The sequence below is a fragment of the Gymnoscopelus microlampas genome, assembly GCF_963454915.1.
Source record: "Gymnoscopelus microlampas genome assembly, chromosome: 14".
In the NCBI taxonomy this organism is placed as follows: Eukaryota; Metazoa; Chordata; class Actinopteri; order Myctophiformes; family Myctophidae; genus Gymnoscopelus; species Gymnoscopelus microlampas.
Window position 1 is genome coordinate 4,666,364 of NC_139951.1, and position 72,089 is coordinate 4,738,452.

At 43.7% G+C, this 72,089-nt stretch overlaps 2 protein-coding genes across 2 annotated transcripts; both read right to left on the bottom strand.

Moving 5' to 3' along the window:
• Window positions 1-6,044: 6,044 nt before the first annotated feature.
• Window positions 6,045-6,614, bottom strand: LOC311059526 (tetratricopeptide repeat protein 1-like; the record flags this gene model as incomplete). The annotated part of the gene is made up of 1 exon (XM_084077538.1): window positions 6,045-6,614. One exon carries the CDS (start codon window positions 6,612-6,614, stop codon window positions 6,045-6,047), a length of 570 nt encoding a protein of 189 aa, XP_083933664.1.
• Window positions 6,615-27,517: 20,903 nt separating this feature from the next.
• Window positions 27,518-37,767, bottom strand: LOC311059527 (hyaluronan-binding protein 2-like; the record flags this gene model as incomplete). Its single annotated transcript, XM_084077539.1, has 6 exons — window positions 27,518-27,715; window positions 30,270-30,412; window positions 30,907-31,038; window positions 33,047-33,207; window positions 34,141-34,333; window positions 37,686-37,767. 6 exons carry the CDS (start codon window positions 37,765-37,767, stop codon window positions 27,518-27,520), a joined length of 909 nt encoding a protein of 302 aa, XP_083933665.1.
• Between the last annotated feature and the right edge of the window lie 34,322 nt (window positions 37,768-72,089).

Genomic DNA, 72,089 nt, shown 5'->3' on the forward strand with positions numbered 1-72,089 from the left:
TGTAATAGCAGCAGACTGTTTCACTCAGTCATCTGAGCAATGTCCCGCAGCACAGAAAGCACAAGCTACTGATATGGCTTTCCACATGTCCAGGACATCCCTGAAACCAATGCCTTCCTGGACATTGTTCAATGAAAAGGCAAGCACAGTCAATCCAGAGAAAACTACAGTAGGGTACCTGCCTATTATCCAGGCTCCTGCATCGGAACTCGATACACTGAACACAGTCGTCAAGCGAGTGCTCCATGTCGCCAAATCAATGGAACAACAACATGTCATTCTCACAGTGGACGAGGCACTTTATCCGAAGTTATTGGAACTGAAGTGGTCAGTAGAAGAATACAAGGATGTGCTTATCCCTTGCCTCGGAGGCCTTCACATTGCCATGAACTTCTTGGGTGTGATTGGACAACACATGGCTGATTCTGGCCTGAGTGAGCTATGGGTCAAGTGTGATCTTCTGGGAGCAAATGCTGCTCAGCATGTCATGGCAGGAAAGGGGTATGCACGTGCCATGAGGACCCACAAACTTACCCTGCAGGCTCTTTGGCAGCTACTACTCCCACGGCTTTATGCATATCTGGACGGAGTTGATGTCACCCTGAGAGCTGAGCTCACAGATCTCTGCCAATCAACAGATGCTGATGACATCGCACAGATGGTCGACTTACTTTCTACAGACAGATTCCAGCAGCCCATGAAGGAGTTTGCTGCATCGTTTGTAGTTGATGACCCGAACACTGCATTCTGGTGGGACTACATGACCATGGTCTACTTTACACGAGCACAACGTGATGGATTGTGGGATCTCCACCTGTATGCTTTCAAACGTATGCTGCCCTTCCTCTTCAGATACGATCATATCAACTACGCCCGATGGGGTACTGTGTACCTGGCTGAGATGTCTGCTCTCCCACCAGGAATCCTCCTCGAATTTCAGAAAGGCAACTTTGTTGTAAAACGCAGTGATCGAAGCTTCAATCAAGTTTCAGCGGATCAAAGTACAGAGTGGCTCAATGCTACAGGAAAAAAGAGTGGAGGCTTGGTAGGAATCACTAGAATAGAAACATCCCTCAGGAGATGGACACTGTCATATAATCTGAGAACAGTCATAGCTTCTCAGACAACAACAATGCTGAGACTGACAACAGACGAAGAAGACGATGTGTACACACACACCGAGTGCACGAAGAGTAGATTGGAGAGAGACGACGCTGATGAAAGCAGCCTCTGTGTGTCATTGAAAGAGCACGGAGTGTTTCAAGATGGTGGTGACACACTGAGAAACATAATCAACAAGGACATAGTCACTCCGGAGATTCAAGAATCCCTACTTGGCGCAGAACACCTTGGACAGGCACAACTGAACATGTTTGTGGACAAACGTTTGTGTGAACCTCCTGATAGTGACCAGCACCTGAACCTGAAATCACCCATTCGAAAGAACAAAGCCAAGACATTTGCCTCTTTGTATGAAGTTGTGCAACTTTCAAAGAACAAGCAAAACACCATCAAAGTGGACAGGCAGATTCTACAAAGGCTAATCACAGCTTACAGAGCAGGTCGTAAAGTAGACCTTGACAATATCCTCCAGCATGAGCTCATGCCCATCCCGCCATCTCTGGCCACAACTAACGGGAGTCTACATTCCACCAACAAGTCTGTGTTGGCAAATATACTGACGAAACAAGTCAAAACCCCTGCAGATCTTACCCTTCAGGGACCCAGCTGCCTGGTCATTGATGGCCAAGCTCTGGTAATGGCACTCGGAAAGCCACCTGACACTACAACATTTGGTGACTATGCCAACAAGTTCACTGACACCGTGTTGAAGATGGGAGCCAAATACCAGAGGGTAGATGTTGTCTTTGACAGATACCATGACCAATCCATCAAAACAGGCACAAGGGTGAAACGTAAACAGCGCCACAGACCAGTACGCCGTGAAATCAAGAACAAGTCTGTTCCGCTTCCTGCCGATTGGTCAAGCTTCATGGCCCTTGAAGACAACAAATCAGATCTCGCTCAACTACTCTCAAACCACCTGATAGAACACTGCCCGGATGATGAACCTGTAATAGTAGTATCAGGGGGGTTTGCTGAAGCCACAACTGTCAAGTCAACAGATCCAGATCTCGAAGTCTCCTCTCTGAGTGCTGACCATGAGGAAGCTGATACACGACTGATTTTACACTGCATCCAGGCCCCAATGGAAACAATCGTTGTGTCAGCGCGTGACACAGATGTGCTGCTTCTACTCTTGGCTCACTATGACAGAATCAGATGTACACATCTCTACATGAAAGCTGGGACATCGAAGGATCCAAAATATATGCCAGTACATGACATTCGAAAGCTACTATCTGATGATCAACTGGACACAATCCTTGCCTTCCATGCCCTCACCGGATGTGACAGTGTGTCCCAGTTCAGTGGTCACGGAAAGAAAAAAGCCTGGCAGGTGTTCGAGCACCATCACACTGATCTTGCTGGCCTTGGGAAGGGCCCTTTCACAGAAGATCTTGTGACATCAACAGAGAGATTCGTCTGCAAGATCTATGGTGTGCCTGAGGTGGATACGTGCAACAAAGCAAGAGTCAAGTTATTCTGCAAAGGCCGTCCACAAGAGACTCTGCCACCAACCTCGGATGCAGTGAAGTTCCACATCATGCGCTCGCACTATCAAGCAAGCATCTGGAACCAAGCTCACCTGCCTCACCCTAATCTTCCAGCTGTTGATGAAATGGGGTGGATACACAAGGAAGGGCAGCTAGTCCCACAGCTACTCTCTCTGCCACCCATGCCTAAAGCCTGCAGGGAGTTCACTTCATGTGGGTGTACCAAGGAGTGCCTCAGCCAACGCTGCAGCTGCAGGTATGTATGAAGGATTTGCTGATAGTGATCAATGTTATTAGATTGTAAAATGATGTGGTAGAGCATATTCACCTGCAAGACTGTATATTCTAGACTGTTGTTAACAAAATTGTGAACATATGCCTACAGTATAACAGAGAGAAAAAAAGGTATGAAGGAACAGAATAAATCACTGTAAGGACAATTGTATCATGTGTTCGAATATACTTGTACGAGAGCTGGCTATAATCTTTCAATTCTCTTCTACTCTATTCAGGAAGAGTCAAATGGCATGAATTGAAGCATGCAACTGTAAGAAGGTCAACACCTGCCGGAACACTGAGGAAGAGTGCGAATAAGATGTCACTGTAAGGATTACTGTAACAAGTATTCAAACGTACATTGACTTATATTGATATGGTAAAATAATATTTTTAATTTTATTATAATATTTATAATCTATTCTATTCTATTCAGGAAAAATGGATGAATCATGCAACTGCAAGACACCTGCGACACCTACCTGAATACAATTGATGACTGACAATACATTTGATGAATAAACCCATGGCCTGGGATCATTCTGCTTTTCTTTCTTATTTGGTTGATGAGTTATGCATCAATAACGACCACCGTTTCTGCTATAAATATGAGTTTCAAGCAACATTTTCACAACTGATCTAAAATCAGGATATGATTTTAAATTCCTCATTCCTCAAACATATAAAAACACATTTCATTCATGTTTCTACCTTGTTTAGTCAAAAAGATATGCACTTAAATAGACCATTTATCTTTTGAAAATTCTCCTAAAACAGCATGCTTACACTAAAATGCTTATATATCCAGACTTATAAGGGCTACTGGCATAAACTTGGTACCTGAAGAAAGCTAAGACTTGGGGGATTCCAATGTTGGTGTCCAACACTGTACAGTTATTACCAAATTGCTGTAGTATTCCTGCAAACACTGAAGAAATGTCATTTTTGTATCCTCGCCTATACAAAGATTACAGTTAGACAGTCAAAAACACCCTGTTACTCTCATGGTTGCACCCCAGCTATATTCCTACTTTCTTCCCCCATAAGTGCAGATGTTCTGTGAAAAGTTTCATGTCAGTAGAATAAAGAATGTGGGTTTCGCACCTGTTTTTTTGGAAAGAGGTCCTGGCGCTGGCGGCCATGTTGAATTTCTCAATTTTGAGGCCTTAATTGACATTTTTGCGCTGGGTATACAGCAGATTTGGATTCAGCACCCCTTAATACCCCTAGAAATGTTGTATACCAAAAATAAACACGAAATGCCTTCAGCATTTTATACAAGCACATTTTCTGAAATTCTGCCTAGTCTAATAGAACAAGTCCCCCTACCAAGGAGAGGTGGTGACCATGATCATCTACTTAAACAGAGGGAAGCATACTGGATATTCACACTTCAAACACTTCACCCGAAAGGGCTTAATGATGAATTCTTATTGAATGTAATGTTGTAACTTCTTTGCCTGTTTCTGTGTAGTTGTTTTCTTATTGTTTTCTTATTGTTATTATTTTCCACTCTTATTTTGAGTAGGACCTCATGATATGATCACTATTGTTGATTTCCCTGTTTTTATTTTGGTATGACTTTTTTCCTGTGTATTATTGTCATGAGTTATTTTCAATAATACATGTATAGGATTTTCTAAGGCACTGTGTACTTTAACAAAAGTCACATGACTACTTTAAGACGCAGGTGTCTGAATGAATGATCACATTGACCTCTTTTGATTGGCTGTCATAGCCTCAGAAAGTATAAAATGTTTGTCAACCTGTCTATACCCCAGCTTGAGAAAGGTCCGAAGGGACCGAAACGTTGCTCTTTTTATTAAACTCTGAACAAAGTGAGCAGTTGTGTGCGGGTCTAATCTTTTTATGAAGATTTTTTTGAAGCCTACAACAACAACAAAAAAACGTTTTAAAAAATGTATATATATATATTTTTTTATTAATAATTTCCGGCTATTCGGTTTTCAGCCAAGTGTTTCCTGTATTCGGTATCCGGTTTCGGCCAAGAATTTTCCATTTGGTGCATCTCTATTGAATAAACATTTGACCTCTTATTGTTTTACCATTATGGAACTAAATATGGAACCGTTAGGAACCGGATCCGATAAGCAGAACCGGAACCGGACTTGTAAAAATCCTAACGATACCATCCCTATTCTTCACGCATTGTTTCTCACTGTGAAAAGAATCCTTGAAGTTGCCTGTTGATGATTAAAGAGGATGATTTGCAACTAAAACCCATCATCACATCTCGTGAAAATGAAAGCTCACAATACAAACATTATTTTGGGATTGCCCTATAATAAATATGTGGCATCTATTTGAAGCATCGCTGATAGTCATAAATAACTCAAATAGCCTATGTCTTGTTGAAAAACAAAACTGCCATTTGTGAATCAATGGATCAATATAGAAAGAGAATGTGATGTCACACACCTTAATACCTAGTACTATGTTGTGCTGGTAAGAGCAATGGTCACTGAAGTATGGCCATTTAAAGTGTTAAACACTGCTATAACACTGCCAAGCATTGATGCACTTGCAGCACCCAGGTCCATTGTCATACCTGTGCAACCTTTGTTCAGGAGGTGGGCTGGGCTTCAGCAATAACAGCCCGTCCCGTAATACCACCTACCAATTTTTAAACCTTTAGCATACTGGAAATTGTAGTTATGGGTGTTTAAACCCCAGCTAATAGGAACACAGAGGGGGTGGGGCTTAAACAATTTCAGCCTGTCCGCATTGGCCGTCTAAGTGTACTTAGGAAGTTTTGTAAGTGTTCGATGCTGGGAACCGGAGTTATTGCTGTTAAAAGCCCTAGATACATACCCGACCTAATCATTAATTAAAATAATGAATAGGATCATATTTTACTAAACGCATATCATGGCAGGGTTATGTAACTCCAATGAAGGATAAGGACTCTCAACCGAATCAAGTGACGCGACTCACAAGTCTGTGTGACAAACCGTTCAAAAGTTATGGCAAAAAATAGGAACTACCAAATGGGAGGCATACGTAAGTCCGACATCCCATTTCTCCGACTATGTGGCATCCGCGTGCGGTTAGGGTTAGGGTTCGGGTTAGGTATAGGGTTAGTATAGTAAACGTCGGAGGCATGCGCTGTCGGAGGAATGGTCTGTCGGACTAACGTATTGCACCCCTACCAAATGGCCGTAGGAACATGTTGCCCAGGTCCTTCAGCTTACCCATCTTCTTGTCCCTGTCGTGGATCTGCCGCGGCAGCCTCATGCAGGCCTCCCTGGCTGCAGTCTGTCCCGGCTCTTTCTCCAGGACCATTTTGTAGTCTCCCAGAGCCTCGTCCAGCTTGTCCATCTTCTCGTAGAGCTCGGCCCTCCTCAGGATAGCCTGCACGTAGTCCGGGTTCAGCTCTACGGCTCTGGAGCAGTCGGCGATGGCCTGGTCCTTCAGATCCAGGTGGAAGCGCGCGGCGGCCCGGTTGAAGAACAGAACCGCCCTGCCGCTGCTGAAGCACACCGGCCATACGCCCAACGCCTCCGTGTAGGAGCGCTCGGCCTCCCGGTGCGCCGCAGCCAAGAACCAACCGTTGCCTTCCTTATTCAGAGCCAAGCTCTCCAGTTGGCGACTCTCTCTCTCCTCTTTGGTCAGGTTCTTCTCCGCTTCCCTCAGGTAGTCGTCGTCAAACTCCGGAGGAGTCTTGTTCTTTTCTACCTTCGGTGGAGCGTCAGAATCCATACTCCCTCCAACTTCTCCTGTGTACCAAAAGTAGAAGTACTCATTAATGTAGGCAGAATGTCCCATTTCAAGTTTTCATAATGTATAAAAATCTTCTGAAAATAGCAGATATACAGGCTCACAACGACGCGCCGTGAGCTTGTAGATCGGCTATTTTCAAATAGCCGAAATGTATAGAGAGTTTAATGGATAATGTATGTTTAGTAATAAAAATCTGAATCTAAAAAGTAATATCGCAAAAAATAAAAAACTTACTGAAAAAGTGTCATAATTGGGAATGAACTTGACAATGGACAGTGCAGTGTAAAAGTGCTGTTTACTTAAAGTTTAATCATGCAAACGAAATGTAATATCAGCAATAAACATAGATACAAATTAAATTCTAAATAAAGCTGCAAGCAGCGATGAACAGGCCCTCGCAGCTCTGTCCACGATACAAGTCTGTATGGCAATCAGCTGAAAGGTTAGGCTACATAGCTTAAGCAATTACAGCCTGTCCCTATTGTCTGTCTAAGTGTGCCCAGCAAGTTTTGTAGGTTTTCGATGATGGGAAGTGGAGTAATGGCTGTTTAAAGCCCAGCCAATAGGAACACAGAGGGGGCGGGGCTTAAGCAATTACAGCCTGTCCATATTGGCCGTCTGAGTGTACCTAGGAAGTTTCATAGGTATTAGATTCTGGGAACCGGATTTGTGGCTGTTTAAAGCCCAGCCAATAGGAATTGTAGATCGGCCATTTTCACTTCCTGTTTGGCATTGAAGTTTGATGCTTAGCCACGGTCATGCCGTTTTAAGAAAACTCAAGCTTTTGATAACTTTTCATCCTTAAGGTCTGTTGTGTACGCTGAGCGAATTTGAGGCGGCTCTGACAATCCGCCTAGGAGGAGTTTGTTAAAGTACAATCCGTGAAAATGGCGTGAAATGCACAAAAATGCCACTATAAATTAAAAATGGACGACTTCTTGTTTGGTTTCAGTCATGGCTCCAAGAGAGGTTTTTGTAAGTCGGGACATGATATAGGTGTGTACCAATTTGCATGCATGTAGGTGAAACCGCATTGTCGGGCTTGAAGCACAAACTTGTGTAGGGGGCGCTATTGAGCCATTAAGCCACGCCCCTTTTTGAGACGATGAACTAATTCCCTGCCAAGAACGTAAAAAACGTAATTTTGAAAAAACCTTTGTAACACACCCGGATACGGAAATGACGTCAATCGAAGATTTTAGTTTCCGCCTGCTTCCTGTCCCCCTCTAAAACGGCTTTGTTTTTCTTTAAAAAAAATAAATATATATTATTATTATTTTTTATAGTAACCCTACCGACTTAACCAAATTAAAGTAACACAAACCCGAAATAAAAATAAAAAAGCCCGCAAAAAAATCTCTAGCCCAGGGGCCTCAACTCCGATAAATCCGGCCCTGGATGTAGCAAGGTCTGTGGCGATCTGAAAAAGTACATAGTGTTTTTACGCTGGGCTGCAGGAGAAGGACTCCGACTCGAATGTTTGTCAAACGATTGGACTTGCGATCATAATGAATTAAAAAAATGTGTGACCTGTTGAAAGTTTAAAAAAATACTAAATTGCTGGCAAAGTGGGCAAACACAGCCAGAAATAAGTCTGGCAGTGAACGAGTTAAAATACGTAATTTTTCGCCACTGGTAATGTGTGTTGGCACAGATCCGCTGGTTTGCTTATACATCAAGGCTGATACCGGTTCAACCAGTTTTGTGCAGGTCATTAGTTGAAGACATAATAATTATGATGGTATTTATGCACATAAGGTGGGTGCAGTGGGTGCAGTGAGAGAATGAGAGAGAGAATAGATAGTTAGATACAAATTGTGTATTATCTGGCCCGACCTGAAATTTAGGGGGTTTGTTCACTGCTCAAACACGTACGGTAACAGCGTTTCTGTACATGCCATACATGCATTACGGCATGTGTGATGTGATGGAAGCTAATAAACGCTGTTTATACGTGACTGGCCTAGCTAATGTATGTAAGCACAGCTCCCTCCCCCACTTCAAAAAACAATAACAACAGCAGTTAAACTGTTTGGCAAACTCCTGCATCAACATTTGACATTTCGATTCATATTTGGCAATAAATTCATATCCTAGCAAGTTTCACAACACAACCACAACATGTGTGGTGAGAAAATCGATACGCTTACCTTTCTTGCCAGTGAAAACTGTCAGTCTGTGTTGTGTTTGCGGTGTGACCTACATCGGAGAGAGTAATCAAGATTATAGTGTAGTATTAGCATGAGGCTCCTCCCTGTAATGTGAAACTAAGGACCTCCTCATGTTTACGACCTCATGATTTGAGCAGCAGTGTCAGTTTGCAACAACAATACAAATTAATACCTTTCTAGATTATGCAGCGTTGCGTGAGGTCTCGTCTCTCATCAGGGTGGCACACCTGCAGCTCTGATTGCATCAGCCGCCGGACCTAACAGCTTTTAAAGCTGGCCTGGTGCAGAGTGAGAGGGACACAGACCCAGAAAGAGAGTAAACAGTTTGATGGACACACACACTGACAGGGGCGAAAACATTATCTCTACCCTGTCGTATAACAGAGATATGGAAGTGTAAGTATAACTAATATACAAATGGATACTGCTGTGAGTGAATGCATTTAATATAGCTGATCCGACTCTCAAAGTACATGGGAGGACGCCCCATCTGGGCTTGCTGCCAAAAACATGTTGCACAATGACGGTCTTCCTCCACAGCAATCTCAGGTAGATTCTTGCGCAGAATAGCTGTGGTTGACTTTGAAACAGTAGCCTATTATGCCCGTTAAGTTTGTTTATTTCATGTTCTTATTGCCTTATGTCTATTTGCACTTGTCATGAACAGTCTGTTTTTGAACATATAGGCTACTGTCGTGTCAGAAGAGGCCCAAAATGCGGTTACCAGGCTGGTTTGAGATATTAAAGTAGAGGAGAAGAGACATCAGGTTCCCAGGTTTCCACAGCATTCATTTATTCGTCATAGGCAGCATCATAATAGCATAGAGACAGCCAGGGAGCCGTAGCTCCCGGACAGCCTCACGTCGTGTGACAACTGTACTAGCTAACTAGTCACGTCTCTTATACAATGTCGCTCACACTCATTACAATGCAAACGGTTCATGTGTGGTGGGGGTCAATGAGAGCCCCACCTGTTGATCAACGTCTTTGAACATTAGCAAATGCTGTGGGGGAGCTAGACCTGATGGCACCAGGTCAAACAATAGAGTTGTAGATGCCATTCACACCTACAGCAGAGTGTCCCTGATTATCTATGCAAGCACTAGGCTAAGTCCCAACACACTCATGATTCTGCTTACTTAGCAAGGTTACATTTATATCAGATGTTTTACTTGCATACCGTTCATAAAATATAGCAAATAAGGGCTAATATACGACACATCCCCCCACGAAAGACTCTAACGTCTTTCGCAACAAGTATATTAAATAGAACAGTTTGCAAGAAAAACATCAAAAATAACATTCTCACTTACGACCCCCCAAGACCAATCTATGGCTGAAACTCAAGCAGAACAGAAAGACATTCAGTAAGATTCAACACAAACAACACATCAGACAAAACTACTTAGATACAGGCATCGAAATGACACAATAAAGTCATACAGTGATTTACATTCACAGGTCTCTCTGTTAACCTTAAACTCTGGAATAAAATGTTACACAGCAAACACACTTTGAATGCTGACAGTCTACAGTTGAATTATAAATTTCACCAAACGATAAAACTTCTCTTCCGACCGATGTCCCCTCACGCCAAGCACCAGTTAGTAACCAAAAGACAACATTCAAGCTTTTCACTAAGCTAACATTGTACCAATTAATTCCACATGATAACTCCAACGGAGATGCCCACATACAGATACAAAAGGAGTGTATCTTCAATGAAATAATAACTCAAACAGTAAACTCACATTAAATACCAGTGACCAGAAAGTGTCACAACAAATCCTCGCTTTACACTGTCACTCACGGCAACACAAATACGCTCTGCGGTTTAAATCACTTTTATCACTTTTAAATACAACCTCTCGTCCCGCATTGTCAGTGTTCCATCCGAAAATGCTGCTTTCGTAGTCTCCCTCTCAATATATCCACGCACCCCAGCAGAAAAAAAGCTGAGCGCAGGTCCCAGGTGGTATCTGTCTTCCTAGCCAAAAAATAGCCTCTCCACCCTCCAACTCATCCCCCCACGGAGGACTGCGACCAGCAAGTTCTCCGCAACGCCGTCCGTCACGCGCACCGACAGCCACCATGGAAAGAGTAGAGAAGAGTAGAGAAGTGTAGCCATCTAAGATGTGGTCCCGAGGCCGTCGCAGTCATCACAGCAGCCGCTGCGAGGTCACTCATCGTAGGCACAGTAGAAACCCAGGTCGCGCTGACGTCTCCACGGCTTGCATCGCGGAGGTCCTCCACGCCGCAGGAAGACCCATGGATCCAATCCTCCACACGCAGCCAGGCCCGCTCCCGCGGCGACCTCAAAATACACAGGTTCTTTTGTAAAGTGCAACCCCAAAAAGGGTGTACAACAATATCTGCTGGCTCGCCATATGTCGTGTAATTGAGGCTTAACTGCGAGTTAGCAGGCTGGTAGTTGTAAGAAAGTTGAGGAGAAGAGAGACATCGCGGACCCAGAGTTTCCATCATGATTCGGTTTATTCATTCATCAAGTACAGCATAGCAGAGAGCCAGGGGCAGAAGCCCTGGCCTGCAGCCAGGGAGCAGGAGCTCCCCGACAGCCTCACGTCGTGTGACAACTGTCCTCGTACTGAGTTACATTTTAGTTCAGCTTTTATAACACAATAGCTTCACATTAGAATGCAAACGGTTCATGTGTGGTGGGGGTCAATGAGAGCCCCACCTGTTGATCAACGTCTTTGAACATTAGCAAATGCTGTGGGGGAGCTAGACCTGATGGCACCAGGTCAAACAATAGAGTTGTAGATGCCATTCACACCTACAGCAGAGTGTCCCTGATTATCTATGCAAGCACTAGGCTAAGTCCCAACACACTCATGATTCTGCTTACTTAGCAAGGTTACATTTATATCAGATGTTTTACTTGCATACCGTTCATAAAATATAGCAAATAAGGGCTAATATACGACACTACGTTTGAATGTATGTTTTATTTTATTCAGAAACTTGTGTGTGGCACAGTTAACTTAAAGCTGCTGAGAATTGTTTTTGTAGCCTACTGATATTTGCACAGCTGTGTGACTGTGTGTGTGTGTGTGTGTGTGTAGCGGTGCCTACTGTGATTTGGTTGTTTTTGTGTAAGCCCAAAAGGCTGAGGCTTTTAACAGCCAATAGAAGGTTCTAGCCTTTACAAAAAGGTTTGAGTCTTCTTAGGCTTAATTTCATGTAGGCATAAAATTGTGTTATATTAAACTCATTAGGCCTATAGGCCTTTGTATTTTGTAGCCTGCCTTGTTCAACAAGCCAAGACCTGCTTGTTCTATTTGTTTTATAGGCTAATAAAAATAAGCCAAAGTTATGTCATGTGTTTGTGTGGTCACTGTTTGTGCTTTACGTGTTATAAACACTTTATCAAATGCAGAGGAGACAGGTATGTGAATAATATAATATTAATAATTATAATTTTTGCTGTCCTTGGCCGTGAGACGGCCTCTCTTTCTATCTCTCGCGCTCTCATTCTTTTTCTGTATGTAATGTTTTTCGATCTCAATCGAAATATTGCGAGTTTCATCCCCGCGGGTTAATGATAAAATTAGAGACCCCAAACATTTTATTTTTAGTACTTCTTCCATCACTCGACTGCATGTCGATGAGGTGACTCATGAGTGTTCTTATTGCTGAGTTCGTGTTGATAACATAACAACCAGAGCAAGGAGTCAAGTAGTAGTGGAGTACTTCTCGTGTCACAGACGCAGTCAGCGTTCATGATTACATCCTCCTCAGAAGGCAAACCGATTCCTTTCCAAAGACTATAAACTCCAACCTAGAAGGATATGTTGGATTTTGAACATTCACAGTTCATTAGCCCATTAAGACCGGGAACACATCTGTGTCATTTTAAGATTTCTTAGGCTATTCAAAAATAGCAGATTAACAAGCTATGAGCTTGTAGATCTGCTATTTTCTTTTTTAATCGTGAACAATCGTAAAAAAAATCTTTGAATATATATATTCTACAAACAGTTTTAAAAAAAAGACTTATATTACTGTATCAGTGGTGCTCCAACTTTTCCATGTCAAGGACCCCCAACATATGTATTTGGCCACGGACCCCCATCTCAAAATATATTGTTCCAGGGACCCCCAGAAGCACAGATCAGAGTTAAAAAATATATAATAAAACGAAAATAGCAGATCTACAAGCTCATAACGCGTAGATCTGCTATTTATCTAAAAATGACACACAGATGTGTTCCCGGTCTTAATGAATTAAATCTCTCAGTTAGAATAGAACCGGGGCATGTTGGGTAAGACATTTTCGACATCGCTTTGAAGCGAATGTTTCCAGATTGCAGACAGTGCTATGCACTGTAAGAGTCGTGCTGTGGCCCCACACTGTGTTCTGATAAGCCTAGCATGTGTGACTCTAACATTGATATTCATGACCAGCGGCTGCCTCAAAGTACCACTGGCACAAAAAAAATATATCGTTTTTCCTATTCATTTTTTCAAAAGAAAAATTACAGAGAAAATAACTTTTAAGAAAAATTGTGAAAATAGCAGATCTAACAGATCGACGATTTTCACTACTTTTGAAATAGGGCTCAAGACATAAATTCATGATGTATTCTTTTGTTATTTTGGGGAGCTGGGGAGAAGCCAATTGTATCTTTTGGGTCTGGATGTGAAAAAAAACAACGATTGGGAACCATTGCTGCAGCGTCGCACTGGGTTCTGATGTCCCCAGAATGTCGTCGAGGAGGAAACCTTGTGTGTCAAAAAAAAACTTTGCTCTTCAGGAAATGGAACAAAATCTCTGAAATAGTGAAAATAGCCGATCTACAAACGCATCACATTGCGACACAGTGTGAGCTTGTAGATCTGCTATTTTCACTTGTTTTTTTTCCTTGACACTATCGTACGACGAAGTAAGGCATTAAAGGAGTACTTCACCCAAAAAATACTTTAAAAAATACTTCACCCGGTCATTACATTATTGCCTTAGGAATGCGAGAAAAACTGAAAGATTTCAATGAAGTCGTTTATGACATTGAGTTATATTTGATAACGTCTGTGCTTGGAGAAAACAACTATATTCTTACTTTTTTAGTTCAGTTGATGCTTCATATCCATAATGAGTAAAATTGGATGATTTGTTTATTTCTGGAACAGTTCTTTTATATGACGCGTTCTAGATCCCCTACAACACACAACGTGTGACTCTTTAACATTGACATGCATGACCGACAGCGTTACTGGGGGGCTGGCTGGCTTCAAAGTAGCTGGCATCAAATGAAGGTATAACCCATTAAGACCGGGAACGCATCTGTGTCATTTTAAGATTTCTTTGGGCTATTCAAAAATAGCAGATATACAAGCTCATAGCGCGGCACCGAGTGCCACGCTATGAGCTTGTAGATCTGCAATATTTTTTGAAATCGTGAAAACTTTGTTTATCCCCCAAAATCACAAAGGCTAATTTGACCTTTGGGATACACAAATAAGTCGGAGTGTCCAAAAAAACGTAGTTACTGCACTTTGGCGTTGTAGGGCTGCATCAAACTTTTTCATGTCACGGACCATCCAAAATTATATGTATTTGGGTGCGGACCCCCATCTGAAAATATTTTGTTCCAGGGACCCCCAGGAGCAAAGATTTTAGTTAAAAATGTATATATATATATATATATATATATATATATATACATATATATATATATATATATTCAAAGATTTTCAAAAATGTTTCACAATTAAAAAGATAAAATAGAAGCTCATAGTGCATGAACTTGTAGATCTGCTATTTTTGAATAGCCCAAGAAATCTAAAAAGTGACACAGATGCGTTCCCGGTCTTAAAGGGTTAACCCATTCAATCCGGGAACGCGTAGGCATTTTAGATTATTATACACTTTGGCTATTCAAAAATATCAACAAGCTCATAGCGCGTGCCGCGGTACGAGCTTGTAGATCTGCTATTTTTGAGCAAACGTCTGTAAAATATTGTGTTCCAGGGACCTTCAAGAAGCAAAGATTTGAGTTACAAATGTTTGCTTTAAAAAAAAAATATATATATATATATATAAGATTTACACACATTTTCAAGATTTTGTTCAAAAAATAGCAGATCTACAAGCTCATAGCGCGGCACTCGGTGCCGCGCTATGAGCTTGTAGATCTGCTGTTTTTGAATAGCCCAAGAAATCGAAAAAAAAAGTGACACAGATGCGTTCCCGGTCTTAAAGAGATAAACACACGAGATCCTAACACGGCACTGACCAGCAAGCACCCCACAGATCAATGGGTGCTGTGTGCACCTGTTTTCCTGTTAGTGCCGCTCTGGATGGAGTGCATGCTGCTCTGTGCCGCGCATCTCAATTCCACCTCAAAGGCTTTGTTTTATTTATTTATTTTATATATTTTTTTAAACGGGTTTGGTGTCTGTGTCTGGAGTGGGTAAGAAGAGACGTCTGCCTCTTCTGGAATCTCTTTGTAGAATTTGAACGCCTTTTAATAGGCGGACTCCGATATTAGACTTCAAGGTAGTAGATGGAAATTGATTCTGCTGAGCATGGGGTCAGAGCTGACTTTAAAATGTAGAGAGTTCTTTAACCGGTGAGAATATTAAAAAGAGATGATTACGCTGAGGAAGGCTTTGTTGCCGAAAGCTTTGTTGCCCGCTTCAATAATAAAATAAGAAGTGCCTGAATGGACAGAACGTGAGTGCTGGCTGTCATTTCTTATATATATATATACTGTACCCAGTGGTGGAAAGTAACTTAAGTACATTTACTTAAGTACTGTACTTAAGTACAATATTGAGGTATTTGTACTTTACTTGAGTATTTCCAATCTCCAATACTTTCACTTCTACTCCACTACACCTCGGATCCAAATATTGTACTTTTACTCCACTACATTTATTTGAAAACTTAGTTACTAGGTACTTTTTTTGTAGACTTTTTGATGCCAATACTTTTGTACTTTTACTCAAGTACATTTTGAATTCTGGACTTTTACTTGTAACAGAGTATTTATAAATTGCATTATTGATACTTTTTACTTGAGTAAAACATTTGAGTTATTTTTCCACCACTGGCTTTGGCAGTAAAATGGAACACGGCTTGCGTCAGTAATAAATTACGATTGAACCAACAGAAGAAGAATGCTTAATGAGCATTCTATTGTGCTACAGCATGACGGATCATGAAACATTAAAATATCATACAGCTTGAAGCTCTACTCCTGCCCCCGAGAAATGCTTTAAAACTAATGCATAATTAGTTTTCTTTTTTCTTACGCTTTTTTCGAATCTTCCTTGAAAATCCAGTCAGACCCCTGGTTTCATAATGTTGGCTCACATTCCCTCATATTCCCCGGGGCAGACTCACCATAGTTGAGTGGTTAGTGAGCCTGCTCACAAGTTCACAACGCATAGCATCATGGCACGTTGTGAGCTTGTAGATCTGCTATAGTATAAACCATTATCTAAATAGTTAGTGGAGTATAAAGTACAATATTTGACTCAGAGTTGTTCCAAGTGTAAAATGTCAAAAATTGTCAAGTGTGAAGCAAAAGTACCTCCATTTTTTCTTACTTAAGTACAGTTAGAGTAAATGTACTTAGTTATTTTCCACCACTGGCTAGAAAGAGGGAAATATTGAATGTTGAACATCTTCACCATGGAAACGAGAGAGAGAGAGAGAGAAGAGAGAGAGAGAGAGAGAGAGAGAGAGAGAGAGAGAGAGAGAGGGGAGAGAGAGAGAGAGAGAGAGAGAGAGAGAGAGAGAGAGAGAGAGAGAGAGAGAGAGAGAGAGAGTGCAAGCATCAATAGCCTACTCCACAGTGAGCTGGTAGATCATGCGTTAGTGATAAAAAGCTTATTCAGAATTAAAAGGGCAAATTCTTCCTTTGGATCAAACATCCACATAATCCAATGTAATGAAACAATCCTGGATCAATGTTCTCCCCAGGTTTTAACCCTTCAAACAGCATATACCGTTGCTGTCGGGAAGAAACGTCCTATCTCCATATTTTAACTTTTTGTTTTTTTCATAAATGAACGCCCTACTTGATCATACTACAGCGTCACACAAAAGCATCAAAAGATCTTTTTTTATTTGAATCCTGAAAAGTAACAGTTTTGGACATTGGAGGTTTCCACAACCATATATTTTGAAGCCAATACTTTTGTACTTTTACCCAAGTAAAACTTGGAATACAGGAATACAGAGCGGTATTGCTACTTTTGCTTAGGGGAATACCACTCATTTTCAACATTGAACCATGTCATAATATAGACTGGCGTAGCCCTATACCAGCGCTACACCAGTCCCCCTACAGCCTGGGGAGGCCAGGGCCGAGCTCATGCTTCCTTCAATGCATGAGAGCCAACTGACCTTCTTGTCACCTTACAGGGGGGAGTTTCCCTGGTAGGACGTAGCGCGTGGACGGAACACGTTATTCCAACCATAGACATATAAAGGTAGACGCCTCCTTTGGCTCTGAGGCATTAGTATCTCGGGCGCCATTTTCGCGTAGGCAAGCTGTAGGCAAGCTTCCGCGTGTGTCACAGAAGGGGCGTTCGGTAGGCCAATCATAGGCAGGTGGGGGCGGGACAATTACATTCTGACAAGTCTTAGAAAAGACGCGCTGTGAGCGCTGTGATTGGCCAGTAGTCACTTTGAGTGTCCGTTTGCCTACGCGAAAATGGCGGCCGCGATACGAGTTGCTCCAACGAACTGCAGAGGCCAATGAGGTATCTAGGTTTCTATATCTATGATTCCATCCAGTTCCCTTCCCCTCCATCAGGCGCCCCGGCTGTCATGGGGGAGGCGGTATAGCGACCAGGATTACTACATGTTTTTGTGAGGGTATTAACTACCCTGGGAGACACGGGGAGAACATGCAAACTCCACACAGAGTAGGCCCTTTGTGTGGACTATTCCACTTTAAGTCAAATCATTTTAGTATTTTTTCCCACCCCTGGTCCATTCGGCAATTGTAATAAGGTTTTTTGTTATCGTGTTGCTTTAATCACTATGCAAATAATCTGCCTCATTTCTGCCCGTGACATTGATTAATCCTAAACAAAGCAGCTGCTTTTTTTAATGGTGTAATTTATTTGTAGATGTGCGACCTCTAGACAGTACGTCTTTAGAATGCGTGAGCCTAACGTGTCCTTGTTGACGGCTGTTCTTAACTAATTTTTTTTTTCTTCTTTTTAACCCATTAAGACCGGGAACGCGTCTGTGTCATTTTAAGATTCCTTTTTAGGCTATTCAAAAATAGCAGATATACAAGCTCGTAGCGCGGCACCGAGTGCGCTACGAGCTTGTAGATCTGCTATTTTTTTGTAAAATCGTGAAAATTGGTGCAAATCTTTGAATATATACCATTTTTTAAAGCGAACATGTGTAACTCAAGTCTTTGCTTCTGGGGGTCCCTGGAACTAAATATTTAGAGATGGGGGTCGGTGGCCAAATACATATCATTTTGCGGGTCCTTGACATGAAAAGGTTTGAGCGCCACTGATATCATAGCAACATGCGTTTTTCAGATAAATAGTTTATATTTAGAAGATATTTGCGGATGCTTCCACGGATTGAATGCGTTAAGACCTCTGTGTCTCAAGGTGATATGGTGATTAATGATATGTGAGGGGAATGCAAACAAACATCAGATCCTCTTTGCCATGTGAGACTCAATACTCTTTTTTCAGGCCAAGGATCCCCATAGCTGAGAGAGATGAAGCAGGGGACCCCCCCCCCCCCCTCCCCACTACATACTGTATACAGTTGTTATGTAAATTAGATGTCATAGATAGCTCCATGGACTTGTTTGACAGCAATAACATCAGTGTTGTGTAAATTAATGTTTTTTTTTTCTTTGTGCGTTTGTTCACACATAATCTTTTTTTTTTTTTTTTTATTTAACCTTTATTTCACCAGAGAAATCACATTGAGACTAGTGTCTCTTTTACAAGTGTGCCCTGGCCAAGAGAAGAGGCAAATAAAATGTTACACAGCTCTGCCAGTAACGACAATACAGGACATAACAAAACAAAGACAAACATGACATCCGTAATACCAAAGACCTACTACCAATAGCACCAATACAGACTATTTAAAATACTAATAACAACAATACATCATAAAACTAATAAACTAATATAAGACTAAGATCACAGCAATTGCTACTTGTCAAAGCAGGAGCAATGGTTGGAGAATGTGCCCATGGCAATCCTCTTAAAAGACACTAGAGGGATCAATGAAGCCAATTTTAATCTGGTCTGTAGATCGTTCCATGACCAAGGCCCAAAAAACGCAAGGGTTTTTTTCCCTGCCTCAGATTTAGTAGTGGGTACGACATAGCGCATCCAGGCATTCGATCTGAGGTTAAGCGAATTTTGGACAAGATTAAATTTTGAACAAATGTACGAGGGGGAATTTCCAAGAATGGCTTTATATATAAAAGTGTACCAATGTAGCAACCTGCGAGATGCTAAGGAGGACCACCCTACTAGGGAATACAGAATACAATGATGTGTCCTATAGGTGGAGCTGGTAATGAACCTCAACGCAGCATGATAAAGGGGATCAAGTCTACCCAATATTGAGGGACAGGCGAATCGATACACAATGTCGCCATAGTCGAGTTGCGACATAAACAGGCCAGTGACCAGCCTTTTCCTTGAAGCAAAAGAAAAACAGGACTTCATTCTATAAAAGAAGCTTACTGTGAATTTTAACTTCTTAATCAACGCTTCAATGTGATGATTGAAGTTTAACTTGTTATCCAACCAAATTCCCAGATATTTGTAAAGCACCACCCATTCGATGGTTACTCCTTCCAAGGTGGTGATATTTGGGGGGATAATGTCAGCTCTATTTGGAGTAAATAGCATGGCCTTGGTTTTTTGGCCGTTTAATAGCAATTTGCTATTTACCAATTCATGCTGCAATGAGACAAAATCTGAGGCCAAGTTTGAAACTGCTACATCAAAAGAAGGAGCACAAGAGTACAGAATTGTGTCATCGGCATACATATGATACTTACAATGCTTAGATTGACTACAAATATGATTGACATACAAGAGAAAAAGCAATGGACCAAGAATGGAACCTTGGGGGACTCCTTTCTCAAGGGTGATGGAATCAGAAATGGTATCACCAAATTTGACACACTGTGTGCGGCCAACTAAATAGTTTTTGAACCAACCAAGCACATTTTGGCAAAAACCAGCTTTAGAAAGGACCTTGAGCAGTACGTGAGGATCCACGGTATCGAAGGCCTTACTCAAATCAATGAATAAGGCCGCACAAAAAGATTTCTTACCCAGGGCTGCCCTGATGTCGTCGATAACATTAAGGCATGCCGTTACAGTGCTATGTTTTGCTCGAAAACCTGACTGCATGGGGTTCAAAATAGAGTATGAATCAAGAAAAACCTTTACCTGATTTGATACTTGGCCCTCTAAGATCTTTGCCAAGGTGGAAAGGTTAGAAATGGGCCTGTAATTGTTTACATCACAAGGATCGCCAGCCTTGAGAAGAGGGGAAACATTTGCTTGTTTCCACTCTTCAGGTAGACTTTGAGTGGCTAAGGAGATATTGAACATATCAGTGACAGGTTGAGCAATGATAGCCGATGATAATTTTAGGAAAAAAGGGTCAAGGCCATCTGGGCCTGCAGATTTTTTAGGGTCTAAGGTAGACAGGGCGTGTAGAACATCCGATACCAGGATGGGAGAAAAGTCAAAAACAGAAACAGAAACAACAGATGGTTTTCTGTATGCAGTGGTGTAAAGAAGTAACTAAGTGCATTTACTCAAGTACTGTACTTAAAAGTGCAATTTTGAGGTACTTTTACTTTACTGGAGTATTTCCAATTTTCATTACTTCTACTTCTACTCCACTACATCTCAGAGGCAGATATTGTGCTTTTACTCCACTACAATTATTTGAAAACTTTGGTTGCTAGTTACTTTGTAGATATAAATATTACGTTATAAAACATACATTAACCACTTTAGCCGTACTTTATACTTAGGCTATTTGAAAATAGCCGATATACAAGCACACAACGCGTCGCAATGCGTTGTGAGCTTGTAGATCGGCTATCTTCAAACATTTTAGTATTTTTACTTTTGGTACTTTAAGTACATTTTGATACCAATACTGTTTTACTTTTACTCAAGTAAATTTTGAATTCCGGACTTTTACATCTTCAGAGTACTTCTACATTGCAGTATTGGTACTTTTACTTAAGTAAAACATTGGAATACTTTTCCACCACTGTCTGTATGTTGGATTCATGTTGACGTGTATTTTCAGCATGCAACCCTCAATACTTAGTAAACTTAACTGTTGGCTCTGTACTTGGTCTGCTCTATTTTCCCCTCTACACCTCTACTGCAAGAATAGGGATTCTAGGGCTCAAAGGTTAATGTTAACAGAAAAGTGTGCCCCTGTTGTAACTGTGAGGACCCCCTAGGGGCCCCGAACCCCCTGTTGAAGACCCCTGCTCTCTAGCCTATGTACTTTACTTTTCACACAAGCCCTACAAGAAATGAACCGCTGTTTGGGAAACAGTGCTTTGAAACATTCACACAGCTTTTGTAAAAATGCAGAGAAAGTCTTCCAACCGTTTGATGTAGTCAGACTTCCTCCAACTGTCAAACCTAGTGCAGGAGGAATTAATTCTAGGGTTAAATGTGGTCAGGATTGCAATATAAACGATACCGTCCGTGGTCTTTTTCTCTCCTCCCATATTTAGATGCAATCCATCATTGTCAAAACAAATTATAAAAAAGTACAAAACAACACTTGTCTAAAAATACTAAATATAGCCTATTGCATAATTGCAGTCTCCATATATTTGCTAAATCTGAACCTGCCAACACATGAAGTTACTATTTAATATTGAACAGATTCTAATGCTCTGGCCAGTTCATCGGTTATTCATGGCTTATATATTGTTAAATGTAAATCTGTCACATGCCACTTTCTCTTTCTGTGAATGTTTGCTAGGTGTTTTTTTTTGGTCTTTGCCCTATAATAGCGCCACCAGGGGGCCGATTTTTGCAAACATTACTAAACTTTTGTCCAAACATCATGCAAATCGGTACACATTGTCTCTAGTCAAGTGATGAAGACGGTTCCGTCCAATTTGTCATATTCCATCCTGATTGGCGAATTCCGAACATTGCTGCTAACCTACCTGACCTGGCGGAGACCTGTGCTCCGAGGAGCACTTTCTCTAGTACTGTATACATTTCCCAAAAATAACATTGAAAATGTAAAATCGCACACGTTTTCTGCCTATGATTTCCAAAACTATGTCAGGCGACAGTCAGTCGGAGTAACGTCATTGGCTATTCTACGTAATGACATCATCGCTCAACAACATCACAATGTCATCATCACAGCCATGTCCTTTAAAATGAGATGTTAACTGAACAAATGTCATTCAGCAACTTTTACCAACGGATCCAGATGAATTTATGAAGCCAATAGTTCACCTGAGGATTCATATTTAACACTGCTGAACACAGAGTCTGCTGGGTAGGCCAGGGGATTCCATTTGCCATATTAGGAGATCAACAGTCGCACTTGATTGACAAACCCAACTGATCAGCTTTTGAGGATTGGCCACTGAACCAACAGAAGCGATAACTCGAACATTAGGACTCCAGTGTTGTTCAGACGAGACTTTAAAGATCCAACCTGATCTACGGTGTGAGATTATGTTCTGCTGGACGGTACATCTGAATGGAGGACCAGAAGGATCCTATGCTGCTGTTGCAGTGGAGCACAAGGTGTACTACTTTGGAGGGCTCTTTGACTACAACACTCGGTTGTCGATTGACGTGCATGTTTTCAACACAGTGTCTTTGCGCTGGAGGAAGTTACCTCCAGTGACAACTGAAAGAGGAGAAAGTCTCCTTGAGGTTCCCTCCTTTTTCCGCAACCACACAGCTGTGCTGATAGATTATATAATCTACATCTGGGGAGGGCTTCTTTTCTCCAACGTGCTGTATGCTTTTGATGTCGACACCCACAGATGGTTCAAACCCAGGGTTTCAGGGACTGTTCCAGAGGGGAGGTACAGCCACTCAGCCTGTGTCTTGAGGAAGGTCATTTATATACATGGAGGATGTATATACAGGACCAATCATTATTTGTGCACCAATGATATGTACAAGTTGGACACCACCACAATGGTCTGGTCTTTAATTAACACCAGAGGCGCTCCACCACCTGCTAGAGAATGTCACTCTGCCACCATCATTGGGACGAAGATGTTTGTCTTTTGGGGTGAAAGGAAGGGGTGGGACTACAACAAAAAAATCAGAGTGTTTGACACAGAGACCAACTGCTGGCTGTACACACATTCTGCACGGCTTCTCCCAGAAAGGCGCCGGTATCATTCAGCCTTTACCTACAATGGAGAGCTGTACATATCGGGTGGTAACAACCAAGAGACTTTCAGTGATCTGAGGAAATTCAACCCAGAGACCTTCTCCTGGAGGAAGGTTGAGCCCAAGCGAATAAGACCGGGTCCAACGTTTAGTAGACTGTCCAACAAAGGACGTATCAACCCAGCGTCTGTGTGCTGTTGCATGGTGGGAGATCTTATCATTATCTTTGGTGATGGCCTGCACATCTTAGACTTACGTCCTAGTCTTAAGACGTTATGCAAGCTGGCGGTTATTCAGTCTGATCTGGAGCAGTCAGAACTCCCACACAACATCAGGTGGGAACTGGCAGCCATGACTCCATGGCTCCATGGCTACCAACAGCAACTGAAAGAAATGTTTCCAGGAAAAAATATATAAAATACATGTTTTCACTGCCACAGATTCATAAGCCACAGATGACTTGAGTACAGTCCATAATGTTCTTCTGTATTTTGCAGTGGAACCATTAATAATAGGCTAATACTTATTATTGTCTCTGCCAGGCTGAAAGGCATGCCCAAGACTATAGGTTTTGTGCCCTGTCCGTCCGTCCGTCCGTCCTTCCTTCCATTTGTGAACAGCTAATCTCCCACACCGTAGGCCCCATTGCAGAAAAAATGTGCACACACACTCCCTGGATGCCAGAGCAGGACTTCTGGCCCAACATTTTCACATGGCCTGTTATAGCACCACCAGGAGAACACATTTGTGTCCCGCCGTATCCCAAGGACAGTCTTCTCAGTCTTCTTGGAATCATTTTCCAGCAGAGCTGAAATGAGCAAATGATAAAATAAAATAAAAAAATCACACCCTATGTGAAGAGAGTGGTGCCTTTGATGAGCCCCGTATTGATGTTGTCATCAATGTTTGTTTATTGGACATACATACATACGGACGGACACACAGACAAAGTCAGATATAGCAGTGGTTGGCACCACTCAAAAATCGTCTAAAATATTCTAAACCCATTATAGCAATCTGGTAATATCAGGCTACATATCACTTAAATGTCAGAGCGTAACTCGGCATGTAAATATGATATAAATGAGTTAATGTGAAGTGGAATCGAAAATAACATTGTAGTCCTCCGAGCGTTAGCCGAATTTGGCTAATAGTTAGCTTAATGTCGTTACTAACACACTGTTTTTACTCAAACGCGGTAATGTCCGCTCTCCATTAGTTATCGACGCAAGTCACGTTATTACTCCCGTAATTTTCATGTATTGTACATCCCAAATTTTTTTTTTTTACTATATCATCTAAACACTGTGCGTGCTTATTTATTGTTTATGTGTGACTTGTGATCACCGGGGTTACAAAGGACAGTGGGATTTGTTTGGGCTGGGAGGGGCGTGTAAAGTGATTTTGTTTGTTTTTGATTTATTTGTTTGTTTGTTTGTTTGTTTGTTTGCTTGTTTATTTATTTATTTTATTAGGGAAAGAGATACAGGGGCAGAAACCTAGTATAAACCGGAGGTGTATTATTTGTCTACCATTTGAGTTGTCAATTATTTATTTTGTGGCTTTATTATATAAAGTATTTAAGTTAAAAACCTGCCGATCCTGTTGTATTTCCTTTAGTTAATAATTTTCCCTTGAAAGTAAAAGGGCGCTACAGGTTACAGGTTGTTACAGGTTGTTACAGGTGGTATATCTTGTGGAGTTTCAGCTACTATGCATCCCAGAAATATACAGCTTGCTTTGTAATTTGAAATTTGTAAGTAAATATGGTAACTCATTTAGATGTAGGCCTACGTAGGTTTATGGTTTCCCAAGGACTATAGCCGTTTCACTCATGATGCAATTTCTCTTTCATATCAGATACATACATGTGCCAGATAATCCCCACACCAAGAGAGTAAAAAAATAAAAGACGTTGGATTGATTGATTGATGTACTTTATTTAGTAAGACATGAGAAACAGTACATGGAAGTACAATTCACAATACAAGGTTTCAGTCATTCAGTCCGACTTCACTGTATAGGCTACAATAGTTGCCTTTTCATAAATGATATATTTTTGTACTTAAGCTGTCGTGAAAGTTTATAATATTTAGAGAAATGTAAAGTTTCAAATACAAAAGTAGTAGTAGTTGTGAAGGTTAGCAAACTGGACATTTAGACTGAATGTTTCCTGTATCCTCATCTTGCGCTAATGCACACAAGTGTTTCACCAGGTTTTATTTGTGTTGTTACTCATAAGCGTGCATCCGTTGTCCGTCAACAACACAGCAGTCTGTGCCTTGACTTCTGTGCGCTCACGCTGACCCTCTACCCAGCCGCAAACCTATATTTATGCGCGACTAGCACAAACATTGTCGCATAGTTGATGACATCTGTGTCCACTGGCGAACCACTATGTGCATGCCGCCACCTATAGGATCGGGGGTATATATGCAACTGTACTCGGGCGCGTTAGAGCCTTGGCCAATGTGAATGCTGGCCCTGCTGGGAGAGGCGATCCGCACTCGGGAACGCTTCGGTTCAATCGGACCCTAGTGTGAAGCCGCCCTAAGTTACTTTGTGAGCTCCAAGCTATCAAGCCCCCCCCCCCCCCAGAATCAAGTCGTTATTATGGTCTATGGCAAGGGTGATGCAACTTTGATTATGGAGAGGGCCACTATATTTGCACACTCACTCCAGAGGGCCACATTGCATATACTGTCGGGCAGAAACCTCTTATCTCTTTATTTTAACTTTCTCCGTAAATTAATGCTGTACTTCGCCATTCTATGTCACACAAAAGTAGCACAAATAGCAGATCTACATGCTGAAAACGTGTCGCAGTGCAACGCGTTATGAGCTTGTAGATCGGCTATTTTTGCTATTTTTTAATTGGAATCCTGATAAGTAACATTTTAATTTAATTTCAAATGCATTTAGTTAATACTTATGTTAACGTTATGGAATTAAATACAAATACATTGGACATAAAGAAGACAATGGAATTTGAATACTAGTCATTAAGCTACTAATATAGACTGAAGTAACTAAAGCGGGTCATGTTTGCACCTTGCAGTTGCCCATGTATGGTCTATGGAGTCCCATTGATAAGTAAACCAACAAATCCGAATAAATTAATGGGACTAGCTGTCTTAGAATCAACTTTTATTCATAGTTACTCAAAATAAAATTGACAAAATGTTTCATTGTGCTTTTAAGGAAGTATTACAATTACTCACACAAGTCAATTTGATTGTTTGTTTTTCTAATGGCACTGAACAGCAGGTCAACACCGATACACCATTCACCCAACAATTACCCCACGAGCAAGCAGCAAAAACTCTCCTTAAGCGTTAACATCAACGTAATATCTCCTAATCGTAATTACTATGAACGTACAAGCTCTAGTAATATTGTATTATGCATTATCATCAACTTAATATCTCTAGTAAAATTGGCAGCATACTCAGTTACTTGCTAATTACATACAGGTACTTCTAGACATATTTCACAAATTTAGCATAATTTAGAGCAGTAGAGAGGGTATACTTGTACATGTGACATACTAGTGTCATATCCAGAGGGTGCAGGCTACTTGTACATCAAGCCGCCTCACACTACAGAAACAGGGGATAGGCTCCTGCCCTATACGGCTCAGAAAAGCTTACTTACTTACTACATATTACATGTGCTACATTACTTACTACATATTACATGTGCTACATTACTTACTACATATTACATGTGCTACATTACTTACTACATATTACATGTGCTACATTACTTACTACATATTACATGCTACATTACTTACTACATATTATATGTGCTACATTACTTACTACATATTACATGTGCTACATTACTTACTACATATTACATGTGCTACATTACTTACAGATGTGCCACTTCAAAACTTCACACGTTACTGTTCTTTCCCTGAAAGTGCCCTGAAAATGCCTTTTTTTCCTCCCTGTTTTGCCCTTAAAAATGCACTGTTTTGCCCCTGAAAAGAAGTTGTCACTACACACCCCCGTTTTTCCCTTCAACAGACATCCATATACATGAGAACAAAAGAATGTGTGTTAAAGAAGGTGTCAGACTCATTATGAGGCGAAAGGTGATTTGAAGAGGTCCTTGACCAGTTGCTCAAATTAATTAGCATCATAAAAGCAGTGATCATCAAAATCATTCAGCATTTTAAATGCCCTTCTTTGTCCCTCTTATTGCCCTGGGAATCCCCTGAAAATGTACTGTCTTGGCGATGGCAGGACATTTGAAGTTTTGAAGTGGCACATCTGTACTACATTACTTACTACATATTACATGTGCTCACTCAATGGAGGTATAGTCCTCATCATTAGTGTAATCATAATCACGATGATCACTGTTAATCCAGTCCACAAATCTGTAGACATTGGCGTAGACACCAGGCCTGTTGCTCATATCACATCGAGGCCCCCAGCTCACCAAACCAGCGACGTAGTGGATCCCATCCTGTTTACACATCAGAGGACCGCCTGAATCACCCTGTTAAGACAAGCAACCAGTTTAATACAGAGTCATTATAAAGACTTTACTACAACCTGTATAGATAGATAGATAGAATACTTTATTGGCAGTTTATTGATGTAACTAGGAAGGACATTAATACAGCCTAAGCTTTATTTTTTTAAGCCTGAAATAAGGCCTGTTGTTGCCAGCCGTTAGAGATTTTCACGGTTCTTCTACGATATGAAATACGTATATAAGTATCCTTTGTCTTTTGAAAGCTTTGAGCTCCTCTCTCATCGGAGAGACCATCCTGACGTACCGTGAGCGACAGCGTGTTGTGCAGCGACGTCGTCCACCCCTCTTTTATTCGCTCACACAGTCTCTATATGAGCGAGGTTTCGCGGCTGTGTCCCAAACACTTTTTATTGTTTTTTTTTTATTGATTGAATACTTTGTTAACATATTTGTAAACAGTAGCCTACAGAGGCAATGGTTGTTAAAAAGGATAACACAAACAGTTTCCATTGTGGACCTGAGATCTGCACACATGCTTTGTCATAGAGTTAAACAAGAATGACAAGTCATAATAAAGCCGCATGCGGCAGGCTTTTTTGGCCCCAATCTTGTCAACAGCACAACATTTAAATATAAAGAAATGAAGATGACAAAAGACAGCTAATGGTTGTCAGGTGATGGACAATTAACACGTTGCAGAATGAATGAAAGATGCAATCAGAGTGATGCACAGCGAGCCACACAGTATAGGCAAAATAATAATAGTATTCAAATAGTAGCTTTAAGGCTACTAATCATTTATAGAGTTCTCAACGGGCCTGAAAATGAAGGCTCGGCCCTAACTGGGCCCGACTGGGCCGGCCCGGGGCTCGGCCCGAACCCGACTATTGCCATCATGTTAGGCCCAAAACCCGAAAAAAAAGAAAAGAAGATTTTCGATTTTTTGTTTTATTAAATATTTTTAATATTATTATTCTGTTCTGAATATATATTTATCTATTATGAAGATGGCGCTGACGGCAGCGGACATTAACTTACACTGTGCTTACACTGTGCTGATTTAAATTAAGTTAAATCCTTATCTTGCTCACGCACCTCTGTGCAATGAGATGCATCGTCTGCATTTCTCTGCCTCTCTCGACCGAGTCTTTGTCTCCCCCCTCCCCCCCCCCTGACTGTTTGAGACCGACTCGAGACTGTTGTTAACCTATTAGCTTAAGTTTACACGCGTTGGGTGAACACTTTTATAATACTGAACTAAACGTGGGTGGATTACATTGTATTGTGAAAATCAGAAAGCACCGTTTCTGCCACTTGTGTAACTTAACAAAACACGACGGCATAGAGCACGCCGGTCAGTTATCGTAACTCACAAAAACACATTGAACAGCCTGTTATACCTTCAAATTAAAACCATCTGAAAACGTCAACAACGACACATGTGTAGTGTACTGCGTGTATGCACGTTCTCGCGCGTGGCTTGCTATATATGGAAAACTCGCTCCTGCGTTCTTCAATTGATTTCTGAACGAACCTGACCACTGAATGTACACTATTGTTGAAGGCTGGTGTACTGTAGACCGAAATTGCCGTGGGTTTTTGTATTAAAAGGGCCCTTGATATGGATGCATCATGCGGTAGGCAGTAGCCCTGAAACATGAATGTGAACCATGGCTACATATGCGGCAATGGATTACAAGAACGCTCGTCCCCAAACACACTCGCCCGGGTCTAATCCGGCGGCCTCTGTCCGCGAAATGAATGGGGGTGAGTGTGTTTTGGGGCGAGTGTTCTGTTTACCTCGCCCAGAATCGCTTTTTTTTTTACTCTCTCTCACATGGTTAATACATTTGATTTTGGGATGTACAAGACATGAACATTACGGGATTAATAACGCAACTTGTGTCGAGAACTAATGGAGAGTGGACATTACCGCGTTTGGCTAAAAACAGTTAGTAACATCATACAAGCATACAAGCTAACTATTAGCCAAATTCGGCTAGCGCTCAGACGAATCCACTGAGAGAGGCGTGTCTAGTCCCATAGCTTGGGAGGACGAGTATCCCATTGGCTTAAACGACAGCCAATCACGCAAAAAAAGTGTTGCAAACATGAATACATGTCGGAAATCTGTCGGGTTAGAGTCAGACTGAATATAGAGCTGCTATGCTTTTCAGCATGCGGCTAAAAATAAGAGCTTTGTGCCTGTTTCTGGAATATATCTACAGGCTACTATTTTGATGGTCAGACGTTTTATTAAGAGTGAAGGAAATTGGATTTTCAAATAGTGGACGAACACATCGGCTACTGCACCCTCACTTTGTTCTTCATATTTGAGGATTGTTCTGAACACGGTATACTGAGACCCTCATTACTTCATATTTATAGCCTAAAGTTCAATCGACCACCATCAAACACAATTTACACAAACAGTGATCGAAACGTTGACAGCAATAAACACACACACACACACACACACACACACACACACACACACACACACACACACACACACACACACACACACACACACACACACACACACACACACACACACACACACACACACTCTCACTTGGCAGGCGTCAACCCCTCCCTCCATGTATCCTGCACAGATCATGTTCAGATCCAGTCGGTCTTCATAGGCAGCCTCACAGCGTTGGTTAGAGATCAAGGGAGCCATGCCTTCCAGCTGCCTGTTTGAAAGTTTGTTATTCTCTGAGTTTTAAGAACACAGAGACAAAAAAGAGACAAAGAGAGAATAACTTAACATATGCTGCATGTTACTTACAAAACACATGTCAACCCGTGTTTCCATTGGTAAAGGAATAGATTTATTACAGAATGGAGGGGAATAGATGAGCCAGGAACCTGTTATTTAGCCAGAAATTAGGAAATGAGTGTGTTATATAGACCGTAGTTCTCTCCAGTGCCAGTGATAGATACATACCAGTGAATCAGATCAGTGGTAATGTGTAGATAGATACATACCTACTGTAGCAGTGAATCAGATCAGTTGTAATGTGTAGATAGATACATACCAGTGAATCAGATCAGTGGTAATGTGTAGATAGATACATACCAGTGAATCAAATCAGTGGTAATGTGTAGATAGATACATACCAGTGAATCAAATCAGTGGTAATGTGTAGATAGATACATAGCCTACCAGTGAATCAAATCAGTGGTAATGTGTGTAGATAGATACATACCAGTGAGACCCCATCCAGAGACCACACACTCCTTGCCATCAGGGAATTGCTGGTTTGGCAGACAGGCAGTTTTAACATAGCGGGTTTCCACGGCACAGAGAGGACTGTAGGTCACATTCAGCTCAAGTAAAGCTGACACACATAATGGTACATTAGCATATCTGACAACAATTTACAATTTAAACATTTAGCAGCCACTCTTAATCCAGAGCGACTTACAGTAAGCAAGGTAAACACAAGGTAATACATCAAATACATACAGACAGTGTGGTGCCTCCGTAATCTAGGATCATGGGTAACCAAATAACCTCAATAAATCATCAGTCCAAAAATAATATAAAAAATATTATCATATGTACAAACTTTACAAAGTATAGGATTCCAGGCCAACATATATGACTAACATACATGTAATTCATGAAATCATTACATTACAATGTTTATTGAAAATTGAATTATTTTTATTTAATCTAAGGATGGTGATGTTGGTCGGTTCAAACCACTATTATGTGTTTTCCCCTGTTTATTGTGTATTGTTTTAATTCATAGTATGTTTTAGTATATATGTGTTACTGAGTGTACAGCACTTTGGTTTTAAATGTAATGTGCTCTATGAAAAGCTATTGGATTGGATTGGAGCCACTGTTCTATAGTACCTCCAAGAGAGAGACGTTTGTTAATGTCATTAAAAAGGAGGCAAAAACAATCACCTCAAATCTGCTCAATTATTTGCCTGTCCTGAACCACATTTTACAATTGTTTACCTCACTGCCTGAGCCAATGTTGAACAACATTGTTAAAGTTATCCATAACTTCAGAATATGAATTGCTTTGACAGTTGTCTTTTCCCTTCTCCATGATATATATACTCACTATGGGATAAAATCGCCCCCTGGCGATGCACAGAGCACTACACACATGGACTCCCGCGACAATTCTATTGGTTAGGGTCATGTTATGTGTTTCGGCAGTCCGGAAGGGGTATAAAACCCCTCGTGTAACTAGAACACGCCATCTTACTTCACTCTGCTACGCAATTCGCACGCACAATAAAGACACTCTCCGTGATTTATTTTAGGAAACCAGCTTAACCCAAAGCGGAGTTACCCCTACGGGCTTTTCTAATTTAATTCTAGCTTAAAGCTGCTCCTGCGGCTTTTATTATTATTTTATTTATTTCCTATCCTCTCTGTTTTCCTCCGTGGCTCTATCTAGCCTGAAAGCTAACGTAGTCAGCAGCTAAAGGCTAAGCTCCTACACAAGCTAAGCTAGGCAACCGAGCTAGGCTACGCTAGGCTAGTTAGCTAGTTAGCTCTTTGTTTGTTCGCCACGTGATGGAGGCACCGATAATATTAAAGTGTCTTGAGACAACTTGTTGTGATTTGACACTTTAACTAGAAAATGTGCTCCTCGGAGCACAGGTCTCCGCCAGTACTGTTCCTGATTAATCCTGTCTTAAGTGTTACTTGATTAATCCTGTCTTAAGTGTTACTCCACCATTTCTCAGCCATTTCGTGATTACTCCTGTCTTACCTCACTTTGAAAGAGGCCAAGACTCTTTCAAAGTGACACATCTATTTATAGGCCGCTATACGTCATGCGTCTCACTAGCCAATCAGAGCACACTCTTTCAACGTATTGTCACGTGTCACGTGAGGCTTGACCAATGTTAGCTTGGCCGAGGGGGACGGGGGACGGAAAGTGAAAACATAGTCTCCTGGCGGAGACAATACAATTGAATTGAAATTGACTCAGTGCCCCAGAGGGGTTTATGAGTCCCATAGTGGGTATATCATGGAGATGGGAAAAGACAACTAGAGGTTACGTATGTAACCCCAGTTTCTTTACCTTCGGAGTCATATACTCACCTAACACCCCTTCTGTGCGCATTTGGCGTGCAGAGGGAAGTTGTTAAGAGGGCGTGTTCTAGTTACACAAGGGTTTCATACCACTTCCGGGCTGCCGGAACGCGTAACATGACCCTAACCAATAGAATTGTCGCGGGAGTCCATGTGTGTAGTGCTCTGTGCATCGCCAGGGGGCGATGTTATCCCATAGTGAGTATATCACTCCGAAGGTAAAGAAAGTGGGGTTACATACATAACCTCTAGTTGTGTCGTATGTCAACTCATGGCCTCACCAATGTCACTATGAGAAGCAGAGAGATGACCATCATGGAACCTTGATTGCCTGTAATCCGTGTGAACGATGGCTCTCACCACGGGAATGACCTGGTCAGAGTCTTCCTTTTTCGTAAGTAACACTCCCCCCAAGACCACCTGCATGTCCTTGGACCTGTCACTGCACAAACATTATGTTAGATAAACAGTCTTCTTTCAAATCAGATTGATATTTAGGTAGCAGAGGTCACATTAGGTCGGTAATTGCCTGTTTTGGATTTTTTTTTCTTTTAGCCTTTTCTGATCGTTAAAACAATAGGCGTCGGCTCGATGTAAACATTGGAGACACAACCTTGGGACGCACAGCACTGTGCGAGAAAAAACAACCCCAGCTGGATGTGGTCATGGGACACGGGACGTGGGGAGAACCGTCAGTGTTTTTCAGTGGTTTTCCAGGGAAGGATTCTGGTAGAAGCGGATGGAGGCACCGTGGGGACACTGGATTGGTGTGTGATGCGCGGAGCGCACATCCAGTACACAAGAGAAGAACTTTTCTCTTTCAAGGGACAACATTCTGTGCCACCCAAGGATGATATTCTTGAACCGATGAGTTGGGGACTATGACTATGAACGCAAAGTGAGTGCAAACATTCCAGCCTCTTTTGTCTAATGGAATCGTGGTTGGATAGTGACTTTGCGTACATGCCAGTCTCAGCTGAGGGCTTCTCATTGATTAGGGCGGACAGACAGATAGAGAAGAGTATTGGGCTGAAGAGGGGGGGGCAGAGCAGACTACATGAACAAAGACTGCTCTTCAGGATATGGAGTAATACATGGATATGCGCTACAGTGTAACTCAGACATAGAGCTATTAGATGTCATCCTGTGAGTTCTTGTGCAGGACGGTGACGGTTTATTGCCCGCCCAGCGGTAGTGTCACATGCCCTGAGTGTGCCTTCAACACCGTCAAGCCACACCTGCTCATGGAGAAGCTTGCAGTGATGTGGGAGGACCAGGACATGCTGGCATGGATCGGATAGTTTAAAAGCATCCAGAGGCAGGATGTTTTCTCTCATTGCATATTACCATAACATATGAATTCAGTGCAGCTTACATGCAGTGAGCAGCAGTGAGGACCCAACAGGATTTAATGAGGACGCCTCCACATGCATGGGTGAACCGTTCTGATGAATTAGTGGTTCTGCGCTGCAGGGACACCTGCCATGGATGAGTCCCATGAAGAGACCGCCCGCCTCCCACGATCTTGGTCGTAACACCATCAAGTCTGCCACACTGGGAGAAGAGGCCTGGACAAGTTGGAGACATAACATGAGAGGCCTGGACAAGTTGGAGACATAACATGAGAGCAGGATGTGTGTGTGTGTGTGTGTGTGTGTGTGTGTGTGTGTGTGTGTGTGTGTGTGTGTGTGTGTGTGTGTGTGTGTGTGTGTGCGTGTGCGTGTGTGGGTGTGCGTGTGTGTGGGTGTGCGCGCGTGTGTGTGTGCATGCATGCATGCGTGTATTTAAGAGTGTTCATGTGAGTTTGTATCAAAGCAAATAGAAGCAAATACATGTTTAGTGTCGTTTTAATGTCTAATCAGGCTTTTGTGATTCACCCCAGACAGTTTTCAAGTATTTAGATACTTGATATTCATTTTAACAGACAACGCCCCCTTCCAATACAAACCCATTGTAACTAACTAATGTCCTTCTATTCTAATGCGTGAGGAGACCGTGTTTTTTTTTATTTCTTTTAATTTTAATTTCCTCAAAATTATAAAATCACGTGCACGTCACACAGTTCAGTTGTTGTTTGAAAAAACGTTACATCCGGTATTCAAACTCCTCCTCCAATCTGCCGCCAATATTGCATGGATGCCATCTACTGGAGGCACTCAGGTAGATGGCAGTACAGTAGTCTCAAAATGACCCACACACATCCGGACATTAACAGCTACATTTGCGTTTATAATTGTCTCCGCCAGGCCGAAAGGCATGGCGAGAGAGTATGTTTTACCCTCTGTCCGTCCGTCCGTACGTCCGTCCGTCCGTCCTGTCCGTCCGTTACCAGCTAATCTCTGGCACCGTTGGCCCGGCCACTGCGAAACTGTGCACGCACACTCCCTGGATGCCAATTCAGAACCTCTGGCCCAAATTTTTCAGATTGGCCCGTTATAGCGCCACCAGGAGGCCGATATGCTAATCTCTGTCACCGTTGGCCCGGCCGCTGCGAAACTGTGCACGCACACTCCCTGGATGCCAATTCAGAACCTCTGGCCCAAATTTTTCAGATTGGCCCGTTATAGCGCCACCAGGAGGCCGATATGTGCAAAACACATTTATTGATACTACTCCAACAGATTTTGTCCAAACATCACACAAATCGGTACACAGTATCTCTATAGTCATGTGATCAACACGGATTATCCAATTTCCCATATTCCATGATTGCCTAAGATTGGCTTCCAAAGTTTGCAGGAGTGCTCCGTTTTGAACAAAATGCCTCAAATCATGAACGCAGCATGCAATTTCCGTGAAATTTTGCACGCACACATTCCCACTAGGCCGCGGAAGAACTACCATTTGATTTTTTTCAAATCAGCCTCACGGTGGCGCTATAACAGGCCGATTCATGTTTTTACCTATAACTGCACCGATCTGTGTAAAACTTTGTATGCACACTCCTTAGAGGTCAAGGAAAAACCTTTGCCCTGCATTTTTCACATCTGCCTTTTATAGCGCCACCAGGAGGCCGACTTATGTAAAACATGTTTTTTTATATTACTCCTTCCGATTTTATCCACATTTCACACAAATCGGTTCACATGATCTCTATAGTCATGTGATCAAGACGGATGTGTTAGATTTTTCATATTCCATCCTGATTGGCTAAGGTTTACATCTAAAGCTTGCAGGATTGGTCCGTTTTGAACAAAATGCCTGAAATCATGCACTAGCTTGCGATTTCCATGCAATGTCACACACACATTCCCACTATAGGCTTACAAAATAATGCCACTTGAAAGATTTCAAATCAGCCTCATGGTGGCGCTACAACAGGCTGATTTGCATTTTTAACTGTAACTGCCTGATCTGCCTGAAACTTTGCACGCACACTCCCTAGAGGCCAAGGAAAAACATTTGCCCTGCATTTTTCACATCTGCTTTTCACAGCGCCACCAGGAGGCCGACTTTTGGAAAACACATTTTTGGATATTATTCTTTAACATTCGGTCCAAAAAACCCACAAATCGGTATACAGTGTCTCCATAGTCATGTGATTATGATGTGCGCCCCTTTTTGACTAAATGTTTCAAACCATGCAAGCTGCATTTGACTGCTGTGAACGTTTTAACACACACTTCTACTTGCTTGATGAAAACATGCCATATCATATTGTTCCAATCAGCTTCGTCCAAACATCACACAAATCGGTACACACAATCTCTATAGTCATGTGATCAACACGGATTTATCCAATTTCCCATATTCCATCCTGATTGCTTCCAAAGTTTGCAGGAGTGCTCCGTTTTGAACAAAATGCCTCAAATCATGAACACAGCATGCAATTTCCGTGAAATTTTGCACGCACATTCCCACTAGGCCGAGGAAGAACTACCATTTGAAATTTTTCAAATCAGCCTCATGGTGGCGCTATAACAGGCCGATTCGTGTTTTTACTTATAATTGCACCGATCTGTGTAAAACTTTGTATGCACACTCCCTAGAGGTCAAGGAAAAACCTTTGCCCTGCATTTTTCACATCTGCCTTTTATAGCGACACCAGGAGGCCGACTTATGTAAAACACAGTATGTTATACTACTCCTTCCAATTTTATCCAAATTTCCCGCAAATCGGTACACATGATCTCTATAGTCATGTGATCACGACGGATGTGTTTGATTTTTCATATTCCATACTGATTGGCTAAGATTGACATCTAAAATTTGCATTATTGGCTTGTTTTGAACAAAATTCCACAAATCATGAACGCACCGTCCAATTGCGCTCAAACTTTGCACGCACATTCACACTATGTTGAGGAACAAATGCCACCCTTTTAACATTGGCCTGTTATAGCGCCACCAACAGGTCTAATTTAGCGAAACACATGTTTTTAACAAAATGCCTCAAATCATGAATGCAGTCAGTGTCCGATTGTCGTGCAAGGCCTAAGAAGAAATGGCACCCTTTTCACGTTGGCCTATTATAGCGCCACCAGGAGGCCACAATAGCCTACCTGACCTGGCGGAGACCTGTGCTCCGAGGAGCACTTTTTCTAATTAGATTTGAGTTGACACACAAATGTTGATATACGAGTTGTACATTTAGAGACAGAAATAAAAATGACTTTGCATGCATTTGTGATACAAATCCGACTGACTCAACCGAGATAAAATGGTGTCATAATTACTCACACAAATCGGTGGAGAGTCACAAATGCATCTCCTTTTAAAATGTATAAGATGACACACACATGTTGATATATGAGTTACAAATGCTGTTATATGAGTTTCAAATCTGACAACAATAGTTACTAATTGTGCTTTACAAGCACAAATCTGATTTACAGATAGTGATGAAATAATATACTGTTCTGATTGCAACATCAGTCTCAAAATGACTCACATGCCTCGCCACTTCTGTCTTCGCCATACCCCTCATCTCCTTGTACTCCTGTCTACTTTCTTCATCTCTCTGGCTGCCTTTCTTATCTCCTCCCTGAGCTCCACAATGCATTGTTCATTCTTCATCTTCGACCATTTGATCTTTTTCTCTGTCTTGCACTTTTACTATTGCACTTTTACCTTAGCGCTAGGTATACTCTTGGCTGCTTGTTTTTGCAGAAAATGCACTTAAGAGTTCTGGTGATTAGTACTTTCGTTCCCTACCTATGTTGAATGCACTTATTGTAAGTCGCTTTGGATCAAAACATCTGCTAAATGACTGTAATGTAATGTAATGTCTTCACACTTAACATCAGCTCTCAGAACTTAATACAGGACTCAAAACGTGCTATTCATACACTGAGTTGGCGGTGCCCGGGATCGAACCTATGACCTTGTGCTCTACCAACTGAGCTACCCTGACACATGCTCATCACTCTGCCTAACTTTCTCTTCAACTCAACCTCAACCATATACTCTCTTCCTTTAGGATTATACTTACCCCATTTCTCCTCTCATCCACCCCATGTTAACAGTTAAACCTTGCCCATTGAGATGAATAATCTCTCTAGGTCTCCCTTCTCTAGAAGGGAGACCTGGGCTACACCAAGGTAGCTATAATGGTGAAATGTTTCCTAAAATGAGCACCCTGCATAGAGTATGCAATGAGCTGGAAAGGTGACTTGGATGATTTTCTGCCAGGGAGTGGTTTTGGTGCAAAACAAATAGTTGCAATGGATTCAGAATCATGAGAAAACCCTAGTTTGACCCACAGATATAGAAACCTAGATACCTCATTGGCCTCTGCAGTTCATTGTAGCAACTGGTATCTCAATACAAGGCTCTTCCGCAGGGCTGTTTGACTAACTACTAATCACATCGCGTTAACTACTGGCCAATCACAGCGCGTCTAACTGACTAGTTGCTGCACGGCTGCCTCTTAAGAAAACACCCGCCCCACCTGCCACTGATTGGCCTACGGAACGCCCCCTTCTGTGACGCACACGGAAGTTTCCAGCTTGCCCTGCTGAAGCGGAAGGAAGTGGAAGGCTAGCCCAAGCCTTATATGGGCTAGCCCTGCGGAACAAGGAAGCTTGCCCGAGATACGAACGCTTCAGAGCCGAAAGAGGCGTCTACCTTTATATGTCTATGGTTTGACCCCTCACATGCTACTTAGAGCAGAATTCAATTGAGTACATTTTTACGGCTTAGGTTAAGGGTACCCCAACTTTCAGCAACTGTAACAGATTCCCCTATGGAAATGTAATTTCAATCGTTGAGAGATGTGTTACTAGACACCTTTATAATCACATTGGTGAAGACATTTCTTGGTAAGGAATTTATTACCAGATTGGATTTTTTTCTGATAATATTTCCTGACTATATTTTAGATGGACGGACGGACGGACGGACGGACAGACGGACAGACGGACAGACAGACAAAATAAGAGACAGTACAGATTGGTGTCAATGTTGAAGTTATTGTTTGTTACCTGAACAGATCACCTCCAGTCTGTCCCCAGAAGTAGCAGACTGCATTGTTACACACTGCCTCAGTGAAGATTCAGACCCAACACAGGAAGATGCAATCCACCATACAGGTTGACGTTTAGAACCATGGCTCCATTTTGTGTGAACAGCAGAGCCACAGCCCAGCTGTTTACACACCACAGATGATGAATTCAGGTTCCAGTTAGACGTAAAATCAGCTGCTGGTTTCCAATCTCCCTGGTGCTTCACTTCCAGTATACCAGTACAGTTACTGGTTCCTTTCACCAACCTGACATCAGTCTCTGTACAGAGACAATAGAATACTCAGTAAAAAAGGAAATATTACTTTGATTAGAAGAAAACCTTTTTAGCTTACTATGATGTGTAGTTGTTTGTTCATGTTTGTTTACCTGCTGTGTGGACTGTTGGTTGAACCGGGGGAGCTGAAGAGAAAAATCATCAAATGAATGCATTTGAGTGTAACAATACATGAAAGCTCCCAGTAGAAAAATGTAATGTTGTTTCGACCGCTAAGGGTCTTCATCAGGTGAAAGGTGTGTTAAATACAGGAAGAGAGGAGCGATACAATCAAAGGCAGCTGTAGTGATAATTAACCAGCATCACACCAACCAGATCTACAGGCTCAGGCTGAGTGGAATAGTGCCATGTTAAGAGCTTGTAGGTCTGGGGAAGAAAAAAAGGGGCAGTAACGGCATTAAAAAAAGGGACCCTTAGCGGGCGGAACGTTGTGTAACTTCATTAAAAAAAATGACTCGGAGCTTAAGTGTGCAGACTTCCCTTCCCTTTTTTCTAATGTACGTATTGTTGTTCAGCACCTGATTAAGTTATTTTTGTATGTGCGTGCTTCCCTCTGGACTCTATGTGTATATTTTCCCCATAAGGCAAGACCCGCCCAACTCTGTCTCTGATTGGCTTATCCTGAAATGTTACCCTACGTTAACCAATCATCACTCCTCTCTCCCACTTTCACTTCCTCATGTTACTGTGAGAGCACATCGCCTGTAGATTAAATGCTATGGTTAGATGACAGACAGACCCCGCAGGGGGAAACAGTTCATGTGGATCACATAACATTTTATCCACTGCTGCTGCAGGTGAAAGTGACTGAGCTTTCTTTGACAACATCTCCTGGTGGACTTACTGCCAAAAGGACATTCTTGGGACCATCTGTTGGAGAAACCTTTATGTAATTTTAAAAGCCCTCTTTATGACACAAAAACTAAACACACTTGAACAAAATTTGTTCAAGTGTGTTTAGTTTACTTTTTTTTACAGACAGCAACACAACAGCATCATTTAATGATGCTGTTGTGTTGCTGTCTGTAAAAAAAGAAAAAGAAAAAAAACTAAACAGTTTAGTTCACTTACACTTTACATCTAGATGGTTTGGTGATGATCTCTGTGATCCATGTTTGTTTGTCACCTGACAGAAGTACTGTCCAGAGTCTGCAGGAGACACATTGTCCTTCACCAGCTGAGGACCAGTGGAAATAGACCTGATGTCTCTGTACCAGGTGTAGTTGTCTACTGGTGGGTTGGCATCACTGCTGCAGGTCAGAGTCACTTTGCTGCCCTCAACAACTTCTCCTGCTGGATCCACTGATACTGAGGGTTTTTCTGGAGGGTCTATGGAGGAAAAAAGACTCTATGTGTTAGGGGTGTCACGATTCACTTACCTCACGATTAGATTCAAAATCGATTCCTAGGGTGCCGATTCGATTAAAATTGCGATTCTGCGATTAATTGATATTGGATTCGATTCTGCGATTTATTGCGATTTTCTAAGGTGCCGATTCGATTAAAATTGCGATTCTGCGATTAATTGATATTCGATTCTGCGATTTATTGCAATTTTCTACCCCAAATCACTTTGCTTTAATTATACTAGAACATTTTAATATGATATAAACCATGAAAAGTTGAATCATACACTTCAATGCAGCCAGATCATGTCAGTCAGTCTTTCTGACATTGATTTCAGACAAAGTGCCAGTGAAAAAGGTACTAACTTATTAAAAAAAAAAAAAAAAAAGTTTTTTTTTTTTTTTTTTTATAAAAAAATCGATTTTAATATTTTGAATCGATTTTTAAAATCGTGGCATTAAGAATCGCGATTTATTCATGAATAGATTTTTTTTGACAGGCCTACTATGTGTATATGTTTCCTATAAGGCAAGACCCGCCCAACTCTGTCTCTGATTGGCTTATCCTGAAATGTTACCCTACGTTAACCAATCATCACTCCTCCCTCCCACTTTCACTTCCTCATGTTACTGTGAGAGCACATCGCCTGTAGGCTATATTCAATGCTACGGTTAGATGACAGACAGACCCCGCAGGAGGAAACAGTTCATGTGGATCACATAACACAGGTAGCACCCATTTAAATCACAGTAACTATAACAGCGTTACTGAATGGGAAAAGGTAACTAGTTACGTTATTAGTTACCACAAAAAGTAGTTGCGTTACGTAACGCGTTAGTCCCAACACTGAGAACAGCTAATACACCAGTTGTTGTTGTGGATGATGAAGTGTCTGTATTAGATATAGCATGCACCTTTGACCTTAGCCTAGAGAAAGCCTTTATGACCGAGTTCATTAAATATACCAACCACTCCTACAGACCATCACAGAGGTGGAACATGGATGAAATGACACAGGAATGTTTGTATACATTCTCACTGTAGATGCATGATATTTGTCCTTCGCTATGAGTTCCACTATTCTATCATGACGTGCTATGTGCATCCCTTTGTATGCATAGCAGCCATTCAAGATGTGTGACAGTGTTTCAGTGACCTGTTCTGTGGTGTGGTGCAAGCAATGGGAACCTCTCTCTCTCTCTCTCTCTCTCTCACACGCACACATGCACACACGCACGCACGCACAAACGCATGCACACGCACACGCACATGCACGCACACACACACACCAATATAATTTGATCTTAATTCAATTAAATACTCACAGTTAACACTAACAGTGACTCCAGGTGAATTGACTGTAGTGATGTTGTTCTTTGCCTGACAGTAGTATGTTCCACGGTCACTGGGTTGGATGTTAGAGATGGTCTTCTGTGCCACTATAGTTCTGTCTTTGAAAATGGTGTATCTCTGGATTGGAGGATTTGATCTACTGCTGCTGCAGGTGAAAGTGACTGAGCTTCCTTTGACAACATCTCCTGGTGGACTTACTGCCAAAAGGACATTCTTGGGACCATCTGTTGGAGAACAAATTATGTCATTTTAAAGGCCCTCTTTATGACACAAAAACTAAACACACTTGAACAAATGATGATGTTGTGTTGCTGTCTGTAAAAAAAGAAGAATAAAAAAACCCTAAATAGTTTAGTTCACTTACACTTTACATCTAGATGGTATGGGGATGATGTCTGTAATTCATGTTTGTTTGTCACCTGACAGAAGTACTGTCCAGAGTCCGCAGGAGACACATTGTCCTTCACCAGCTGAGGACCAGTGGAGATATAGCTGTTGTCTCTGTACCAGGTGTAGGTGTCTACTGGTGGGTTGGCATCACTGCTGCAGGTCAGAGTCACTTTGCTGCCGTCAACAACTTCTCCTGCTGGATCCACTGATACTGAGGGTTCTTCTGGAGGGTCTATGGAGGAATAAAGACTCTATGTGTATATTTTTCCTATAAGGCAAGACCCGCCCAACTCTGTCTCTGATTGGCTTATCCTGAAATGTTACCCTACGTTAACCAATCATCACTCCTCTCTCCCACTTTCACTTCCTCATGTTACTGTGAGAGCACATCGCCTGTAGATTAAATGCTATGGTTAGATGACAGACAGACCCCGCAGGGGGAAACAGTTCATGTGGATCACATAACGCAGATAGCACCCATTTAAATCACAGTAACTATAACAGCGTTACTGAATAGGAAAAGGTAACTAGTTACGTTATTAGTTACCGCAAAAAGTAGTTGCGTTACATAACGCGTTAGTCCCAACACTGAGAACAGCTAATACACCAGTTGTTGTTGTTGTGGATGATGAAGTGTCCGTATTAGATATAGCATGCACCTTTGACCTAAAGAAAGCCTTTATGACAGAGTTCATTAAATGACCAACCACTCCTACAGACCATCACAGAGGTGGAACATGGATGAAATGACGCAGGAATGTTTGTATACATTCTCACTGTAGATGCATGATATTTTGATACGTCCTTCGCTATGAGTTCCACTATTCTATCATGACGTGCTATGTACATCCCTTTGTATGCATAGCAGCCATTCAAGATGTGTGACAGTGTTTCAGTGACCTTTTCTGTGGTGTGGTGCAAGCAATGGGGAACCTCTCTCTCTCTCTCTCTCTCTCTCTCTCTCTCTCTCTCTCACACGCACGCACGCACGCACGCACGCACGCACGCACGCACGCACACACCAATATAATGTGATCTAAATTCAATGAAATACTCACAGTTAACACTAACAGTGACTCCAGGTGAATTGACTGTAGTGATGTTGTTCTTTGCCTGACAGTAGTATGTTCCACTGTCACTGGGTTGGATGTTAGAGATGGTCTCTATCTTCTTCTGTGCCACTATAGTTCTGTTTTTGAAAATGGTGTATCTCTGGATTGGTGGATTTGATCCACTGCTGCGGCAGGTGAAAGTGACTGAGCTTCCTTTGACAACATCTCCTGGTGGACTTACTGCCAAAAGGACATTCTTGGGACCATCTGTTGGAGAACAAATTATGTCATTTTAAAAGCCCTCTTTATGACACAAAAACTAAACACACTTGAACAAATGATGATGTTGTGTTGCTATCTGTAAAAAAAGAAGAACAAAAAAACCCTAAACAGTTTAGTTCACTTACACTTTACATCTAGATGGTATGGGGATGATCTCTGTAGTTCATGTTTGTTTGTCACCTGACAGAAGTACTGTCCAGAGTCTGCAGGAGACACATTGTACTTCACCAGCTGTGGACCAGTGGAGATATATCTGTTGTCTCTGTACCAGGTGTAGATGTCTACTGGTGGGTTGGCATCACTGCTGCAGGTCAGAGTCACCTTGCTGCCCTTAACAACTTCTCCTGCTGGATCCACTGATACTGAGGGTCCTGAGTGTTTATAAGGAATAGGCGACAGTATTGCTCACTAGGAATGAGCAATAACAATTAACGATTTGAATAATGTGGTGTCTAACATTACACCAGCTTTGGTCAAAATAATAAAATACTGGACACTATTCATGAAAAACAAAAATTATCTCAAAGCTTCATCTTTACCTCTTTAAGTTTAAGTTTAAGTTTAAGTACAACACAAACTATGATACTATGGACAAAGCGTGAACACACACACACACACACACACACACACACACACACACACACACACACACACACACACACACACACACACACACACACACACACACACACACACAGTAAACTAGAAAAAGTGCTCAGTGCACAGGTGGCGCTATAATAGGCCAATGTGAAAAGGGTGCCGATTCTTCTTAGGCCTTTCACGGTAAGCAGGCACTGCATTCATGGTTTGAGGCATTCTGTTCCAAAAATGTGTTTCACTAAATTAGACCTGCTGGTGGCGCTATAACAGGCCAATGTGAAAAGGGGGGCATTTCTTCCTCGTCCTAGTGGGAATTTCACGGAAATTTTATGCTGTGTTCATGATTCGAGGCTTTTTGTTCAAAACGGACCAATCATACAGACTTTGGAAGCCAATGTTAGCCAATTAGGATGGAATATAAAATATCGGACAGATCCATCAGGATCACATGACTCTAGAGTTACTGTGTGCAGGGCAGGCGTTTTGTACTTGGCCTCTAGGGAGTGTTTGTGCAAAGTTTTACACAGATCGATGCAGTTGTAGTTAAAAACGCCAATCGGACTGTTATAACGCCACCATGAGGCTGATTTGATTTTTTTTCAAGTGGTACTGCTTCCTCGGCCTAGTGGGAATGTGAATGCACAATTTCACAGAAATTGCATGCTGCGTTCATGATTTGAGGCATTTTGTTTAAAAAAACAACCAATCATGCAAACTTTGGGAACCAATCTTAACCAATCAGGATGGAAAATGGAAAATCGGGTGACTATAGAGATACTGTGTACCGATTTGCGTTGTTTTTTTAAATTGTGGCGCTATGACAGGCTGATCTGAAAAATTATGAGCAGAGGTTCGGCTTTGGCATCTAGGGAGTGTGTGTGCACAATTTCGCAGACAGACAGACAGACTGTATAGATTAGTGTCATTGTTGAAGTCATTGTTTGTTACCTGAACAGATCAGCTCCACACTGGAAGAGGAAGAATGAGACCTCACTGTTCCACACCCACTCAGTGAAGATTCAGACCCATCACAGCGAGATCTAATCCACCATGTGGGTTGATCTGTAGAACCACGTCTCAGTTCTGTAGAAACCTCAGATCCACACTGTATCTGTCTACACACTACAGATGATGACTTATAGTTCCAGTAAACATTCACTGGTCTCCATTCTCTCTGGTGTTTCATCTCCACTCTACCAGCACAGTGACTGGCTCCTCCCACCAACCTGACATCAACAGACTCTGTACACAGACAATAGAATAAACAGTTAAATAAAGTAATATTACTTTGATTAGAAGAAAAACTTCTAGGTTACAATCTATACTAATAGTATTTGTATTGATGTGTATTTACCTGTTGTGAGGAGAGCCTGGAGAGCTGAAGAGAAACATGATCAAATTAATGAGTCTGAATGTAACCAGTGGTGGAAGAAGTACTTGAGTAAAAGTAATAATACTACAATGCAGAAATCCTAGGGTTAAGTATGTAACCCCGGTTTTATTAGTAGCGTAAGCAAGTGCTTACTATGGGATATCATCGCCCCCTGGCGATCACACAGAGCATAAACAGGACTCTCGGAACTCCAAAGTCCTTTGGATCAAAACTCCGGCGACCGGAGGGGGTATAAATACCACTGCGTCACACAAGCTCCTCCTCTGAAACCTTCCACTCTGCACGCTCAGAAGCACACAGAGGGGGTTCAAAACGTAAGCACTAGCTTACGCTACTAATAAAACCAGGGTTACATACGTAACCCTAGGTTATTATAGCGTACTATGGGACACATAAACGTCCCCCTGACCCCCAGGCACCCCAGACCCCCGGGTCGGGGCACGCAGGACTGATAAGGCAAGACCTTGACGGACAGAATCCTGTCCCTGACACCAGTGCAGGATAAAACCTAGATTATCCAACCAGCGACAGGGAAACCAAGGCCTCCTCCTCCCCGGACCATGCCTAGCCGGTCCTGGGAGGGCAAGGAAAGCCAGCCAGGTAGGAAGAGAAGCATGCCCCCGGGCACCCCTCGCATTCCTTACCATGAAACCGGCTACTGCATACACACAGGGAGAACAAACATGCCCCTAAGCAAGTTCACATTTCTCTACCTGTGGCCCAACCCTGCACCCAGGATCATGCGCGCCATCCTAGATGTCGCCACACCCAGGTCGCAGAAAGGCGCAAGGAGGTCGTGAAACGACCACTCAAGCCGTGACAGGGAGAGAGAGAGCACGCCCCCAGGCATGCCTCGCATCCCCTGCCGTACAACCGGCCGCTGCACTCACATAGGTAGAAAAGACATGCTCCAAGGCATGTCCAGACTCTTCTACCCGGAGTCAGCTCCTACACCCAAGACTGTGCGCGCCATCTCGGACGCCGCCACGTCACGGCTGTAGAAAGATGCAAAGGTCGAGGGAGACGACCAGGTAGCCGCGGAGCAAATCCCCTGCATCGACACCCCCTTGTAAAGGGCCCAAGATGCAGTTACACTCCGAGTAGTGTATTCCCACTGGAATAGGGACCCCTCTACCCACGTATGCCAACCAAATCGCCTCCATGATCCATCTGGACAGGGTCGGTTTAGCTACCGCATTCCTCTGACCTCGGTCAAAGGTGACGAAAAGCTGAGACGACCAACGGCCCATGGCTGTCCCCTGACAGTAGAGCTACAGAGCCCTTACTGGACAGAGACAATTTAACCGTTTTATCCTTCGCCAAAGAGAACGGTGGAGGATGAAAATCCCCCAGCTCCACTGGGGCCCTGGCAACTGCGCCAGTTTCGGACACGAAGGCCAAGTCGGGTTTCCCTCCTGCCGTCGTCCGAAAACCACATGCAGTCCTCACTCACCGAGAGTGCCTACATGTCACCGACGCATCATGCCGTACAAGGGCCACCAGTGTGGTGACTACCACGTCAGGGTGCAGCCCTAGTGAGCTCAGACTCGACCTTTCCCGGGGTAAACCCACAGGTCTAGTCTCTGGGTTCTGTGAGACATAAACTTCCGCCTCACCTCCGCCATTCTGGCGAGGTCTGGGAGGCGTCCATTTTGTGTCTCCTCCGTCCCGCAGAGGCGTTCTGCTGCCCTCTGCCGGACGGAAGGAGCAACTGCTATGGCACAGTTTTATTTAGAAAAGTTTTCGTCTAAGAGAACACCCCTTTACACAAGATAGTGGAGATATTAGATTCAAGCAATAGGTTTTCCTACCTGCGTTTGAATCACCATGTTTCATAGAAGACAGTGACTGTCCCTGCAGTGTTTGGAATGTCGTCCTTTTCTTTTAGGGGACATAACGAACACTGAGGGCTCATAAAGAGAGACGTCGACCGGGATCCCCTGTCTCTCGGGGGCCGGTCTGCATCAATCTTTGAGACGTGAAAGATGAGCGGTTGTGTTGGGTGGTGTGCTTATAGGAAAACCAACGATGTTGGGAGATCCCTACCAAACCGGGCCGTGGTGTGCTTGTGTATGTTTACGCATTTTTAATGCAACAAAGGAGCACAGGACCAGTGTAAGCACAGCAACAAAACAGACATAATGTTTAACAGTTTTAACATACAATGAAAAACTCAACATATGTGTCTCTGAAGGCACTGGTGACAACAGCAATGGCGGGGATCAGCGGCGAAGTCCCTGCCTAGCAGGCGACCTCAAACCGGCGGCGCCAAGAAGCAGGTCGTCATATCCCTCGGAGGCCCCGCCGTTGTTTGGGGGGGGGGGGGGGGGGAGGGTCGCTGTCGTGGTACGGCCCGGAGGCCTCGACATCGACGTTCAGGTCCGCTGGGACGTGGGGCCGAGTGGAGCGGAGGGCCCATGGCCCCCTGGCTGGTGCTGGTCGCAGGCTTCCTAGCCTTAGCTGGGGGAGCTTCGGGGCTAGCACCGCCGCTAGTGCTGCTGCTGGCCTCGGCCGCCAGGTCCATGGCCCTCTGCAGCCGCCGGTCTAGCTGGACCTCGGAGTAGGCCTGGCACGGCCCGCAGCCGCAGGCGAGCCAGGCGTGGCTCGGGCTGAGGCAGGAGATGCAGAGGCGGTGGTCGTCGTCCGCGGCAACCAGGACACTGCGTCCTCGGAGCTCGCATTGACGAGGCGCCTCCATTCTTTCCTTTGTCCGTCACAGACACGAGGCAAACAAAAGGCTAGGTTTAGCCTAGCCGTTAGCTTAGCTTTAGCATTGGGTTAGCTTAGCTTAGCGTTAGCCTAGCTTATCGTTAGCTTTAGCGCGGTGCCTCGTGGTAAGAAAACGGAGAGGACAGGAAAGAAAGTAATAAAACGATGAAATTCGAGAACGGGAGAGTTATAATAAACTGAAACTGTTTTTAAACGAAAGTGCCCGTAGAGTAGCACGGTAGTGCCCTCGCTATGGGTTTTGTTGGATTTCGTCAGTTTCTCTGTAGTTTAAGCTTCTTAGGCTCTGTGTGCTTTGTGTTGCAGAGTGGTGGAAGAAGAGGAGGAGCTTGTGTGACGCAGTGGTATTTATACCCCCTCCGGTCGCCGGAGTTTTGCGTCACACGACCCTGATTCAAAGGACTTTGGAGTTCCGGGAGTCCTGTTTATGCTCTGTGTGATCGCCAGGGCCCAGGGGGCGATGATATCCCATAGTAAGCACTTGCTGAAAGCTACGCTATAATAAACTCTGTTACAAGTGAACGTAGCAATACCACAATGTACAAATTACAAGTAAAAGTAGCAATACCACAATGTAGAAATACTAATAATTTTAAAGTAAAACTCAGGTATTCAAAATGTACTTGAGTAAAATTACTTAAATGAATAAAAGTAAAAGCAATCATCATGTGGAATGTCCCATTTCAAAGATTTAAAAAATGTAAAAAAAAAGTATTAAAATAATTGAAAATAGCAGATCTACAAGCACACAATGTATCGCAATGCGAAGCAACCTTCAAGAGACCAAACTCATACCATCATTGTAGCATTTCAGAAAAGCACTTGTGGTATATCCAGGATTAAAAGTAGTTATTACACATGATAATATTACTACCAGGTTATTTTGTTATAACATATTGGTTTAATATTAAGCAACTGGGTTACAGAAATGGATGACTCACTCAAAGTCCACTATGCCAGCAAAAAGTGACTGAGTTTGCCTAACAGAAGACTAATCAGTTCTCACATTTACATTTGAAAGGGGTGATGAGTACATCACCTGATGAAGCTCCAAGAACTGAACTACTTTGATAAGGAGAACAGAGGGTGGTCATCAATGTGAATAGCATAAATCATTAGTTCCTCTCTTCTACTGATTCCCCCCGTCAGTGGTGGAAAAAGTACTCAAATTCTTTACTTAAGTAAAAGTACCAATACTGCAATATAAAAATAATCTGTTACAAGTAGAAGTCCAGAATTCAATATTGACTTGAGTAAAAGTACAAAAGTATTGGCATCAAAATGTACTTACAGTACCAAAAGTAAAAGTACTAAATATTTGAAAATAGCAGATCTACAAGCTCGTAGATTGACTATTTTCAAATAGCCTAGGTATAAAATAAGGCTAAAGTTGTTAATGTATGTTTTATAATATAAAAATGTATATCTGAAAAGTAACTAGCAACCCGAGGTTACAACTGTAACCCAGGTTTTATTAGTAATGTAAGTATGGTACTTACTATGGGATATCATCGCCCTCTAGCGATGCTACAGAGCAAGCACACCGGACTCCCGAGATTTCAATCCTCATAGATGATTGGAGTAGGGTTAGTGTGACGCAAAACACCGGCGACCGGTGGGGGTATAAATACCATTGCGTCACCCAAGCTCGACCTCGGAAACCTTCTACCTACTCTGCATGCTTGATTTGCACACAGAGGGGGTTTAAACGTAAGTAACATACTTACATTACTAATAAAACCTGGGTTACAGTTGTAACCTAGGGTTACTATTTCGTAAGTTCCAGTATGGTACTTACTATGGGACACATACACGTCCCCCGGGGGAGCCCATAGATACACCAACCCCACCCAAATGCCCACCCAAGGCCACAGGTCAAGTCCCCGACTTGATCCTGGCCTATAGGCAACCCATGACCCCACAGGATCATGGAGCAAAAAGGAGTTAAAGGGCAAGACCTTGACAGACTAAGTCCTGTCCCTGGCCACCAATCCAGACAGACCCCAGTCTGACCGATTCGTGGTAGGGAAACCAAGGCCTCCTCCTCCCTGGGCCCTGTCTATCGGGTCCTGAGAGGGCATGGAGGACCAGCCAGACCACCAGAAAGAGAACATGCCTCCCAGGCCTGTCCCACAATCTGGACGTCTGAAACCAGCCACTGCTTAAGAGTAGGAGGAAATGCATGCCCTCAGGCACTACTATTCCAACCTACCTTGGCGCAGCCACTACACCCAGGACCGTGTGCGCCATCTCTGATGCCGCCACGTCCAGGCTGTAGAAGGGAGACGACCAGTTGGCTGCCGAGTATACGTCCTGCAACGACACCCCTTTGTAAAGGGCCCACGATGCAGACACACTCCGAGTAGAATGGGCCCTCAGTCCCACCGGGACAGCAGTGCCACTACTCCCATAGGCCAACCGAATCGCCTCCACGATCCATCTGGACAGAGTCGGTTTAGCCACCGCCTTCCTGCGCCCCCGGCCGTAGGAGACGAAAAGCTGAGGTGACTCACGGCCAGCCACCGTCATCTGACAATAAAGCTTCAAGGCTCTTACTGGACAGAGACAATGCAACCGGAGCACCGTCTTGAGACTGAGGGCTCTCAAAGGGCTCAAAGGGGGGCCGACACAGTGCTTCCAGCACCAAGGCCAGGTCCCACTTAGGAAACAAAGGTCTGTTCACTGGCCTAGCCCGCTTGGCGCCGTTCATGAAGCGACGTACCAGCGGGTGCTTGCCCACGACTCGCCATTGAAACCATCATGGCAAGCGGAGATGGCCGCCAGGTACACCTTTATTGTGGAGAAAGCCAAGTCCTGATCTAATCTGTCCTGCAGATAAGTCAGAATGCTCACCACCGAAGCCTGGGAAGCCTCCACCTGAGGCACCAGGTCTCGAACATGGTCCATCTAACGTCATACTGACTTCTGGTGGACATCGCCCTAGCCCCCTGTATAGTGGCCACCACTGCAGGGGGTAGGCCTAGTGAGGTTAGACTCAACCTTTCACGGGGTAAACCCACAGGTCTAGGTCTTTGGGGTTCTCGTGGAACACTTCGTTCCCGCCCTGCGTCAGGAGGTTCCTGATCAGGGGGATCGGCCACGGCTCGTCGTAGAGGAGGGGATCTATCTCCGACCTTCACGTGCCCCATGCTGGTGCCACCAGCAGAACCTTCCCTGAGTCCTGGTCCGTTCCAGCGTCGGACAGATCAGCTCCAGAGGCGTAAAGGCGTAAAGTAGAACGCTCGGCCAAACGTGAGCTAGAGCGTCTACCCCAAGGACTGGTCCTGCATCCTGAGTGAGAAGAACCTCGAACACTTCGCGTTCTCCCTGGATGCAAACAGATCAATCTGAGCCCGGCCGAACCGGGCCCAAATCAGATTCACAGCCCTCTGGCAGAGAGACCATTCCCCGCACCGGGGTCCTCCTCTGGACAGCAGGTCCGCCCCGCTGTTCAGATGGCCCGGTACATGGACAGCGCGTAAGTGGGCCAAGCGTTGTACGCTCCAAAGCGTCAGTTTGCTTGCCAGTTTGTCCAACACAAGGGAACCCAAGCCTCCTTGTTTGTTGACATAACACATCGTTGTGGTATTGTCCGTTCTGAGGACATGACACCCTCTGATGCGGCTCTCGAAGTGTTTGAGAGCGAGGAAGACCCCCAGCAGCTCCAGGTAGTTGATGTGGGCTCTCCTCTGGGAGGAGTCCCACACCCCCCGGGCTGAGTAGCCCTTGTGAACAGCCCCCCAACCTGAGAGGCTGGCGTCCGTGGTAATCACTTTCCAGGACGTTACCGCGCCTATCTTGACTCCCTCGGACAAGAAGGTTGCCTGCGCCCATGGTCGGAGTGACGACACACACTGTGGTGACACTACCACCTTCCGAGAGCCCATGGAGTGCGGTATCCTGAGAGACCGCATCCATCTCTGAAAAGATCTCATGTTGAGCCTGCCCAGCTGAATCAGGCTCACAGCCGAGGCCATGAGGCCAGCAGCCTGCATGCAGGTTCTGTACATGACCGTGCGCCCCAGGCGCATGGATCTCACGCATGCCAGAAAACTCACTACTCTGTCCTGAGACAGACGCGCCACCATCCTGGTGGAATCAAAAGATATCCCCAGGAAGGTGGTTTGTTGGGACGGAACCAGAACGCTCTTCTGAGTGTTGATTGTGAAGCCCAGGGACTGTAGGTGCGCAATGGCCAACTTGGTGTGGCGCGCCACCTCCTCCCTCGAATCCGCTGCCAGCAGCCAGTCGTCTATATACGTCGCCAGACGTAGACCCTGCTGTCGCAGCGGGGCTATCGCCGCCTCCGTGCATTTCACAAACACCCTGGGGCTCAGTGACATACCAAACGGGAGCCCCGTGTATTCGTACACTTTGCCTTCGAAGACGAAGCGCAGGAACTTGCGGTGCAGTGGGTAGATTGGAACGTGGAAGTAAGCATCTTTGAGATCTATACTCGTCCACCAATCTACTTGACGTATCTGCTCCAACAACGCCTTCGTCGTGAGCATATGAAAGTTGAAAACCATCAGAAACCTGTTCAGGCCCTTGAGGTTCAGAATAGGTCTCACGCCCCCCCCTTTCTTTTTCATCAGGAAGTATTCCGAGTAGAAACCCAGACGGTTCTGATTCGGTGATAGTTCTCTGATAGCGCCTTTGCTCAAAGAGCCGACACCTCGTCCCGCAGCGGTATGGCCGCCTGGCCTGACGCTCGGGAGAACACTACTTTTGTAGATAGTGGAGGTGTGCTCGAGAATTGCAATCTGTAACCTTTTAGTACGGTGCGTAGCACCCAAGGATTCGGATTGCAAGCTTTCCATTTGGAAAAACAACGAGCGAGAGGATTCGCAGGGGAGGTGGGGGATGCTGACGTCATCTGCCCTGTTGGGTTCTGATCGTTCGCCGGTGGGGGAAGCCCGTGACGTAGACGAGGACTCCCACACCCCGTAGGGAGCGTTGATAGGGTAGCACCGGGGTTCGTTGCTGCGAGTTCCGTCTTGCCTTGTCCGCCATGTTGGAAAGGTCGAGAGGAACGGCGATTTTGTGAGGTGTGTTTACCCGGAGCGAAACTCGTGTTCCCCCTGGGGAGTTTCGCTGGTGTAACATCGGGGTTCTCTGAGTTGTCAACTTCCGCCTCTCCTCCGCCATCTTGAGAGGGCAGAGAGAGGCGACCATTTTGTGCTTCTTCCGAGCTGCAGAGGCGTTTGACCGCCCTCTGCCGGACGGAAGAAGGTACTGCAATGGCGCAGATGGAATTAAAGTTTTGACTACATTGAACCCCTGTTCTACACAAGACACTTGACACATTTGATTCATTAGCAAAGGTTTCTCTACCTGGGTTTGATCCATCATATGTACAGCATGCACAGTGTTTGTTCCTACAGTGTTTGGAATGTCACCCCGTCTCTTTGGGGGACATGGCGAACACTGAGGACTCATCAAATGAATTGGAGGACAGTGTTTCTCACCGGGAAACATGTCGCTTCGACCTTTCATGGCATGGGAAAAAATTAGTATTTGTGTTTTTGGCAATAGATTTATTCCACACACAGGCAGCACATTTTGTACAACAGACATTTGTGACTTTTGCAGAGGACACAATTGACTTTGAACCGCATTCATTGTCCGCATTCATTGTCTTTAGCGTCTTTCTTAGTCTCTTTGCACCGGTGGACTGGTCCTCGACTCTGTCCGATTGGGCAAGGAAAGCGCCAGTTTGACCCCTTTTGAGGGGGGGGGCACCCCCCATGATTTCGGTGGAGCCGAGGGGGGGCTGAGTGCCCGACCAAAACGGGCGGTGAATGTCACTTCTGCTGCCTCCCTTTACGACCAGGCCCACTGTCCTTGCGCTGGGCCCTGGGCGAAGGGGGAGGAGGAGGAGCGCGCTCCTTATCCTTCAGCCTGACATCCGTAGCACCGAAAGAGCCTTGAGGACGCTCCCAGGAGCTGGCTCTGGTGCTGGATGCCCTGGACGCCCCACGTTTGCGTCCAGATTGGGGTCTGCCACCCACTGCCCCCTGCTGTTGAGGCCTAGCCGAAGTGGAGGCAGCGGTTGAAGAGAGGAGGCCTGCAGCTGTCTCCTCCAGCTGTTTCTCCGCAGCTTGAGCCTTGGTGATGAGGTCCGCTGCGGTGTGAAACAGGTTCGTGGCAGTCAGAGGAAGGCTTTTGAGACCCGTAGTCACGATGGCCTTGGACTCCGACACCAAGTCGAGCCACTGGACTATCTCCAGGTCCGCCGTGAGAGCCATGGCCCGACCCGTCCACGTCAGCGCATTGCACGTGCAAGGATCGCCAACTGGACCAGCTTGGCGAGCTCCACCGCGTCGTCGACCGATGTGGCGTGCAGGTCCGCCACCGTGTCCGTCTCCAGCAGAGGCCGGGCTACCAGCTCCTTCAGCTTCGCCGCGGCCGACCCCTGGAGCATCGACCCCACGTTCAACGCCTTCACAGCAGACGCTGTGAAGACCGGGCCGCTCCTGTGGCTCAGGTTCACCCGACCCGACATGGCCTTCTCGTTGCCGGAGGCGGGGTCTTTGTCCATGGGTGGAAGACCCGCTACCCCCAGCTCGACCCCCGTGACGATGTCGGCGTTGAAACCGAGTGGAATCGGCTCCCTTCTGACCACCCAGGTGTACTGCACCGCGTCCCTGACGCCGCAGGCTTCTGGGAGCAGCTTGGATTCCACCTCTCGAGGGGGGAGGGGTGCCAGACCTTGGAACCCCGGGATGGTCCATAACTGTATTTGTTCTCTTAAATCTTTTATTGAGTCCTAATCCTGTACCATTCTTATAATGACATTATGGATGATTTTTTGGTATGCGGTCCAGGTGGGACTCAGGATGACTGGACTTACCTGCCATGCACAGTCCCCAGTGAACATTTCTCACAAAGTTCACTGGCATTTCTATTTCATATTATAAATTGTAAACATGCCCAAAAACCTAAACCTTAAAGAAAGGTGAAATGGTTAACCCTAATTGGAAAAAAATGTTTTTCCCCCCCTCCCTCCAGGAAAGGGGTAACAGCCAAAAGGGGCTTAGGGCAAAGATTTAGAATGTAGTCTAAAGGAATACTTAATTAAACAGAATGTGAAATTATATGGACCTTAAAGTTAAAGAGTAGCAGAATCCCAAAAAGACTTTCTTTCAAAAATAAGATGGCGAGAGCAAAAATTCCTTGCTCTGCCTTTTTCTGAAAGGATGACCTTTCTAAAAAGGCTTAGCACTGAAGTCCGACCCTAACCATTCCCTAACCGCACGCGGATGCCACATAGTCGGAGAAAAGGTCTGTCGGATTAACGCATAGCACGACGAACACCGCCTCTCCGGACACTCTCGCCTCTTGGCTAGGCTCCGGGGAGATTGTCGCCGCCTCTGCTTCAAGGACAGGAGGACCCGGGCTGGTCATCGTTACCTCCTGTTCTTGATACGAATTGAGGCCTTCGTCCTCGTCTTCCGCCTCCGGGACGAGGGGTTCGTCCTCCTCGCTGCCGCCATCGGATTCGCCTGGGAGCGCCGTGTCTCCCCAGGCGATGATGGAGGAGGTGGGGAAGAAGACGTTGTCGTCGCTGTCCTGGGACGGCCCGACGGCCTCGTCAGCGACGCTTACTGGAGATGCAGGAGCCATTCTGGCCTCCTCATTCCGTAGCTTCGGGATAGCTCCACTGGCACGTGGAGCCGAGTGGAGAGGAGGGCCCATAGCCCCCCTGCTAGTGCTAGTCTCAGGCGCTCTGGGTGCTTTGGCGGGCGGCGCCTCGGGGCTAGCACTGCCGTTAGCCATCACCGCTAACTCCGCGGCCCTGTTGAGACGACGCTCCAGCTGGGCCGGGGACAGGGCCCCGCAGGGGCTGCAGCCGTGCTCTGCCTCGTCTCGGTTACGGGTGAGCCAGGTGTGAGTCAGCCCCAGGCAGGACAGGCAGAGGTTATGGTCGTCGTCTGCGGCGATGAGGAGTCCACACCCCCGCTTGCCGCAGGGACGAGGTGCCTCCATCCAACCCTAACCCTAACCCTAACCCGTTGTCGACACGAGGTGGTCAAACAAGGGCTAAGTTAGCCTAGCCGTTAGCGCTAACTTTAGCCGCGCGCCTCGTGGCGAGAAAACAGAGAGGATAGGAAAATAAAGTAATAAAAGTTCAGGAACTCGGGAGAGTTAATTAACAGAAACTTATTTTATCACGAAAGCACCCGTGGAGGAACACCAAGGTGCCCAAGCTTTGGCTTGTGTTAGAATTCGCTAAGTTTCTCCGATGTTTGTTCAGCTCCGTGTGCAATCAGCTACTGCAGAGTAGAAGAAGAGGTCGAGCTTGGGTGACGCAATAGTATTTATACCCCCACCGGTCGCCGGTGTTTTGCGTCACACTAACCCTACTTACCCAGGGGGCAAAGGGTAACCCCCTGCATTTGCCCTGCCATAAAAGGTTGGCCACCAGAAATAATATCTATGACCCAGTAGGATCACAACCTATATGGACAACCCGGTCAATGTTTTGCTGGAAATCCAATATGGCCGCTTAAATATTGGCCCCTATCAGAAAATAGCTTTGGCGATAACTTTTGAACCAGATGGGCTAGAAATGCAAACTTGGTGTCTATTTCATGGTTTCAGAGCATGACAAACTCAATGGAATACTTATCTTTATGATTAGGTGTGTCTGAACCTTTACTTTGCATAATTCCCAAGATGGACGCCACACGAAAATGAGTTTTACGATGACAGCTAACTGTTATGGCAAAAAGTCTGCTTTTTAAGCAATATGAACACATTTGGTCAGTTTGAGCTTTCATTTCTATGTTGTCAATATGGCTGCAGTCATAAACTAGAAAAAGTGCTCATCGGAGCACAGGTCTCCGCCAGGTCAGGTACGTTATTCTGGCCTCCTGGTGGCGCTATAGTAGGCCAATGTGAAAAGGGTGCCATTTATTCTTAGGTATTTCACGGCAATCAGACATTGCATTCATGATTTGAGGCATTTTGTTCCAAAAATGTGTTTTGCTAAATTAGACCTGCTGGTGGCGCTATAACAGGCCAATGTGAAAAGGGTGGCATTTCTTCCTCGGCCTAGTGGGAATGTGCGTGTGAAATTTCATGGAAATCGCAAGCTGCGTGCATAGTTTGAGGCTTTTTGTTCAAAACGGACCAATCCTGCAAACTTTGGAAGCCAACCATAAGCAATGAGGATGGAATATGGGAAATCGGACAGATCCGTGTTGATCACATGACTATAGAGATACTGTGTACCGATTTGCATGACGTTTGGATAAAATCTGTAGGAGTAATGTAAAAAAGTGTGTTTTGCACAAATCGGCCTCCTGGTGGCGCTATAACAGGCCCATGTGAAAAAATTGGGGCAGAGGTTCTGAATTGGCATCCAGGGAGTGTGTGTGCACAGTTTGGGAGCGAACGGGCCAACGGTGCCGGAGATTAGCTGGTAACACACAGACAGGACGGACACACGGACACACGGACACACGGACGGACGGACGGAGGGTAAAACATACTCTCTCGCCATGCCTTCGGCCTGGCGGAGACAATAATGTATGGTATTACATTTTTGCTCATATTCTATCTATAGTTTTGGGGATGATTGCAGAGAAAAATCTGAGAAAAAGCCCACAATGTATCTTATGTATCATTTTAATAAACTAACTACAATATAAACAGACACATGCACACTCCAAGACTTGCCAAAAACTTCAACTTTAGGGCTATACAAATTAACATAGTGGTATGCATTCAAGTAACAAAATATAGACTACTTAGTGACAAACAGAGTTAAAGCGGATTTGCGGTTGCCTACAAAAGGTTCATTTTGACCTCTATGGTGCTGTCTTGCCTGCTTCTAAAGCCAATGATACTATGGTACAATGCTATTCACTGTCACTGTTGTCATGTGTTGCACTGATCCTGCTGCATTGTGTCTCCAGTCCCTGGCAACGGCATCCAACGGCAAGTAGCATGGAATTTTCTTCTTTGCACAGGAACAGTTTTTCTGGCAGCCTTTGATACAGCTGCATGATATTGCCTTGTTCATTGACACAGGCCAGGCTGGCTCGGTAGATGCAAGGGGGACTGCATTGCTATCCAGGCGAGGCGTCCAGAGATGGCAGTCCTAGGAGAGCAGCTGCTGCTTTTTCAGGAATCATTGAATGGGCAACCAACTGCAGTCCTCTGGGCAACCTTCCTGGAGATGTCAGATATTCTCCAAAGGTTTATCTACTACGATCGGGAAGGTGACTGGACAGGACATCTCTGTGAATCAGCAAGAATGCTACCCTACCTCACTGCAGCAGGCCACTACAAGTACGGGCAGCAATCTTTACCTCTGTATTTGGCTGAGATGAAGAAACTACCAGAAACAGCTTCAGAGGTACATGAAGCACTGATGGCAGGTGTATTTGTTGGCAGACGAGCAGATGGCAGCCACAACAGTGTTGCTCTTGACATGCTACTGGAGCAGACCTATAATGCTGATGCCAAGGAAGCAAGCGGTCTGGATGGCATTACACTCAGCCATGCTGCCCGGACAAAATGGATCTACACAAGACCACTCACTGCAGCTGTCTCTGCAGAGCTCAAGTCTATGCTCCACCTCCACTCCTCCAACCCACACCATGAGTCTGGTCAGAGTCGTGTAACCCGGGATGCAGAGATGGTAGTCAAGGTCATGGCAGCAGTGGAGACTAACCCTCCACTGGACAGTGTGCTGATTCCACAGTCAAGGACGACTTGATGAGTGTGAAAGAACTGGGTCTGAAGGCACTGTGTGAATCACTGTCCAGTGATCAGAAGAAGACAAGCATAATGAAGCTTAACACTTTCCACACTCAAAACACAAAATCCAAAAAATCGAAGGGGAAAACCTCAGCACCTGGCAAGAGCAATGAAATTACTGCCCTCCTGCGCATGACCTAAATTGGTCGTTCCTGAAAGGTGATTAGGTGAAGCATTTGGAACAATCGCTGAACGATACCAACGTCTGCTGTTGAATGATGTGCCTGCTGGCACAGAGATCATTCATTTCTGTTGTGACCGGTACAGTGGACCTAGTCTTAAGACAGCTGAGCAAGAACACAGATATGCTCGACCAAAACCTTCCAAAGAATATGAAGTGAGTATGCATTACACAGCTCCAGATCCTCGGGAGTTTTTTTGCTGTGTCAGCTAACAAGGCATACCTATTGAGTTTCCTCTGTGACGAATGGTGTGAAAATGAGAAACTTAAGTCGGCCCTTGGTCCAACACATCTTTACCTGGGTGGGGGGTTTAAAGAAGAGACAATGAGTGTGGTGATCAAGGAGGGGTCTATTGAAGATGTCCCTGCACTAGAATCCACACAACAGGAGGCTGATAAAAGAATAATACTCCACACCCTGTACAGTGTCCAGAATGACAAAGTTGACAGAGTTGTCATCCATGCCAATGACACAGACATCATCATCGTGTACCTTTACTATAAAGCAACCCATCTCAGATGCCTTCCAGAGCTGTGGGTGAGAACAGAGCAAAATTCATACCTTCCTATCCATCAAATGGTATCAGCACTGGGGCTCGCACAGTGTCGTGCCCTGCCCTTTATCCATAGTTTAAGTGGCAGAGATACCACCAGCTATCCCTTCTTCACTGGGAAGAAGGCATGGTTCAAGGCCAGCATGTGTCTGGATCTCCCTGCACTTGAGGAGTTTGGTGAAAACTCTTCTGATTCCCTCTCAGATGACGTCATCAATCAGGCTCAAGACCTCACAATTGCTGTACATACTGTACATCCAAAGCGGACCACCCGGAGGATTTTGACCTGAGTAAGCTTAGAGTGTACAAGTTCCTCAATAATAGATCAACCCTCTTAAAGCTGCTGCCCCCGACAGAGAATGCCTTTGACCTGCACCTGAGAAGAGCTGCTCTAGCAACCATAATAGATAAATGTGCACACATCGCCAAGCCGGATATTCCCTCTTTCGCAGAGCATGGTCTCTCAGTGCTAGCAATGCAGCCCCCCTTGCATCTACCGAGCCAGCCTTGCCTGTGTCAATGAACAAGGCAATATCATACAGCTGGCATCAAAGGCTGCCAGAAAAACTGTTCCTGTGCAAAGAAGGAAGTTCCATGCTACTTAGGATGCCGTTGCCAGGGACTGGAGACACGATGCAGCAGCATCAGTGCAACACGTGACAACAGTGACAGTGAATAGCATTGTACCATAGTATCATTGGCTTCAGAAGCAGGCAAGACAGCACCAGAGAGGTCAAAATGAACCTTTTGTACGCAACCTCAGATCCGCTTTTACTCTGTTTGTCACTAAGTAGTCTATATTTTGTTATGTTACTTGAATGCATACCACTATGTTAATTTGTATAGCCCTAAAGTTGAAGTTTTTGGCAAGTCTTGGAGTGTGCATGTGTCTGTTTATATTGTAGTTAGTTTATTAAAATGATACATAAGATATATTGTGGGCTTTTTCACAGATTTTTCACTGCAATCATCCCCACAACTATAGATATAATCTGAGCAAAAATGTAATACCATACATTATTTATGACTGCAGCCATATTGACAACATAGAAATTAAAGCTCAAACTGACCAAATGTGTTCATATTGCTTAAAAAGCAGACTTTTTGCCATAACAGTTAGCTGTCACTGTAAAAGTCATAGTAAAACTCATTTTCGGGTGGCGTCCATCTTGGAAATATGCAAAGTAAAGGTCCAGACACACCTAATCATAAAGATAAGTATTCCATTGAGTTTCTCATGATCTGAAACCATGAAATAGACACCAAGTTTGCATTTCTAGCCCATCTGGTTCAAAAGTTATCGCCAAAGCTATTTTCTGATAGGGGCCAATATTGAGGCGGCCATATTGGATTTCCAACCAAAAAATTACCGGGTTGTCCATATAGATTGTGATCCTAGAGGGTCATAGATATTATTTCTGGTGGCCAACCTTTTATGGCAGTGCAAATGCAGCACCTTAAAAAAAAGGTGGGTTTTGCCCCCTGGGTAACTCCAATCATCTATGAGGATTGAAATCTCGGGAGTCCAGTGTGCTTGCTCTGTACTATCGCTAGAGGGCGATGATATCCCATAGTAAGTACCATACTGGAACTTACGAAATATTTTTTTTCAAATAAAAAAAAACTTTCAAGAAAGTTTTCAAATAAATGTAGTGGAGTAAAAGTACAATATTTGCCCCTGAGATGTAGTGGAGTAGAAGCAAAAGTATTGGAAATTGGAAATATACTAAATATACTAAAGTGCAAATACCTCAAAATTGTACTTAAGTACAGTACTTAAGTAAATGTACTTAGTTACTTCCCACCACTGTTCCCCGTAAGCAAGATAGTTGCTGGAAGCCAACAAAGCAAGTTTGTAAGGAAAATAGATAAGATAAGTAAGATAAAATAGAGTTGAGTTGCAGTATTTTTCCCTGACTGTGAAAAACCAAAGGTCACCAGACTTAAGCAATGGCTAAATGTAAATGAGTCCAAATCATTTGTCTGTAACCTTTTCTAAAGTAGACTTATATGATATTCTGACTCAAAACTCAAAACCTGTTGAATATACTTAAGATACATTGTACAAAGGATTTCTACTTTTACTGCTTTAATAAAAACTAGACTAAAAGATTTACAGATCAAAGATCAATTCTAGGTATTAAAATAGTAGACAATAGTGTCTCTTTAAGTTTTTTTTCATAGAACTATATTTTAGTATAGATAAGTCACAGTGGACAAATGTTTATTTACACTGAAGCTCCAAAAAATAACCTGTATTTTAAATAGGACTGTATGAGTGTAACTTTGGTTTGCATTGATTTTATGGAATACTTTTTGGTCTTATTTTAATGTGTGTGAAATATTGAATGTGGATAATTGAACGAAGATTTGTTTAACTAATGAAATTAAGTAACAAATGTATTGTTTATGATATATGTTTAAAAACTGAATACTGTTGTGCCTGCATACTAATTTGTCACACACCTCCCGGCAGCGGCTGCTGCTGGGAGATAGAGCTTCTGATTGGATGATCGTTCTGTCAATGAAAGGCGGGTGTTAAGACCCCGCCCCGGAGGCAGTAATGTGGATAGTATATATGCACTAACATTAGACAGAAACAGAGCCCAGTACAACATTGGCCTTGTATCTTGTTCGCCTTTATGACAATAAAATAAATTGTTATAAACCCACTTCTGAAACTGGAGCTTTGTTCATCATTTTAAACACTCAGGAGATGATAGTGTTTTCGTTGGAAAGACTTAGACCATTTACCACACACTCCACTTAGTGGAGTAAAGGTTCAATATTTGCCACTGAGATGTAGTGGAGTAGAAGTAAAAGTATTGACAATTGGAAATACTCAAGTAAAGTATAAAAAAAGCATCATCACAGTGTCACATGGTATCATGGTGATGGCATCATCACAGTGACATCATCACAGTGTCACATGGTATCATGGTGATGACATCATCACAGTGTCACATGGTATCAAGAGGAGGATTAGATCTACTCACCATGAAGGAGCAGAGAGGTCACTGTCATCCACAAGGCCATCTTCATCCTGTCTGCTACACACGGGTGGTGATTATACTCGCTCTAGAGTGTCGGTCAGAACACAAGGAGGAGTTTGGAGTTCAACCATTTACTGAAGCCTTTAAGCAGAAAGGTAAATTATGCATGTAAATAGATTAGGTAGACACATAGATATAACTATAATAACAGGAATCAACCTAAATAGCATCATTCCACAGAGGTAGAATGGCACCTCCAACAATGGCACAAAATTACCTTAAGCAGAATAAAGCAACAATAATAACGGTGACACACATAGCAAACACTAAGTACAACTTACAGTTGTTCAATGACGCACACAGGAAAAGAATGGTAGAAAAGAGTTTAAGAACAGAAAAGGTCCGTCACGATAAACAGCTCCTTTGTCTTCACAGAGTCACTAATGATTGACAGTGTCCGCGCTCCCGTTCCGTGCCTGCGGGGTGCGCTCATGCACGCGCTTTGGGAGCGTGCATGAGGATGTCTGTTGGCGTGTTGCTGTTGGACTTTGTAACACACACACGCGCGCGCGCGCGCACACACACACACACACACACACACACACACACACACACACACACACACACACACACACACACACACACACACACACACACACACACACACACACACACACACACACACACACACACACACACACACACACACACACACACACACTTTTATTTTTGTTTATTTAGACGGGACACAGAGAGAGAGAGAGAGAGAGAGAGAGAGAGAGAGAGAGAGAGAGAGAGAGAGAGAGAGAGAGAGAGAGAGAGAGAGAGAGACGGACAGACAGACAGACAGACAGACAGACAGACAGACAGACAGTGAAGTTGTTAATGTATGTGTTGTAATAATAATCTAAACCTACAAAGTAACTAGTAACTAGTAGTAACTAGTAACTATAATATTTTCTCTGTCTGAGTGTAAAGCCATAGGCCAGGGTTCTGCAGGCGGCCTGCGGGCCATTTGCGGCCCACGAGAGGCAACTTGTCCGGCCCGCGACGACTCCTGTCATAAATATTACTGTTCAAGCAGACTAACAAACACATCTGTAAATAAATTGTTGATTCTGGAATTATTTTGATTTTCAGTATGTACAATTGGCTGCTGTTAATCTGTATTACTTTCCAAGCAGACTAACAACCAAATATTTTAAAGGAGTCACACCATGAATTAAAAAAAATATATATATATGGTGTATGTCCCTCAAACCATTTTCAAAAGGTTTGAGCCTAAATCAACACTCAGATATACTCATCCCAAGTCAATTCTCTCAGGCTTATAAAGCACTTTCAGCTGCAATACCAAAACGTCCTGTTGGGCACAATGGGCAGAGGGGTGCTACTGAGAAATTCTGTCTGTCAAAATATATGGGCAGAAAGTTTCGTGATGTAAGCAAACATTGCCATTCTGAGATGGCCTGTTCAGACACGCCCATTCTGAAAATCTCTGAAATGAGAATGAATGACTGAATGTTAAAAACAAATATTTTTTGGGGTACAAGAGACACTGGGGAGCCCAAAAAATACCAAAAAAAATATAAAAAAAGTGAAATTCATGGTGTGTCACCTTTAAGTAAATGGTTGATTCTCACCTTATTTTGTTTTGTTATGAGTGCATTTCCTTGTGTGACCCTCAACACAGGATTTAAGAATCCTAGGCCTAAAATAACACAGTGTCAAAATAGCTAGATTAAGAAAAATACACATTTTGCGTGCAAGACATAATTTGGCCCTTGGGGAAAAGTATTTGGGGAACCCTGCCATAGGCTGTGGGGTCTGCCTGGCTAGGTTAGTAGTATTGCATGCAGTGGTGGAAAGTAACTAGTACATTTACTTAAATACTGTACTTAAGTGCAATTTTGAGGTAGTTGTACTTTACTGTAGTATTTCTAATTTTCAATACTTTTACTTCTACTCCATTACATCTCAGAGGCAAATAGTGTACTTCGACTCCACTACAGTTATCTGAGAACTTTAGTTATTAGTTACTTTGTAGATTTGAAATATTATTACAAAACACACATTAACCACTCCAGCCCTACCATAGACTTTGGCTATTTGAAAATAGCAGATCTACAAGCTCACAATGCGTTGTGACGCGTTGTGAGCTTGTAGATCGGGCTATTTTCAAATTATTTCATACATTTCGAAAACATGAAATGGAAGATTTCTGCATAATGAGTACTTTTACTTTTGGTACATTATTATTCTTTTTTTTTGTACGTACATTTTGAATTCCAGACTTTTACTTGTAAGGGCGCGCTTCCACCAAAACATGGTTGGCTGCTGTTAAACGCAGGTTTTGTACGGCCATAGTTTTTTGCAGCCAGCAGATTCTAAAAAAAAGTAGTGACGCACCTGTCACTCACTTTCAGGACCCTCCCCGTAGCCCGCACCGCCTTCTGCCTTGAACACCATGGTGCTTCCTGAGTCTTAGGACAGTCCGCCTTCGACTCACCCGATTGTACAGAGGGGGAAAAACAGCTCCTGCCTCCAGCAGTTATATGCTTCAAATGGACAAGTCGTGTAGAGCGGATAAACGCAAGGTCTGCACGACAAGCGGAAAGATCCGCTCTTGCGCGAATCCACGCATTTACATTGACAAAGCATTGGCAGATTCTGCCCCAGAGGTAAAAGTATTTCTACATTGCAGTATTGATACTTTTACTTAAGTAAGAAATGTAAGTAATTTTCCCACCACTGATAAGTTATCTCTGTGCTATATACTGATTAATCCAATGCTTGTGACCCCATGTACCCCAGCTGACATTAGGGTTATGGGATGACCCCAGTGTTGTTGTTTACATAGGGTTGCTGGGTTATGTAAACCCATGGGCCCCCCTGCTGGCAAGGATTGTTCTTATTTTTTTTGTTGAGTTCCTCTTATAGACAAATATAGATATAAGATATATAAGAAGATAGAGGGTCCTTTTGATCTGAAAACCCATGCGGAAAAAGTTGTGTCTACGCCACTGGATGACCCTGACAGCGCTGTCACCCTATACATTCCTCAAAGTGACTATGTAGTCCTGGCCTTAAAACGGGTTTGTTGCAAGGAGGAGTTGCTATTCATAATGTGTGAATGCTCCCATGTTGTTCCTTATTGTGTGGAGTCTGCTGCACCAACAATACAGTATAATGGCAATTGTTTGTCAAGAGTCTATATCTGTCTAAATAACACAACATACGTGCATGGACAGATTAAAGTGAAAATGCCCCCCCTTTCCCCCTGCACGCACTGCGTTGCAAGGGCAAATGCACACACGCACACACACACACACACACACACACACACACACACACACACACACACACACACACACACACACACACACACACACACACACACACACACACACACACACACACACACACGCAGCATTCAAAATGTGTAAATAAATATCCCTTTTGCCATGTTAAATTCTTGCCGTTGTAGGTCTGTTGTGTTCTTTACATGGGTAGCCTACAGCACATTAGTTATTGTAACGCTGATTAACCTTTGTTGAGAATGGAGCTCTGATCCAGACAGATATCAATGGCAAATTCATTAGAATGTATTTCTGTCTACGCCCGAGTCACATTCTCCCCAAAAGTCAGTGCTGTAAGCCAGTGTTGATTTGGTCGACTAAAACTATGACGAAAAATGTTCATCGACTACCTTTTTTCACTGACGAAAACCTAATAAAAACTAAGCTACGATGACTAAAACTATGACTAAATACATTGACTATTGTGTCAACAAATTGTGACAAACTAGACTAAAATCCAATAGAACTAAGACAAGAAAAAACAGTGATCACAAAAACAATATGTCTTCTTTTACATTCCTGAACCGATTGTATGACAAAGGTCGCAATCGTTCGGAAATAGTGTTTGTTCATAAGTTGGTCCAGCCGGGAGGCATGCGATAATCCGACAGACCTTTTCTCCGACTATGTGGCATCCGCGTGCGGTTAGGGTTAGGGTGCGGGTTTGGTTCGGGTTTAGTATTGAAACGTCGGAGCGCTGCGCTGTCGGAGGAATGCGCTGTCGGACTAACGTACTGCACCCGGTCCAGCCGACTCTCATTCACGGCAGTGTATTTCATCAAACTTTCGGTGCGAGTTGCCCGGCGTCCTTAACTCATTGACTTCCATTGACGAGTACACTGCCAATGAGTTGACGAGTTGACGAGTGTGTGATGTTTTCAATGGTTTACGCTAGAGGGCGCTGTTCGCCATAGTAATCCTATGACTTCTGGAGAACAGTAGACCTGGAAATAATGTGATCACAACAAATCCATCCCCCTCCGATCTAATGTTCTCTGCCAGACTTATTTCTGGCTGTGTTTGCCCACTGCCAGCGATTTAGTGTTTTTTATAACTAACATTTTAAAAAAAAAATTTTTTTTCATTATGATCGCAAGTCCAATCTTTTCTAAACACACCGGCGATACGTGCACGCCGCTCAGACAACAGACATTCCGATCGGGGCGGAGTCTCTGTCCAGCAGCCCAGCGTAAAAACACCATGTTTCGCCATGTGAACGGAAAACTCACTTACTTTTTCACCTCGCCACAGACCTCATTAAATCCCCTATGATCCCTTATGTTCAACTGTTTGTAGACACACAGGGTAGTTGTGTGAGTGGCCCAGAGAAGAAATTTTCAATCGGCGACATTCCATTTTGCAGTAGTAGCAGTTTCTAAACAGCGTTCCACGGCGGAGAAAAACAAAGCCGAGATAATGTCGTTTTAGAGGGGGACTTAAACAGGAAGCAGGCGGAAACGAAAATCTTCGATTGATGTCATTTCCGTATCCGAGTGTGCTACAATGAAATGTGTCACTGCGAGAGATGAAGGAGTTAAAGGATTTAGAAAAAAAAAAGCTTTCTTTTGCTGTTTGGCGAAAACGAGCCACATTCAACTGCCCACAACTATGGACGGGATTATCGCGGCGGCACAATTCTTTTCTCAGATTCTACAAGACCCCCCTACGTCTTTTAAAGCGATCAGCGGGTGGATCGTGGTGAAGAAAATTACTCTATGATTTTTCTATGAAGGTTAGTGAAAACGCTCGGTATCGCTGGCAAGGGCAGCTATAGACGATGTTTTAACTCTGGCAGTCAATGAGTTACCGTACTTGCATTACACCTGCAGCCTATTGACCTGTTTCCTAGGCTGTGTGTTTTCCACTTCCTGTCGATTTGATCCACTGAAATCCAATGAAACTGGTCAGATGACCAATGATATCCAATGAAATCGACAGGAAGTGGAAAACACACCGCCTAGGAAACAGGTGAATAGGGAGGAAGTGGACAGGTGTTGAATGAAGCAGCGCACAGAGGAAAACTCAACGGCGCCGCACCCTGGAGAGGGGCCAAGAATAAGGTGAACAGGCAACAGCGACAGCAGTAACAACACACAGAAATGTGTGTGTGGGAGGAATCAATTGGCATGACGACTAAATTGGGGGGAAAAAGGGATACAAAGCAAAAAAGAATAAATAAATAAATAATGCACTTAGTTACTTTCCACCGCCGCCTCCAAGAGATGCTGACAAGCCTCCCACTAACCAGCTTGCATCGTTCCCAGGCTTTCCGCAGAGACGGGTTAAAGGAGAGAATAGGCATTGAAACAGGAGGCCGTGGCTGTGGGCCTCTCCATGTACCTGCTGAGTGGTGCAAGACAACTAAGACCCGCCAGGCTTAGAAATGTCACACACACACACACACACACACACACACACACACACACACACACACACACACACACACACACACACACACACACACACAGCTTATAGAGCGGGAGATGGAATCCTCACATCTTATTATCCTCTTGGTCTACGTGTCTCCTACACCGGTGGTTCTTTTTCGTGTCCAAATTGATATGTAATTGGCCGCGGACCCCCACCTGAAAATGTGTCGTGCCAGGGACCCCCAGAAGCAAAGATTTGTGTTAAAAATGTTCGCCTTTAAAAATATGTATTATTTAAAGATTTGCACACATTTTTCAAGATTTTTCAAAAATAGCAGATATACAAGCTCATAGCGCGGCACCGAGTGCCGCGCTATGAGCTTGTAGATCTGCTATTTTTGAATAGCCAAAGGGTTAGACGCTTAAACCAATTTTGCTGGGGACCCCCTGGTACCCCCCAAGGATGTTTTAGAAAATAATAACTTATATCTGAAAAGTAACTAGTAACTAAAGTTTTCAAATAATTGTAGTGGAGTAAAAGTACAATATTTGCCTCTCAGATGTAGTGGAGTAGACGTAAAAGTACAGAAAATTGGAAATACTCCAGTAAAGTAAAAACCTCAAAATTGTACTTAAGTACAGTACTTAAGTAAATATACATTTATACTATAGAGATACAGTTACTTCACACCACTGGTGCGTACGCGTGCGCGTGTGCGTGCGTGCGTGTGTGTGTGTGTGTGTGTGTGTGTGTGTGTGAGAGAGAGATGTAGAGCAGAGGACTGACCTAGTCGCCCGTCTTGAAGGATAACACACCTCTCCTCTGTCCTCCTCCCCTGCTGTGCCTGTCTCATTTTCCAGGGACAAAAATAGAAGCATCCTCATACAGTTAGCTGCAAACCACTTCATATACCGTGATGTATGTGTACAGTAAAGAAACAGTGATTAGCAACCTGTGGGCCGCAAGGGTATTGCAAGTGGGCCCCCAAATCATTTGCAAACAGGTAGGGTAAGTGATCTTTTTTTGGTTCAAAACAAAAAGTTTTTTATTAAAAGGTTAAAGCTCTATATTGTGATAGTAATCATTGCTATAGTGTGTTTGTTCGGTAACAGGAGTCTCCCTATCTGTACAGTTCTTTAATAAACAGGAAATACATTTTCAAGTGGGTTGAAACTAAAAACGTTCAACCACTCAGGAGAGAGTACCCATTCATCAGCTTGCATTTGTATAGTGTTATAGGTCCATTTTGAACAGAATGCCTCAAATCATGAACGCAGCGTGCGATTTCCGTGCAATTGTACACGCAGATTCTCACTAGGGCGAGGAAGAAATGCCACCTTTTTCACATTGGCCTGTTATAGCGCCACCAGCAGGTCTAATTTAGCAAAACAAATGTTTGCAACAAAATGCCTCAAAACAGTGTCCTATTGCTGAGAAAGGCCTAAGAAGAAATGGCACCCTTTTCACATTGGCCTATTAGAGTGCCACCAGGAGGCCACAATAACCTAACTGACCTGGCGGAGACCTGTGCTCCGAGGAGCACTTTTTACAGTTTATTTGTGTCATCACTTCCAGTTTCACTTGCTTATCCTTTATCCTGTGTGAGTTCTCTCTCCTGATTGGCTAAAATTGGTATCCTGACCTGAAAATGCATGTTCTGTTTGTTAAAGAGCCGGAGAGACATGGAGACTCCTGTTACACTCTAGTCTATAGCAATGATTACTATCTCAATATATAGTTATTGTCTCCGCCAGGCCAAAAGGCATGGCGAGAGAGTATGTTTTACCCCCTGTCCGTCCGTCCGTCTGTCCGTCCGTCCGTCTGTGAACAGCTAATCTCCCGCACCGTTGGCTTGAACGCAGTGAAACATGGCCCTGTTATAGCGCCACCAGGAGCCCGCTTTTTGCAAAACACATTTTTTCACAGTACTCCTACATATTTTGTCCAAACATCACGCAAATCGGTACGCAATATATCTATAGTCATTAAACGAAACGGGTCTTTCAAATTTTTCATATTCCACCCTGATTGGCTAAAAATGGCTTCCAAAGTTTGCAGGACTGCTCCGTTTTCAACAAAATGCCTCAAATTATGAACACAGCATGCAATTTCCGTGAAACTTTGCACGCACATTCCCACTATGCCGAGGAAGAAATTCCACTTGAGATTTTTCTAATCAGCCTCATGGTGGCGCTATAACAGCCCGATTCGTGTTTTTACCTATAACTGCACCAATCTGTGTAAAACTTTGTATGCGCACTCCCTAGAGGTCAAGGAAAAACCTTTGGCCTGCATTTTTCACATCTACCTTTTATAGCGCCACCAGGAGGCCGACTTATGTAAAACATATTTCTTTACATTACTCCTTCCGATTTTATCCAAATTTCATGAAAATCAGTACACATGATCTCTATGGTCATGTGATCAAGACGGATCTGTTTAATTTTTCATATTCCATCCCGATTGGCTAAGATTCACATCTGAAGTTTGCAGGAGTGGCCCGTTTAGAACAAAATGCCGCAAATCATGAATGCAGCATCCGATTGCGATCAAACTTTGCACGCACATTCACACTATGTTGAGGAACAAATGCTACCCTTTTCACATTGGCCTGTTATAGCGCCACCAGCAGGTCTAATTTAGCAAAACAATTTTTTTGTACAAAATTCAAATCCTCAAATCATGAATGCCGTGTCCGATTGCCTTGCAAGACCTAAGAAGAAATGGCACCCTTTTCACATTGGCCTATTATAGCGCCACCAGGAGGCCACAATAACCTACCTGACCTGGCGGAGACCTGTGCTCCGAGGAGCACTTTTTTTTAGTTTAACACTCATTATAACGAAGGAATATACACTTAACCTACCTTTAAAAATATTATAACATTAATATTTAAAAGACGTATGTAAAGAAAATGACATATTATAAAAATGATTGTGATCCAGACACGTAAAGTATACTAAATTGGCTCCACTGATCCATGCCTGAACACGATCGATTGATAATTAAAATAAACATGCTCCGAAAATGCACACGGCCCACCCATCGACCACTTAACACGGCAGCCGTTCGGTGGTCCGATGGGTGGGCGGCGAAGGCTTTGCAAGCGGAGCTAATACCATTAGACGGCCCAATCTAGTGGTGTCGGCCCAAGGAACCATCTCGCCAGAAGGAAATGTTTGGATCGGGGCGGTGCAGCGGATCTGACACAACGC